The sequence below is a fragment of the Canis lupus genome, chromosome 23 (genome assembly GCF_048164855.1).
Source record: "Canis lupus baileyi chromosome 23, mCanLup2.hap1, whole genome shotgun sequence".
In the NCBI taxonomy this organism is placed as follows: domain Eukaryota; kingdom Metazoa; phylum Chordata; class Mammalia; order Carnivora; family Canidae; genus Canis; species Canis lupus.
Genome location: NC_132860.1, coordinates 22868931 through 22939572, shown reverse-complemented (window position 1 = coordinate 22939572; position 70642 = coordinate 22868931). Strand labels below are relative to the sequence as shown.

Below are 70642 nucleotides of genomic sequence, written 5' to 3'. Positions count from 1 at the left end.
CAGGGAGCTGAGAGGGGAGGGGAGCAGCACCTGCCAAGACCTAAGTTCTACTTTGCTCATGTGCTCTTCACATCATGTAGAAACTCCCCAGCTCAGGGCTTACTAGAGATTGAGAAACTTGGTGTTCTTACTCATTTCACTTCCTTACCAATAAAGCAAAGCTAACTATAGCTCTTTTTCTCCTTTTTAATAATTCCTCCATGAACTTCCTTGTGGTATTTCTTAATCTTTTTGGTGCCTTCTGATTTCATTCAGAAATAACACTTGAGTTATTACAAGGACTAAAAATTGACATTAATGATTCACTTTGGCCAAGGAGACTAAGGGGTGCATCATAACTTTGTGTAGAAATATTTATCGCCCCATGCATCTGAGAAGAGAATGATAAAGCTAATTTAATATACTGAAAGAAGAGGAAGCATCTTGGACTAAATTGCTTATACATTCTATTTTTTAAATTCCAGTGTAATTAATGTAGTGTTATATTAGTTTCAGTTATACATCAGTGATTCAACAATTCTATAGATTACATGGTGCTCTATACAGTAAGTGTACTCTTAATCTCCATTACCTGTTTCATCCCTACCTCCTCATGCTCCTCCCCTCTGGTAATCACCAGTTTGTTTTCTATAGTTAAATGTCTGTTTTTTTTTTCTTTTTGCTTTTCTTTCTTTGTTTTTTATATTTTAAATTTCACGTATGAATCAAATCACATGGTATTTTTCTTTTTCTGATAACTGATTTATTTTAGCATTATATCTTCTAGTTCATCCATGTTACTATAAATAGTAAGATTTCATTTTTATGGCTTATTAATATTCTATCATATATGCATATCACTTCTTCTTTATCCATTCATCAACCAAGTGGACACTTGGGTTGCTACCATAGTTTGGCTATTGTAAATAATGCTGCATTAAATATAGAGGTGTATATATCTTTTTGAATTAGTTTTTTTTTTAATTCATTGGGTAAATACCAAGTAGGGGAATTATTGGATCAGGTGGTATTTCTATTTTTAATTTTTTGAAGAACCTCCATACTGTTTTTCACATTGGGCGTGCCAGTCAGCATTCCCACTAACAGCGCATTAGGGTTCCTATTTCTCCATACCCTTATTAACACTTGTTTCTTGTGCTTTCTGTATTAGCCATTTTGAAGTGGTGTGAGGTGATATATTACTATGCACTTTCCTGATGATGAGTGATATTGATCATGCATATGTTAGCCATCTGTATGTCTACTTTGAAGAAATGTCTGTTCATGTCTTCTATTTTTTATTTGGATTATTTGGGTGTTTGGTCTTGAGCTGCGTATGTTCTTTCTGTATTTTGGATACTAACCCCTCAGATATGTCATTTGCAAATATCTTCTCTCATTTTGTAGGCTCTCTTTTCCCATTGCATATTCTTGTCTCTTTTTTTTGAAGATTAAATGACCATTTAATCATGGGTTTGTGTGTTTGTTTGTTTGTTTGTTTGTTTGTATGTTTGTTTATTTCTGGACTCTCTCTTCTGTTCCATTGATCTATGTGTTTACTTTTGTGCCAGTAACACACTGTTTTGATGACTACAGTTTCATGTATATCTTGAAACCTGGGGTTGTTTTACATCTAGCTTTGTTGTTCTTTTTCAAAATTGCTTTGACTATTTGGGGTCTTCTGTGGTTCCATACAAATGTTAAAATTATTTGTTCTAGTTCTGTGAAAAATACTGGTGGTTTTTTGATAGGGATTGCAGTAAATGTGTAGATTGCTTTGGGTAGTTTGGGAATTTTAACAGTATTTTTTTTTCCAATCCATGAGCATGAAATATCTTTTCATTTGTGCTCTCTTCTTACTTCTACTTTTTTTCAAGGCAAACATACTATTATTATTCTGTATCTAGGACATAAGACAGAGTTTTAAATTTAACATATAGAGACCCTATAAGTGCTTGTTGAATAAAAATGAATCAAAAAAAGAGTAGTGAGTCACCAGATTACTTCTGTGATGCACATGCAAGAATTGTTAAAGACTCACAGTTAGGCATGCAATTGTGTGTTTTTTTAATTGATTATCTTATATGAGAAAAGTAGAAGAAAGTGAAGACAAAGAAGAAACAAATTGTGAGCAGGCCAGATGAAACTACTAGCAATTCCATCAATTCCCTTAGCAAAGAAATAAGTAGTTATCCTTTATCTGAGAACACTTAGGATAGAGTCCTATCTATCCCTGCCTTTTCTCCAACCTCAGTTGTTTGAGTTTTCTTCTTTATTCCAGAATACTCCTTGGCTTCCAAATTCTCTTCAATAAATGTCTCCTTTGCTTCTTTGCACACTGAATTATATCTGGATGCATGACTTCGTGGGGTCCCCATCAGAAAAGATAGTTCATCCAAAGTCCAATGTCTGAAGAAGACAGACAAAATCTTTGCATGAGTGTCATTTCACAACTTAAGAAGTTATGAAAGGCCCATGAATCCATTGGAAAAAAAATGCTTCTAGGCACTCTGGGAGTGTAGACTTCCATTTGAATATATCAGTAGCATTGCTTCCATGCTCTTACTTTCTCTTACTTCTATTACTATCACAATACTCAGCAACAATAAACTATAAAGAAGGTCATCAGATGATCTATCCTTAGTCAACTAACTTGAATTTTTATATTGATTATTGATGTCTCTGTGTATTTGTTTTTGTTTTGTTTTATTTCAACTGGACTGTTTCCAAACCTCTATCTCTCTTCAGTTATTTTTTATCTCTGATTTGACCTCCTAGTTCTCAAAACTTTGGAATGCAAATGACAGGTATTTCCATAGCTTGTCAATTCCAGATGAATGTAACAATTTAACTTTCTTTTGGACTTTACAACTATTAACATTGCTGCCTTGATGTTATGCAGGTCCTTAAAAATAAGGCTCAAAAATTCCCTAGGGCTCAATATTTCTATCCCAGCATGAGACCTCAGGGATTTAGGAAGAGATATTAAGAGTCAACTCACTCTGTAAATTATCACCTGGCATCAATTTTTTTTGAAAATAAAGATATAGTGGGATGCCTGGGTGGCTCAGTGGTTGAACATCTGCCTTCAGCTCATGTCATGATCCCGGGGTCTTGGGATTGAGTCCCGCATCAGGTTCGCTGCAGGGAGACTTCTCCCTCTGCCTATGCCTCTGTCTCTTACTGTGTCTCTCATGAATAAATAAAAAACCTTTAAAAAAATAAAAATATAGAAATCATATTTTATAATTCTACTGTCAGGTAATCCCTGAAATCTTGCCTGGTCTTCCATTGTTAGACTTTCCAAATTCACACTGACAGGTTTTCTAGGATGGAATATGGGCCCCACTGCTGAGTCTCCATCTCTGTTGTCTAGGTGTACTAGGCAGCAGTGCTGGGCAAAGCCACTATCATTCCCATCGTCCACATAGACTTATCCCTGAACTAATCCATGTACTATTTTCTGGTTATGCTGGCAGGAATTGACCTGGGTCTCTGTGTTCCAGTATTATCCACAGTACTGGGAAAGCTATGGATAAATTTTGTATCATTTATATGACTATATTTTCCATCCCTAAGTTGTTCATATCTTTCTTTCATGGAGTCAATCATGCTTTTAGCCATGGCATATGATTGCTCTGTGGCCATTGCTGACCCTCTGAGATATCCCTCAGTGCTTATCAGCTCCCAAGTAGTGAGGATTGTTTTGTGGATTCAGAGTGCATATTTCACCATCTTTCATGGCCTGTACCTCTTTGGTTTCTCTTATTGTCATGACAGTATCCTTTCTCACTCCTGCTATCTACACCAGGATATGATCCAACTCCCCTGCTCTGGCTCATGGATCAACAGTTTCTATACTTTGTTTTTCATCTTGCTTGCCATGGGCCCAGACTTCCTTTTAATAGTGCCTTCTTATGTTCTGATTCTCAGATCTGCAATGGCCATTGTCTCCTACAGGAGGCAACTCTCAGTCCAGCGTGTGTCTCACATTCTTACTTCCCTTTTACTTTATGTCCTTGTGCTGGGCTCTTCTATCATTCACAAGTTTGCAAAGCATTCCCTCTCCCTTATCCACATCATCACAAGCAAAGTGTCCATTTTCTTTGTACCCCTAATGAACCCAGTCATTTTTAGCATCAAGGCCTACTGGATGTACTGAACCATTATCAAGGTGTTCTCTTTGACATAGATAGAAATATTATGTGTTCTCAATTAGCCAATTCCCCTTCAAGTAGATTAGTTGTGACAAAATCTCAGGTCTTGTTCAACTCTAACATTAGTCCCTCACATCTATATTAGAATCTCCTTTTTCATTTCATTTTAAGAGCTAGGGAATGTTCATTTTAATAGCATCCTGAGACAAACAATCAGAAAATAAAAAATCAGTCCTGGAAGAAAAATCACTATCTTTATAAAGCAAGATGCAAAAGCAAGAGTAATTTTGGAGCAACTCTGGCCCTTATCCATTTTATGATGTGAATAATTGAAATTGTTTTCTACTGTTTGATGGCTATTAAAGTGAGAGAATCCTTTCCATGAGTCTAAGTCACTTTCAAACAAGAATAGTATTCTCTGTGTATGACATACACATGCTATGTACTCTGTCCCTCTCTTTCATCCTTCTCCAACTAATATTAGGAGAAGAACAGCAGCCAGGTAGTGCCAAGTTTTGTCAGAGATGGGCATTTATGTCAATACCAAATCTCATGTTATCCAGATCTATGGGACATCTGCTCTACTATGCTCTGTCTGCATGCAAAGTCCTAACATTCAGGTCAATATCAAATGTGAGGTCCCTTTCAGCAGATGACCAAAGTTGTCACCAAGGCACACTTTTGACTCCCTTCTGATGCTGAAGGTTTAGGGAATTCTCATTTGTGTATTTATAATGACACCTTGTATTCATCTTTATTCTGTGTTTGCATGAAGATTGGTTTTATATTAATTTAATTAATCAAATATTTTACTTATTAATGGTATTACTTTCATAGTCTTCCTAACTTTATTCAGAATTAGAATGTGGGTTGGGACAAGTCACTTCAAAGTGAATGTCTTCAAAGTCATTTTATTTCCAAAATCTGCCTTCCACATAAAATAGCCATTAACTGAGGAAATGAAATAAGGGTGTATTGATGATGGCAACACTGTGCTAATAACTAGAAAGCCAGAGAAGGCATCAGAGGCATCAAAGAGAGAAGGAGGTGGGAGCTGGCTTCCAATCACTTCTTGGCTATGGACGCTAAAACATCCTGAGAAGATGGGATTCCATTCAGTGGAAGCCCATAGGAGGATTGCAAGACAGTAGTGAATATCAAGCCAGAAAATCTCCTTTTCACATTTGTCTTAGTCTTATATTTATCAAAACATTCTCAGTTCCTTTCTTCCAATGCAGACCTAGAAAGAAGCAAGGGAAGAGATAGTAAAACTCCCTCCCCTACTTTGAAACTTTCATGCTAGTATATGTTGTAAGAGGATGGAGAGAACCAGAATAAGAAACTTGGGGAGGACAAGTAACTGTCAACAACACACAAAGGAAAATCTTAGGGGAGCACTGATGCCTTTAGGCAGAAGAATTTTGCGTATTAAAGTGAGTTTTTGAACTGGGGAGAGTGAGGAAATTTAAGTAAGCCTAAATAAAATGCTTGATTTAAATAAAGCATAGGAAAAGCCTAACCCCCAAAGCAAGTCTCTAGTTGAATCCTTTCCTAAGGGAAAGTAAAAATAGGCAGCAGGGTCAGTTTGCCACATAGTTAGCTATTTATAACCTCTCCATTCATGGAGTCCAAAATACGGATATATTTTCCCAAGATCTGAACTAGCCCCTCATTCTTTATGTCTTACATGACTTGACTTCTCATGTGATGTAACAATTCCAGTGACAGTCACAGAAGTAATTTAAATACACCAGTACATAGAAAATAAATGTTCTTTATTAGTCAGGAACCAGATGCTCAAAGGACTTCGCAATTTCCCCATGTTCAAGTGTTGGGGTCCGGGGACCAAATGACTTTGCCTTGAAAGCAAGAAAGAGAACTCAGTGGTATTTGTGGGCCAGGGCATTGGCCACACCAGCCACCACCTTCTGGTAGGCAGCCTGAGCCAATGGGGTGAATTCCCTGCCAAAGTGGCGGGCCAGCACACACACCAACACGTTGCCCAGCAGCTGTGGGGAAGACAAGAGGCATGTGGATGATTAGCAGAGGGACCTAGCTAAGACTCAGAGTATTCCAACCCATCCACAGACCCAAACAGTGTCATTAGAATATAAGCAGAAAGATAGCTGATTATTAAGATGTTACAATCCATATGACTCCAACAATATCACCCTCATTTTACATTGAGAAATGGTTCTTTCCTTCTGTTTTAACCCAAATCTTAAATTTTCTTGGTTATTCTTTCCAACTAGGCAAAGAAGCAATAAGATTTTATCTTCCTTGCTTTCAAAAAAGAGATAAGGAAAAAAGGATCAGAAAAAAAAATGTTTTTGAATGGATTAAAAGCACTTTTTAAACACTCAAAAGTTTAATTAAAACAATAAAGAAAAACCATTGCAGAGAACAAAAAAAAGGACAAGAGGAAACAATTAATGAGCCAAGTGGATAAAATAAGTAAAACAGTGCTGAGGAGTCCATACTTATGCAACTAGAACACTTCCTTTACACTCTGAACAACATCCTGATGCCCATACCCTTTACGGACATCATGAGTTGGGTCTTAAAAAGGAAGATCAAAGAGAATGTTGAGGGTCCCACAGACTCACCTTGAAGTTCTCGGGATCCACGTGCAGCTTGTCACAGTGAAGCTCACTGAGCTTAGCAAAGGTGCCCTTGAGGTTGTCCAGGTTTTTCAGGCCATCACTAAAGGAGTTCAGCACCTTCTTGCCATGGGCCTTCACTTTAGCATTGCTCATAACAGCATCAGGAGTGGACAGGTCCCCAAAGGAGTCAAAGAACCTCTGAGTCCAGGGGTAGACAATCAGCAGCCTGAGGGGTGAAAATAGCACAGAGGGCACAGGAGTCAGTGCCTGTCAGAACCCAGGGGACTGAGTTAACTCCATCTGCCCAGCTCTCATGCTTTCTCCAAAAGCCTGCCTTGCCACATGGATACCAACCTGCCCAGGGCCTCACCGCCAACTTCATCCACATTCACCTTGCCCCACATGCTGGAGACAAGACTCTTCTCTTCAGCAGTCAGATGCACCATGGTGTCTGTTTGTGGTTGCTAGTGAACACGGTTGTTTCAGAAGCAAATGTAAGCAGCAGCTGTCCCTGTTCTTCCTTTTATGCCCAGCCCTGATCTTGCATCCTTGCTGTTATGAGATTGGCCCAGGCCTGGGTGTGGTCACGCAGGGTGAAGCCTATCCTTGGCAATTCTGAAACTGGCTTGTGAGTCTGACTTCAGACCCTCCCATCTTCAGGCCCATCTCAGCAATACAAATTGCTACTAAAATCATTCTTTGGCAAGTGTACTGTTACACTTTTGAGAACCATAACCTGGTAACTTCTTAGAGAGTGCCTCCCCAATTTTCTTGTTATACAAATGAAGAATCCCAGGTCCAGTAAATAGAAGGCATCCATCCACTGTGGTTCAACTTAAAAGCGTATGGATGGATCTCCCCCTGTGTCTTCAGAATCTAATTACATGGACAGTGTGGATGGGACCTCTGCCACAGTCCTACGTGTATCTTCCTTCTCTTGGTTTGGATTAAAACCTCCTAGAAAGATACTTAAAGCCCATTCATTCATTCATTCATTCATTCATTTTTCTCATACTTTAGTCATGTAACCAAATAAATGATGATTGGAAAAATAATTATGTATAAATCAGAAGTCTCTTGTGTAATAATTACTCTATTAAGTTTTGAGGACCCATAGATGAATAGTTGTCTCTTAGAGCTGGAACTGGTTCCCTGATGGAGTATGGCATGGTAGGCTACACCGCAGGCAAGGGAAGTAGGGAAAAAGGAAACAGAACAGTATCTTGATCATTCATTATGTCTCTAATCGAGCACCCTATTTTTTACTAATTATTGGAAATAAGTAAAAGCATTAGCCTGAGGGCTGTGCCTTAGGTTGGAAGTCTTCCACAGAGCCCTGTAATGTCAGCATTCTTTATGTAAAATCTTCTTGACCGTGCCTATGTTTTGGAGGGAGAAGTGTTTTCCACTAGTGACAATGTAGGCCCCTACTTCCTTTTCTCATCTCCCTTGACCTCTTTGAATAAGAAACAAGTGCTTCCTATCTGTAGACTCTCAAGTATTTCCCACACCCCTAGACAAATAAAGTAAAAAATAATAATAAAATAAAATATAAAATAAAATAAGTGGAATGAATCAGAAAGTTGAGCTGAAGGTTCTTTATTAGGCAGAAGCCATACCCTTGATGGTGGACATTATTTCCCCCAGTTCAGAAGAAAGAATTTAGGGAGACAGGGTCTTCCAGTGGTCACCAGGAAACAGGCCAGGATCTCAATGGTACTTGTGAGCCAGGGCATTGGCCACACCAGCCACCACCTTCTGATAGGCAGCCTGCACCTGAGGGGTGAATTCTTTGCCAAAGTGGTGAGCCAGCACACACACAAGCACGTTGCCCAGGAGCTGTGGGGAAGACATAGAGAGACACGCATAAATGATTCAGAGAGAAATCAAGCTCGGCTTCTGAGAAACTGAGCCAATGATCTTTTTTTTTTTTTCCCCACACTCCAGCCCAAACTGATATTCAGGTTTTCTCCATCAGCATAAATGAGCAAATATATGTGTATGTACACTGTATATTTTCATTGTATATGTATATATATATAATTTAATAGTTAATTAATTAATTAGTATGATGCTGGGCTGTCTTTTAGCACCTGCGGCTGTCCTACTTCACTATTCTCAGATATTCAATTCCTTTCCTTTTCATTGAGTCTTGTCTCTATAAACATCCAATTATCCTTTAATTTTGAAATGATTTGTAGCCTCTAGATTGACAACTCCTTGAGGTGCCCTTCCAATCCCCATTTGGAGAGACAGAAAGATGTTTCCGAGTGGAGAAGTAGAAGATGAGAATAGACACGCATAATTTGCATATCGAGTAGGGAAAAAAACTAGTCAGGGGAAGAAGACAAGAAGTTAAATAAACAACTTGATGAAAAAAAAAAACAACTTAATGAAAAAGAAAAGGCCGTGAGAAAGGAAATGTATGAAATTACATAAACTTTGAAAGGTATTCAAGATGATATATGCTGAAGTACAAAGGAAGGTGGAGGGAGAACAGGTAGGTAAATGAATCAGGTGAGAGACTAGAAAGTGAAAAGAAAAAGAAATGGAACATATCCTAGACTCACCTTGAAGTTCTCGGGATCCACGTGCAGCTTGTCACAGTGAAGCTCACTGAGCTTAGCAAAGGTGCCCTTGAGGTTGTCCAGGTTTTTCAGGCCATCACTAAAGGAGTTCAGCACCTTCTTGCCATGGGCCTTCACTTTAGCATTGCTCATAACAGCATCAGGAGTGGACAGGTCCCCAAAGGAGTCAAAGAACCTCTGAGTCCAGGGGTAGACAATCAGCAGCCTGAGGAGTGAAAACAGCACAGAGGGCTGTGCCCGTCAGAACCCAAGGGACTGAGTTAACTCCATCTGCCCAGCTCTCATGTTTTCTCCAAAAGCCTGCCTTGCCACATGGATACCAACCTGCCCAGGGCCTCACCGCCAACTTCGTCCACATTCACCTTGCCCCACAGGCCGGAGACAAGACTCTTCTCTTCAGCAGTCAGATGCACCATGGTGTCTGTTTGTGGTTGCTAGTGAACACGGTTGTTTCAGAAGCAAATGTAAGCAGCAGCTGTCCCTGTTCTTCCTTTTATGCCCAGCCCTGATCTTGCATCCTTGCTGTTATGAGATTGGCCCAGGCCTGGGTGTGGTCACGCAGGGTGAAGCCTATCCTTGGCAATTCTGAAACTGGCTTGTGAGTCTGACTTCAGACCCTCCCATCTTCAGGCCCATCTCAGCAATACAAATTGCTACTAAAATCATTCTTTGGCAAGTGTACTGTTACACTTTTGAGAACCATAACCTGGTAACTTCTTAGAGAGTGCCTCCCCAATTTTCTTGTTATACAAATGAAGAATCCCAGGTCCAGTAAATAGAAGGCATCCATCCACTGTGTTCAACTTAAAAGCGTATGGATGGATCTCCCCCTGTGTCTTCAGAATCTAATTACATGGACAGTGTGGATGGGACCTCTGCCACAGTCCTACGTGTATCTTCCTTCTCTTGGTTTGGATTAAATCCTCCTAGAAAGATGCTTAGTTCATTCATTCATTCATTCATTCATTCATTCATTCATTTCTCATACTTTAGTCATGTAACCAAGTAAATGATGATTGGAAATTGAAAATACGTATAAATCAGAAGTCTCCTGTGTAATAATTACTCTATTAGGTTTTGAGCATCCACAGATGAAAACATAGAGTTATCTCTCTGTAGTAAGGAATAAAACTAACTGAAAAATCAGTTAAAAAACAAAATGGTTAGTAGCAGTGAGAAAAATAATGTCTTTAATTAACCAGGGACATAAAAATGATTTCTTCCTGGACTGATGTGGAAAAGTGAATGGGAGAAGAGAGAAGCTTCTTTGTGACTTGAAATGAGTGGCAGGAAAGTGACAGGGCACTATGGCTTTGGCTTAGATAATCATCCCCCTAGACCACTAAGAATGCTGTGTGTATAACCATTTCTTTTATTCAAATTCACCACTTATAATCTCATTTCGTCCACATATTTTTTTGTTTAAATCTTTTTTTAGGGACACCTGGGTGGCTCAGTAGTTGAGCATCTGCCTTTGGCTCAGGGTGTGTTCCCAGGATCCTGGGATCAAGTCTGGCATCAGGCTCCCTGAGGGAGTCTACTTCTTCTTCTGCCTATGTCTCTGTCTCTCTCTGTGTGTCTTTCAGGAATATATAAATAATATTTTAAAATCTTCCTTTATTATCATGTTTTCCCCTATCTCTATAGCTTTTCCAATTTCCCTCCCCTTATCCTTCTCTCCTCCAAGTAATACATTCTGATAACTAACTTCTTAGGCAAAGAAACTGAAGTGGAGATTTCTGCTCCTTACTATCAAAAGATACCATAAAAAAAAAAAAAAAAAGCAGTGAGCATTTCTAAGCTCAGCTTAGGATGTTGGTGTTCTTGGACGGCCCTGCTGGTTCTTTTTCCAACTTCCCATCATCTGTGTACCTCTTGCCTCCTAGCCTGCTCCTAAATTCCCCTTTCCTATAAGCAAAGAAATGGCTGTGCATTTTTTTACTTACCATGTTTCTCCTGCGTTAGAATCTTCTTTTGATTAAGGTACCTTGATGTCTAGAACCATCTTTCTCTCTCTGTTGTCATCACTGGCTACAAATACTTAACATATATTTTTCATCCTTTCACGTCTAACACTCCAAAACCTCAACTACAGGGTGAACCATAAGAAAAGGACTTCTCTATTTCTAGTTGTTTCAAATAAACTCACAAAATCTCCACTTCCATTGTTCCATTCCCTAAACTACTTTCTCCATCACTGCTACATGAGTAAGGATCTCTCTCCCCTTTTACTCATCCCAAATCCCATCAAGTACTTGTGAACAACCTCTCTCTGATCTTTCTCAGACAGAGAGGAAAGTCTTGGTTCTTCTCTGGTAATCTGGAGGTTAGGTCAGAATTACATGCCCATAAAAGATGATGGGAGTAAAAGAGATACAATTCTAGCATTTTCTATTTATATTTATTCTTCTCTAAAACCCATAAGCAAAGAAGTTCTGACTATCTGTCTATTCCTGGGGCAAGATTTCATGTGTTGACTTCCAGGAAAAGGGAGCCTTCAAATATTTTAGATATTTAGAAACCAAACACACACACACACACACACACACACACACACACACGGATGCACACACACGTTTTGTTTGATCTGTAAGTTTTGAGTTTCATTTTACTAAATTTAAAACTCCATTAGCTTTACCACGTTTACCACTATTTTCAAGACTCTATTTCACACCCCTGATTTCAGAGTTTGGGTATAAGTGTGTGAAGGGAAGTCTTTCTTGGGACGTTTGGACATGTCTTTTGCAAAAGCTCTCTGTCATGAGAAGTTCACAGGCCTTACTAAATAACAGTAATGAATATGTTTATACTTTACTGTAAAAAGCCAAATTGTCAAGGCTAAACTATAGCTTTGCCACCTTGACAGAAATCAGCATCTGCTCAGACTTCCTCTAACATTTTCTGTACTCACAAATATTTCCCCTAAATTGTCTTTTATCCTCTTCCCTCAGCCTTCTTTGCCATGAATGATCTATGAACCACTTTTTTTTATACTGGCAACTCTGCAGCCACCTTGTTCCTGGCTTCAGGACAGGACTTGCTGTTCTCTCTCGCCTTTGCTACTTAGCAAGACTGAAGAGGGCGACAGACTTCTTTTCTTACCCTTACCCTGCAGGGCCAAAGCTTCAAGTTGTTAATAAGACATCAAAAGTTCAGACATATCAGACAAAAAGAATAAACTGATAAATGTGATTATGCTCTGAGCCTCGTGGTCACATCCCGATCAACATTCAAAGATTCTAGAAACTTCTAGAGTCACTGCCATCTTTACCATTACTTCTACCCTTCAAATAGGGGGTACCAAAAGATGTCTGCTTTATTTCGATTCCAGCCCCATTGAGCACTAAACATACACATACACACATGAATGTGCACACACACGCACACACATACACACATGTGCATGTGTACATACACATATGCACAAACACCCTGAGCTCCCAAGAGACAGAAAGGTTTTTTTTTCTTTTCTCCAGTTTGTCAAGTTTGCAAACTTCTTGATGTTTTGAATTTAGGATGGACCTAGTCTGAGTATAATTAAGAGAATGAGGATCAAGTGATTCATGACAGTCATCCAAAGATATGTAATATTATTTGTTTCAGAAATGGTACTCAATTGGAACACTTGTACATATAGCAGTGTTCAGTTTCAAATTCTGTTCATTAAGGCATTTCTACAAAATATTCCATATTTTCCTGGGTTAGGCACAGTTAGTTTTCACTCTTCTTTCCAAGACACACAATCTCTGGGTTACATCAATTTAGCATCCTTTCAAAACTGTAATTCAAGTTAATAAAATTAAATAAAGTAAAAATACTCCAAAGGAGCAGAACTCACAGAAATGATGTACATACACTTTTTTAAAGTCATATTTCAGTATGAAAAGCAATACAGCCAATCTAGTCATAAGTTTACTGAACTATGTGCTAATTGTTACAGAACATTTAATGTCTCAGTCTATAATCACTACACAAATATTTCCTCTGTTTGGCTCAGATCCTCATCCAGAATTAGCTTTTGTTGACATGATAAGTAGGTCGTGGTGTTGATTTCCCAAGTTAACTTTGAAACTGTGCCTCTCTAGGGATAGAGTCTTGGCTTCAGTCTATGCCCTTTTTACAAATACATAAAGCATTAGTTCATAAGGCCAAATGTCCAGTAGGCTCTGAACAGAAAGTAAATGTCTGAGCAGTGTTTTCCTTTCCTCTGTGCTTCCTCATTGTATACTAGGGCATCAACACCAAAGGATTCTCTGCAATGGTTCCTTGTTCAGATTGTCCTCTACTTCCAACAGTCCTAAGATAGGGAATAATCATTCATTCATTTATTTATTCATGGACTACTTTATTTAATAAATATTCAATTCCTACCTATGAAGGAACTTAGCAAGGCACAGTAGTCACATGGTAGTGTCCAAAATAGACAGAAATGTTTATTCAGCAAAGAGTGTGAGTGTGACAGACAAGAAGAAATGTGGAAAATAGGGAGAGGGGAAGGGTTTGGAATGATTTTCATAGCCAATATTGGAAAGCACAATGAGGCCAGTGTGCAAAGGCATCACAAGGGATAAGCAGAGATGCAGTTTGACTGAAATGGGAGAGTGGGAGGAGGAATTATTTATGCCATGTTGGGACAAGTAAAAGAGGGAGATTTTTCCTTAGAGCAGGAACAACGGATAGAGCATGGTATGGTAAACTAGCTACACTGCAGGCAAGGGAAGTAGGGAAAAAGGAAACAGAACAGTATCTTGATCATTCATTATGTCTCTAATCGAGCATCCTGTTTTTTAACTAATTGTTGGAAATAAGTAAAAGCATTAGCCTGAGGGCTGTGCCTTAAGTTGGAAGTCTTCCACAGAGCCCCTATAATGCCAGCATTCTCTATATAAAATCTTCTTGACCGTGCCTATGTTTTGGAGGGAGAAGTGTTTTCCACTAGTGACAATGTAGGCCCCTACTTCCTTTTCTCATCTCCCTTGACCTCTTTGAATAAGAAACAAGTGCTTCCTATCTGTAGACTCTCAAGTATTTCCCACACCCCTAGACAAATAAAGTAAAAAATAATAATAAAATAAAATATAAAATAAAATAAGTGAAATGAATCAGAAAGTTGAGCTGAAGGTTCTTTATTAGGCAGAAGCCATACCCTTGATGGTGGACATTATTTCCCCCAGTTCAGAAGAAAGAATTTAGGGAGACAGGGTCTTCCAGTGGTCACCAGGAAACAGGCCAGGATCTCAATGGTACTTGTGAGCCAGGGCATTGGCCACACCAGCCACCACCTTCTGATAGGCAGCCTGCACCTGAGGGGTGAATTCTTTGCCAAAGTGGTGAGCCAGCACACACACAAGCACGTTGCCCAGGAGCTGTGGGGAAGACATAGAGAGACATGCATACACAATTAAGAGAGAAATCAAACTCGGCTTCTGAGAAACTGAGCCAATGATTTTTTTTTTCCCCACACTTCAGCCCAAACTGATTTTCAGGTTTTCTCCATCAGCATAAATGAGCAAATATATGCGTATGTACACTGTATATTTTCATTATATATGTATATATATATAATTTAATAGTTAATTGATTAATTAGTATGATGCTGGGCTGTCTTTTAGCACCTGTGGGTGTCCTACTTCACTATTCTCAGATATTCAATTCCTTTCCTTTCCATTGAGTCTTGTCTCTATAAAAATCCAATTATCCTTTAATTTTGAAATGATTTGTAGCCTCTAGATTGACAACTCCTTGAGGTGCCCTTCCAATCCCCATTTGGAGAGACAGAAAGATGTTTCCGAGTGGAGAAGTAGATGAGAGTAGACACGCATAATTTGCATATCGAGTAGGGAAAAAAAACTAGTCAGGGGAAGAAGACAAGAAGTTAAATAAATAACTTGATGAAAAAGAAAAGGCCGTGAGAAAGGAAATGTATGAAATTACATAAACTTTGAAAGGTATTCAAGATGATATATGCTGAAGTACAAAGGAAGGTGGAGGGAGAACAGGTAGGTAAATGAATCAGGTGAGAGACTAGAAAGTGAAAAGAAAAAAAAAATGGAACATATCCTAGACTCACCTTGAAGTTCTCGGGATCCACGTGCAGCTTGTCACAGTGAAGCTCACTGAGCTTAGCAAAGGTGCCCTTGAGGTTGTCCAGGTTTTTCAGGCCATCACTAAAGGAGTTCAGCACCTTCTTGCCATGGGCCTTCACTTTAGCATTGCTCATAACAGCATCAGGAGTGGACAGGTCCCCAAAGGAGTCAAAGAACCTCTGAGTCCAGGGGTAGACAATCAGCAGCCTGAGGAGTGAAAACAGCACAGAGGGCTGTGCCCGTCAGAACCCAAGGGACTGAGTTAACTCCATCTGCCCAGCTCTCATGTTTTCTCCAAAAGCCTGCCTTGCCACATGGATACCAACCTGCCCAGGGCCTCACCGCCAACTTCGTCCACATTCACCTTGCCCCACAGGCCGGAGACAAGACTCTTCTCTTCAGCAGTCAGATGCACCATGGTGTCTGTTTGTGGTTGCTAGTGAACACGGTTGTTTCAGAAGCAAATGTAAGCAGCAGCTGGCCCTGTTCTTCCTTTTATGCCCAGCCCTGATCTTGCCCTCTCTGCTGCTGCAAGCAGATTGGCCCAGAGCTTAGCCGAATCTTATTGGTTTATACCATACCCTATGATCTAGTTTGCAACCCAATTCCTCAGTTCCCCTCAATTGTCCTGAGAGTGGCGTTCTAGGTGTTATGTTTCTTGACTCAGAATCCCTGTTTCCTCTCCTCACCTCATCCCCTTCAGCAGTGGCTTCCATAAGTATACTCCCACTCTCATTTTTGTGCAAATTCTGTAGTCTGATATAATGGAGTATATCTCTTGTTTAACTCCTCCAGTTATTTCACTTCATAGATAAGAAAACTAAGGCCTAGTAAACAGAAATGCTATCAAGTTGACTCTATGTGGTACTTCTTTTGGTCTCTAGAGATAGTTATAAGTAGTTAGAATGAATAAATACTTTGCTGTACTTTCAATTTGCTTTCTTCTTCTTTGGGTAAATACTTTTAGTAGCAAAACTTTCTTTTCATTCTGTCACTGAAATAAATGTTAATTAAAAGAGTGAAAACTAATGAATATTGTTTCTCTACCAGCTACTGAAATAGATCTAGGAAGCATGGATTTTAATGGAAACAATTTAATGAACGATAAAGAAGAAAATATCAGAAACCTATAACATGATTATTTAAAACTGTGATATTATTAAAGAAAAAATGCAGAGGAATTGCAATGAAGATTGACCTCATTCAACTAGATCAAGTCTGATAGGGTTTCTGGGAACATGCAGTTGTAGAAATTCCCATGGGTGTGTCCTTAGGGAAAAAAGTAGAGTTAAATCTAAAAATGAAGATTCAAAGGGAATTTTCATCTCTTCTGAATTCAAAATAATACTGCATTGACTTACAGATACATACCCTTTAGCACAACTAGAAGGAAGGAATGAAGTTTGGAGGGAGTATCAGAAAGGAAGAGAATAGAATGGGATAGAAGTCAGAAGGCAAAAAATATAAAGAAGATGAAAGAGGTAGGTAATTTCAAAATTTAGCAAGGATATACATCTCAACAAACTCTCAGTCTCTGCTGGTGACATTGTAAAATGGCATAACTGCTTTAGAAAATATTTGATAGTAGCAACTAAAGCAGAATATATGCAAAACCTATGAGCTAGCAATTATTCTTCCAGAAATGCAGAAATGCATGCTTGTGTGAATCCAAAGTCTGTAACATCAATATACATGAGGATCTCAAACTGCTAGCAACTTAAATGTTCCTCACTCAGTGAAATAATTTTTTTTTAATTTATGATAGTCACAGAGAGAGAGAGAGAGAGAGAGGCAGAGACACAGGCAGAGGGAGAAGCAGGCTCCATGCACCGGGAGCCCGATGTGGGATTCGATCCCGGGTCTCCAGGATCGCGCCCTGGGCCAAAGGCAGGCACTAAACCACTGCGCCACCCAGGGATCCCCCGCTCACTCAGTGAAATAGATAAAACATGATATAGAAAAAGAATGAAATGTTACACAATAATGAAAATAATCAATTTCACTTGCAGAAATACAGAGTATTTTTTACAACATAATGTCAATTAAGCCTGAATGACTCAGTCGTTTAAGTGTCTATCTCTTGGTTTTTGCTCAGGTCATTATCTCAGGGTTGTAAAATTGAGCCTTATGACAAACTCCACACTGAGTATGGAGCCTGCTTGGAATTCTCTCTCCTTCTCTCCCAATACTCTATGGCCACTCATGTGGGGGTGCCCATTCTCTCTTGTCCTCTAAATAAAAGTAACCAGGGACAATGATTAAATGTATATGATTTATATGCAAAAAAGCAGGATAATGTAACTATATTTCAGATCACAAGAATGAATGATTGGAAGGTACAGAGGAGCCATGAATGATCTTTAGGCCATTTTACAGATTATCTGTTTTCAACCTTAAAGCCAAAAAACAAACAAACAAACAAACAAACAAAAAAAACTATTAAAAACTTTAAGGATGTGGGTGGCATGATCTCATTTGTATTTTTAAAATATTATTCGGGGGATCCCTGGGTGGCGCAGCAGTTTGGCGCCTGCCTTTGGCCCAGGGCACGATCCTGGAGACCCGGGATCGAATCCCACATCGGGCTCCCGGTGCATGGAGCCTGCTTTTCCCTCTGCCTGTGTCTCTGCCTCTCTCTCTCTCTGTTACTATCATAAATAAAAATAAAAAAAATTAAAATATTATTCGGGTTTCCATATATAAATGGATTTAAGGGGTAGGATAAAGGGGAAACAAATAATTAAGATGATATTATAATTGGAAGGGTGAGCAAAAATGCCATCTCTGTTTTCAGCCTTGAGCAATGTGTGATGCATTAGTCCCTAGATAGGGCAGAAAGAGGGCTAAATTAGCAGAAATAGATTAGAAAACAGTTGGAATTGTCTTGGACATGCTGTATTTGATGCACTCTTAAGCAATCCAATATGGAACATTAAATAAATAGATATGTGGGTCAGGAACCCATAAAGAAAACAGTCATGTTGAGAATACACAGTGGAACAAGGCACAGAGGAACAGATCATAGTGAATCGTATAAACTGCTACCACAACCTTCTCAGTAATGAAGGGCAAAGCACTTTACAGCAATGTCCTTAAACCCTCAGAACATATTTGTGGGGTAGGAATTTTTATTCCATTTTACAAACAAGGGAATTCATTCTGAAAAACATTAACCAAACTTTTCAAGGTGATGGGGCTATAATTTGATCTTTTTCTGCTAATCCCAAAGCCCTGGCTTTTCACATCTATGCCAGGGACTTGGGTACAAGAATTTGAGGTGATGGTCACAAAAGTGACTGTGATCAATTGCCAGCTCCAGACAAGAGACTTCTCAGCATTTTCTTTCCTAAGAATAGTCTTTTCTCTTTCCATTCACCAGGTAGGGAACCTGGCTATCATTGGTGACTTCTCCACTCTCTACTGCACTTCATTCCAAGCCCTGCAGTATCTTGACTATAATGGTCCCTTACCTGAGGGGTTCTTAGTTTCATTGCTTCTGTGAAATTCAGTCCTTTGCCCTAATTATTATCACAGCACATTCCTGTGCCTAGATCCAAGTTAGACTCTGCCTTGCCTGTATGTGGATCAGTTTCCCTAAAATTCCCTATTCATTATGTTACTCTTGTGTGCAAGAGATTTCACTGGTACTTTGCTTATAACAATAGCTCTTTTCCTGCTTTTCTGGGCAGCAATGTCCTTAATTTTATACCCTTGCACTGAACTAATTAAGAGAAATTAAATCACTTAGACCTGGCATGCTAATGCCTAAATTTGTCATTTTCCCACATAAATGAATTTTTATATCCACTGAAAGCTTAATGGAATTGGAAATATGTTCCAGGTCACAGAAATAGCAGATGAGGTACAGACTCAAACCAAGGCAGTTAGTTCCTATGCCTTAGGGATAGTTCCTCCGTTAATACCACTGAAGACACTTGGGAAAGTTTAGAGCATGGTCCTTGCCTGAGTCTCTGGAAAGCCCCATCTTCATTCTATTACAGATGATAAAAATGTGTTTCTTGTATTTTTTATTTTTATTTTTTAATTTTTATTTTTTAAAGATTTTATTTATTTATTCATGAGAGACACACACACACAGAGAGAGAGAGAGAGAGAGAGAGAGAGGCAGAGACACAGGCAGAGGGAGAAGCAGGCTCCATGCAGGGAGCCCGATGCGGGACTCGATCCCCGGTCTCCAGGATTACGCCCTGGGCCAAAGGCAGTGCTAAACCACTGAGCCACCCAGGCTGCCCGTATTTTTTAATTTAAATTCAATCAGACAACATACAGTAACATGTTTCTTATATCAAATAGAAACTAAATACAGCACCAAAAAGCTCTGAGATTATACAAATAGCAGCCAAGACAGGCCCCCTACTTGGGGTTTTAACATGCCCCTACTCACTCTCAACAATCTTCTTGAATTTCACAAGAATATGTCCATTCATTCCCTTATTCTAGAGACACTATTCAACTCAAGAGTCTACTTTGTCTTCCTAGAAGTAACTGCCCCTTGAACCCACTCTTATCCTGCAGAATCTTAGGAGTCTCTTCTCTATCCTCCCAAACTCCTTATCTCCAGTAACCCCCTTTCCTGTAGGAGTGCTTTCTTTTAGCTGAATCAACATAAAAGGTACAGACAGAGAGAGAAGACAAGGATTTTCATTACAGAGCACAATTTTTATTTTATTTTTATCATCTAGGCAAGGCACTGTGCCTGTCTTCAGGAGATGGACTCTGGCAATACCGACATAATTGGACCAGCACCTAGTGGTACTTGTGTGCCAGAGCATTAGCCACAGCAGTTGTCAGCTTCTGCCACGCAGCCTGTGTTTGGGGAGTAAACTCCTTGCTGAAGTGAGTTGCCAAGACAATCAATATCATGTTGCCTAGAAGCTGGGGAGAGAGGAGAGGTAAAAAGAAAATAGTACCTAGTGAACGGAAAGTCTCAAGCTGGCTGCATCTATTTTCTTCCTAATAAGAGATGGAGGAACTTCCAATGCTGGGCTCCCACAAAAGTTTAATATGCTGGACATTGGCATCAATATGACCCCCAGCCCTGTACACTCCATTACGTTCTATCCTCTCATTTGGCCTGCCAACTTCTGACCCCAGAACATTGCCATGGATGGCTTCTCTTTTCTAGAGACTCTGACTTCTTTAAAAGTAGGAATGTAGGACTGCAAGGGGCCTTAATATGTATAATCTATGTCCCTAGATAATACATTCATTCAAATTGTTTGGACATTCACATGACAAAGAATCTTGTGCCACGTATATAAGAGAATTTCATCACTAATAAAGAGGGGGGGTCACAATCGTTCATTGAAAAGATTGCTCTTATTTTGTCTTGCTTAGTCCTGGTTTTAAATTCAAGAATCATGCAGAGATGTATTCATCATTTTTAGAGAAAATTATCAGTTAAGATGTCCTTCCTCTAATTGTATTCTCCTGACCAAAGCCATTTAACTCCATTTTAGCCAGTGTTCTTCACATATGTATCTTTTCAGAAATGTAAGATGGCCAGTGGCCTTCGCTGGTCATAGTAATTACCCTATTGAGTCCTACCTATGACCTTTGGGCCAACCTAACTACCAAAATCAAGCCCTTCCTTGGGATACAACATCCCAAAAAAAATGCCTTTATAGGATCAGATTTAGGTACCTGTTTTTCCTAACATATCCACAGTACAAATACCTAGGATGAAAGAACAAAGCACAGGCATGCCCAGAACTCACCTTGAAGTTCTCCGGATCCACATGCAGCTTGTCACAGTGCAGTTCACTTAGCTCAGCAAAGGTGTCCTTGAGGTCATCCATATGTTTAATAGCATTTCCAAAGGAAGTCAGCACCTTCTTGCCATGGGCCTTGACCTTGGGGTTGCCCATTATTGCAGACTCAGAGGACAAATTGCCAAAATTGTCAAAGAACCTCTGGGTCCATGGATAAACAACCAGGAGCCTATGGGATGATCACAGTCACAGACCAGATGGGAAGTCAGAGTATGTAGGAAACCTGACCAAACACCTTTCAGGAATATTTTCTGCCTTTTTGCCCCCCTCCAGTGCCTACCTTCCCAGGACCTCGCCTCCAACCAACTCCACATTCACCCTGGCCCACAGGCTAATAACAGCAGCCTTCTCCTCAGCAGTAAAATGCACCATGGTGTCTGGGAACTTGCTGGTGATCACTAAAGTGCCAGAAACAAGTCTGTACTGCCACTTCTCTGCGTGGCCTTTTATTCCTCATTTCTAGTTTCAGGGCCCTTGCTTCTCCCAGTGAAATGAGACCATTGGTCAAGAGTGGGTTGTCACCACCAGGGGTGGGGTTTGGACAAGGGAGGGTCAGCAGGATGGACATTTGGGTCTCTGATAGCGTTGGGTGGCTCTATCAGGGGGATTCTACCGTCCTTTCTCCACCATCTACTATGCATTTCATATCTCAAGCTCCCCACCCCATTATTCCTGAGGTGACCTTGTAGTCTGATCATGAGGCATAACTAGAATTAAGAGAGGTAAGAATTAGAAATCTGTTGGGCATTGTGTCAGGTGTTTACAAAGTATTATTCTGTTGTTCACCTTGGGTATAAAAGAAGCCATAGTTTTTCTTGGTCACCAGTTTTTCTAAAACTTAGATGAAGCTCATAATTTTATAGTTCTTGTAAAAAGAAATATATAAAGTAATCTAGCATCAGCTCAGAAACAGGATAGGTAAAAGCTGAGTAACTTAGAGAACTATTACTCAATCATTGTTGAGTTTTATTAAAATAAATATACTTGCTTAAGTACATTTTTTTCACCCTGATTACATGGCAGTGTCTCTGGCCAATACCAGGTATCCACTCATTTGTTTCAGAAACTCACAATTGAGTATTGGGAAAAATTACATATTTAATGGAAAGAATATTAGATGCTGTGGCAATAGCTGCCAATTAAGGCAGTTGTCTCTGGCATTTGTTGTACCCAAACTCCCTTCTTGTTCTTAAATATTCTTAATATCTAATGAGGCACAGACAATCTTCACTGACAGTATTCCAACACTACTGTCCTTATATCCTAAGGTACTTTGGTCTCATGCATCTCCAACAAGTATTTATAGATCAAGACAAGTCACACTTCTGGAGAGAGGAAATGGCTATTTTATTTTTCTCTCAGAGTTTATTGCTCCCACATTTTGAGCTCTAGGAAGCTAGTTTATTTGTTTCTCCCTAGGACCAATCACACACACACACACAAAATTTACAGTTCAAGATTTCCATGTATATTTACAAAGGAACCCTAAAATGTAAAGAGCTCAACTCAATATATTAGTGTTGAATTTCTGCTATTGGAAAAGAAATCCTTTGTCTATTTGGTATAGCCATAACTTTTATCAATTTATCTTGGAAAAATTTTACATTTAAAAGTGGATAAGAATTGCTTAGGTACCAGAAGCTAGGTTACCAGCACAGACTTGATTTTCTGTGAGCTCTCAATCCCAGGCTATGTTGACGTGAAACACTTTGGTACAGAGATATAAAGAAAAAAGTGTGAATCCATCCCAAAAAGATTTCTTCAGAAGAATAAGTCAATGAAATGAAAGAAAAGCAAGGAAAGGTTGATCAAAGCCAGGAATCCCATCTCCGCTCAGCAGTGGGCATAGTCTGAGGGAATGGTTCAGGGTCCATGCTCTCTGATGGTCCTGGTGCTCATTTCCTCGGGTGTGTGCACACTGCAGCTCAGGGACATTTACAACTCTGAATGTTAGTTAACAGCTTCCCATCTTCCCCACAAACAAGATAGTGATTCTAGAATTACCTTTAACTCATTCTTCTCTCACTTTCTCAAAACAATTACTTTCCAAGACTTTTTGATTTCTTTCCTTCATAGCTGTCCCACACTTCCACTTGATTCCATGCTCACTGTTCCCAGTGTTATCTGGAAGCTTATCACATCAATGTTAGATCATCTCACAGTCATCTAACAGTTTTACAGTCATTCATCACATATTTAAAAGGTAAATATCTACTGATGCCCATCATGACATGCATTGTTCTAAAATCTGGGAATCTTGGAAAAACAAAACAGTGCATCATCATGCTCACATTTCAGGGGGCAGAGAAAACTAACACTAATAATTATACAAATCAGTGGTGCCTGGGTGGCTCAGCGGTTGGGCATCTGCCTTTGGCTCAGGGTGTGATCCCGGAGTCCAGGGGTCGATTCCCGCATCGGGCGCTCTGCATGGAGCCTGCTTCTCCCTCTGCCTGTGTCTCTGCTTCTCTCTCTCTCTCTCTCTCTGTCTCTCATGAATAAATAAATACAATCTTTTAAAAAAATAAACAAATCAATGAAGAAGAGGAATACAGGTGGGTGTTATATGACAAGAAAATGCACCTGATGACATGGTAGCAAACGGTCACAAGAAAAAATAAGGATAGAGGTCCTGAAGGAAGTTACATTTGAAGTGAGACCTTAATGACAAGATAGAACCAGGCAGATGTCATTGGAGAAACAAGTTCCCAGAAGCAGGGAAGGACAGGTGCCAAACTCAGAGCCTGGAGAGAAAGGGAAGAAGAAAGAAAGAAAAACCACAAATACCCACCATTTGCTTCAACGCGGATGGGACTGGAAGGTATTATGCTGAGTGAAATAAGTCAATCGGAGAAGGACAAACATTATATGTTCTCATTCATTTGGGGAATAGAAATAATAGTGAAAGGGAATAGAAGGGAAAGGAGAAGAAGTGTGTGGGAAATATCAGAAAGGGAGACAGAACATGAAGACTCCTAACTCTGGGAAATGAACTAGGGGTGGTGGAAGGGGAGGAGGGCGGGGGGTGGGGGTGAGTGGGTGACAGGCACTGAGGGGGCACTTGACGGGATGAGCACTGGGTGTTATCCTGTATGTTGGCAAATTGAACACCAATAAAAAATAAATTTATTATAAAAAAATTAAAAGAAAGAAAAACCAAACTTGACATTTCATTTAGGGAAAGGCATTACAAGGTCTGAGAGAGAGAGAGAGAGAGAGATGTTAAGGGAAGAGTGGGAGGGAGCGGAGTTCAAGAGATTGGCCCCAGGCTTCACTGTTTGGGCACATGAGGGTAGATGAGTATTTCTATTTCTCTAATGGGAAACCATTAGAGATTTGTAAACCGGGCATCAGCATGATCACTTATCTACTCAGCACCTACAGCCAAGTTAACTTTCTAACTGTTCTGTTTATCACATTACAGCCTTGTTTATAACCCGGAATTAACTTCCAGCCGAACAAATGTTCCTGTGATCTATCCTCCCCAACTGCTCCATGCAATTTTTTTCCTTTCTTTTTTTGATCTTGCAGAGCTCCTCTGCTACACTGAGCCTCCTTCTCAGACTATTCTGGTTCATCTTTCCACCTAAATCCCCACCTCTCTGAGCACTTTACAGGGACCTCCCTGCTCTGAAACATGGTAGCAAATCTGCCCTCTGGGCATGATCTACCCTGATGGCATGTAATCAATCAATGTACCATTCCCCAGTGGCTCTGACCTCTTAAACCACAAAGTTCTTCTGTAAAGCTCAAGGCCAATTCTTTTGAGTTGATTTCAAGAAGAGTCATCCCCAGCTCATACCCCCGACCCCTCCCATCCCTAATCTATTCTCACAAGGGCTTGTGACAAACGAGCTGCTTTTAGAAAACACTTCCCTCTTATCAGGAGAATGTAACTACAGCCCTTGCCTGGAACTTGTCCTTTTAAGACTGGGGTTAATTTTCCTCCAAAGAATCCCCACGCTGGTACTCAACCTCCATCCAGACCCTTGGTCTTCACCAGTGTCTTCACTCAGGCCCATATAACACTCTGGTTTGGAGGAACTCTAGTCCCATGACACCAATCCTCTCTCATCAGAACCCACTCGTGTCTTCAGCTTTAACGTAAAGAGCCCCCAAGTGTATGTTCTCCCCAAGTGTATATCCCAGTCACACATTCCTTTCATTACCTATTGTGTTTTATTTTCTTGCCAAAATCTTTACTTCATACAAAAATTGAATGGGGAGATTACACACACACACATACACACACACACACACACAAATACATACACATACATACACATACATTGCCCCACAGGCTTGCAATGATGTCCTTCTCCTCAGGTATATAGTGAACTATGGTGTCTGGTTTGGGAGCTTACTGGTAATGACAGATGTGTCAAAAATAGGTATTTCCTACTGCTACAATGTGTGACCTGTTAATCGTTGTGCCTGAGTTACTATCCCCTTACTTCCTCTCATTCCATGGCTATTGATTAAAACTAGACTCAAAATATTGTTATGGTATTTAGGCACAGAAAAGGTTTACAGTAACTTACATCTGTGGCAGCATCTTAGAGTGCACCCCCCACCCTGACTGAATATGTGCTATTCCGTGTTCAACTCAATTGTGCAAAATTTCTCTATTCACTTTTTCTTTTAGCTACTCTTTCTTCACCCCACAGTAGAAAATTTCAGTACTCCTTGCCAGTCTTCCCTACAATTCTTGTCATGATCCCTAGATACGTCCTTAGATTAAAGTTGAAGCATGGGCAAAAATCTGGAAAGTTCAGAGATTTTATTTCCCACTGTACATGTGTGTTCTGGCCAGGAGCCCAGGGTTCTGGTTTGCTGCTCTTCCATCTCAGTGAAAACAATGGTAGATGGTTCATTGGCAGGTAGTGCTGACTTGAAAGAGCCAATGCTGATAAATGCTGGGTCCACTTTTCAGCTGGTCTTAGTCCAAGAATTTACATCAGGAAGCACTTTTTTGCTTTATCTCATGTGTTATAAAGCAACTCAAAATGGGCAAAGATTCTTTATTCTTTGACTAATAGTCCTCATAGTCATTGCTATAGCATCACTGCACTTTAGATTACTTTATCTCTAATTCACTACAGTTTTTTTACAGGACACGTTTCCAATGGGACAGAGTCAGAGTTCATACTAATTTTTTTTTTCTCTGAAAGAGATGCATGATCTCAGATGGTAATCTGATCAGGAGTCTTGAAGCTTCATAAATCTGGCTTGATTATTTGTCCCTGAAACTGGAGACCTGCTGATTGAATGAAAATGCAGATCAAGAAGTTACCCGTGAACTTAATTCAAGGGAATCTCTATCTTCAAATTATTTTTCTCCTAACATAACAGATTGTCTGAAATTCAAGCTTAGGAAAAGTTTAAAGGCCAGGAAAATGAAATTTATCAATAATTCAATAGGTATTTTAGAGTTGTAAGCAAACATTTGTGAATTCTTAAATTGGAGATGGGAGCATTTCTGTTGGAGTAAGTGTATAGGGCACAGAGCCTAATGTAAACTCTTATGAGAGTGTCTTCAGGAATGAAGCTTTGTGGGTTGAGTGTAGACAGACTACATCTGATGTATTCAGTGCAGAGCCTCTCTTACAAGCTTGGCTCAAAGACTGGTGTCCAAACCTCTGAAAGCCTTAATAAGTGAATGTGATTCTTCATAACTCTCTTTCAGGTTGATGGACTTCTGTGATCCCTCATGTCTGTAAACAACCTCCCCATACCCCCAGAAACACAGACAGTGAATTCAACATTTGTAATGACTGCTTCTCAATCTGCTTTTAGGGCAACTTTTCTCCAAGGCTTGCTGATTTCTCTTTGTCTGCTGTTCTACTCTCCCATCCTTCCTGCGTCGCTGTTTATTTATTTTTCATTGTTGTTTTAAAAGATTTTATTTTTTTTACCCTACGTGGGATTCAAACTCATAACCCTGAGATCAAGAGTCACATGATCCGCAAATTGAGCCAGCCAGGTGCCCCCTGTGTCATTCCTTCTGACATTCCTTAAATTCTTATCCATGAAGCTGGTTCTTCACAAAAGCCCCATTGAGTGTTCTCAAATATCCTTTTAATGAATACATTGAGCTTCTATGCACCATTAATTCTTCTATGTATTAGTGATTTAAGATAAACAATTTAGAGAGGAAAAGTGCTTTCTTGGAACTATATTCTACAAAGGGGAGATACACAGAAAGAGTAAATTAATCAGCAAAATCATTTTTTATATTATTTGCTATGAATCATTTCATACATCATTTGTTATCAGGAAAATTCATACCTTGATTTAAGTGGGACACAATTATATTAACAATGATCTCTTTAAAGGGACACTATTTGAGCAGAGACCATAATGACATGAAGATGTTGCCATTCACTCTATTTTTTCTCTCAGAGTCTATTACTCCTGCATGTAGGGCTCTAGGAAATGGGCTTGTTTGTTTTTCCCTGAAGTCACTCCTTAAAAAAATAATATTAAGAATTCCCCTCCGTGTTACTTACAGGATACTCTAAAATTTAAAGAGCTCAAGGCACCTGGGTGGCTCAGCAGTTGAGTGTCTGCCTTCAAATCAAGTTGTGATCCCAGGGCCCTAGGATGGAGTTGCCTATCAGGCTCCCATTAGGGAGCCTGCTTCTCCCTCTGCCTATATTTCTGCCTCTCTCTGTGTGTCTCTCATGAATAGAGTAAAATCTTTAAAAATAAATAAGTAAAATAAAATTTAAAGAACTCAATCCAATACATTAAAGCTAAATTTCTGCCATTTGAGAATTAATCCATTCAACTTGATATTGTCGAGAGGCTGTTATCTGTCCTTAGGGAAATGGTGAAGACTTAATGTGAAAGAGGAATAAGAATTTGAAGCAAAACTAAGGAGATTATTTTTAAGATGAGAGATCAGTGAAATGAAGGAAGAGAAGACACAAACTTGAGCACAGCCAAAGATTGAGACTTCCTAAATTGTGATGCTTGAAGCTTTGGAAACCTGGCTTGATTATTTGCCTCTGTGGCCATTTTATTTCAGGATACCTCTATCTACAAATTAGTTTAGGCTCTAACTTCTCAGGTTGCCTGAAATTAGAATAGGTGAAATCTTTTTAGTCTTCATGACCTCATGTAAAGCCTATACCTGTTCATAGATGAGAATGACTAAAAGTCCAGGAAGATGATACTTGTTATGATATCAGTAGTAACTTTCAAGTTATAGGCATAATGATTTGTCACTTGTCTCAATTTGAGAACACACATGGACTGGTAAAGAGGTATAAGTTACAGAGCCAGCTTTTAGTCTGTAAAATAGGAAGTCTATAAGATGAGTGTGTATATAGAGTATATATAGTATATATATACTATATATTATAGTATATAGTATATATATACAGTATATATATGAGTATATAGACCTTTGATCATATTTGATGATCCTTTGGGTTCAGTTTGTAGAATCTGGCCTTGGATTGGAGAATGATTCATTGGAAAATGATTCAGAGGCAAATTTCTAAGTCTCTGAAGACTTTAAGGAGTAAGAAAGTCTTAACTATTCCTCCTCAGATTAATGGATTTTTTATGACCCCTCATGTCTATAGACAACATCCCCACTCTTCCAGAAACCCATATAGTTATCCAATGGTCCTCTGTAACTCATGGTTTCCTCTTGCACTTTCATGGCAGTATCTTCCAAAGGCTAATTGATTTCTCCCAATCTATAGCTGTTTATCCTTCCCTTTTCCCCAAGTCATTGCTTCTGACATTGCCTAAATCCTTGCCTAAAGTTATTTCATTACGGAAACCATCTGTGGGTTTTTCAAACACTCAATCTCATGTGTTCTGAGACACTTACTTAAAATTTATTTGTTAAAAAAATCTATTTGTTGAATAATTGTTCTAAGTACTAGAGATTTAAGATAAGTGAGGCAGAGGAGAAAACTCTCTTCTTAACAATGATAACATGGATGTGGAAGATATTAAAAGTGAATAATTAAACAAATATACAAAATAATTTCAGTTACTATCATTTGCTATGAAGAAATTAATATCTGGACTTAATGTGAGAGGGAAATGATTACATCAAAATCAGTCCCTTTTGGGAAGGTAGTATTTGAGCTGGAGTGAGAATGAAAAGAAGGAATTTGCCATGGGGAGATGGTGGGATAAAATGTCTGAAAGCTGAGGAATAGGGAATCCAAAACTCTGAGGGAGATACAACAAACCCTTGGTACACTGGAAGTATGAATAATGGGCTGGTGCAGGTGACTTGTAAAGGTAAGGATGGGGATAGGCAGGAAATGTTGCCACAGGAAGCATAAACTAAAAAAACTTAGGACTTGTCTTCAGTAGTAGAGAATGAGAAGTCATTATGGATTTTCATCCTGGTAATGACATCATCTCTAAACCTCTGTATTCTTAATATTCCAAGAATATCCTGTTCATCATGACATTATTTTGCTTACATGGCTTATATTGCCTATAGACAATAATTAGTCTTTTCTTCATCTATTAAAAGTCTGAGGCGCTCCTGGGTGGCTCAGCTGGTTAAGCATCTGACTTTTGGGTTCAGCTCTGGTCCTGATCTCAGGGTCATGAGATTGAACCCATTGAGCCTCACAAGATATATGATAAGTTAGCTGATTCAATATGTACATTAAAGCAAATTGACCTTAGATCCCTGAAAAGGTTTTAAAGCTGAAGTCTGACATGTACCACAAATCTAGCTTGTTTTTTCAGAGGCACTGCTTAGCACCTCCTTTTTTCCCCTCTACAGTACATTTTTGCCATCCTGCCCTGTAAATCCCTACCCAATTGATTAAGCCTTTCCCAGAAAATTTCTTCCCCCTCCTGGCATCCACCCAGATCCTCTAGAATCCTCCCATAATGTCTATCTTTCCAAAGGAACTCTTGTTTCTTCCCATGTCTCCTAACCCTCAGTCAATGAAACTTTTCTCCTTTAACACAAGAGTAAAAAATGGAGAAGACACAATATTAATTTCCGATTACTGATTAGAATGAACTTTATTAAACAGAAGTTGTGCTCTCAAAGCTAAACCTAAGTCCCCATATGCAGGAGGAGGACACTGGGGACACAGAAGGGTACTGCTGAACTAGAAAGAGGACTCAGTGGTATTTGTGGGCCAGAGCAGTGGCAACACCAGCCACCAGTTTCTGCCAAGCGGCCTGCACATCGGGGGTGAATTCCTTGCCAAAATGAGAAGCCAGGATGATCACCAGTACATTGCCCAGGAGCTGTTAGGTGAAAGACAAAAATGACAAATAGGCATGTTGAGTAGAAGTTCTCAAAAAGAATTGCAGAAAAAATAGCTCAGACCTCTACTTCCTACCAATTCTACATTCTTAAACTGCTCCAGGAGGTATGCCTGCAAAAGCCCAAATAAGCTAGTCCTTAAATTCAATGAGTGTGAGCTTTCCATTTAACTCCCTGCCTCCCCATATTCCCATCCTCTCTACCAGGCCACCATTTTTATTTGCATCTCTCCTCCCCTCTCTTATGTACCAATTGGCTAATTCCTGTAATAATGGGATCTTAGGGCTGCAGGGGTCCCCAGAGAGAGCTTATTTAAGTCTCCAATCAGTGCAAGAACAAAACTCCACTCGGTAAAAATACTGACAGGTAATTTAATATATTCTAAAGAACTTGTATATTACTTTGAGACAGTCTGTCTAAAATTTCCCCCCCAAATCTCTCTCTAAACTTTAGTCATCGAAACCACATAAAATAAGACATTTCCCCTTCCTTGAGAAAGGCCTTTATCTACCAAACACCAAATCCTATTCCTCCTTGAACAAGTCTAACATTCTCTATGATGAACATATCCAGTTCTGACAAAAGTTCTTAAAAAGATTTAAGCAAATTTTGGCTGCTACTAGCCCTTCTATAACTAGTCCTGAACCAAGTGGTCCTGGTTATGCCCACTAGAGATCTGTCCTTCTAACACCAAGTTCGACCCATAATTTCTGAAATTTCTGTTAGCTTTTCCAAAGACTCAAATTCCATTATTACCCCAGAGTGAAAAGTAATAAAAGAGCACATGAGCATTTCCTGAGCTCACCCTGAAGTTCTCGGGATCCACGTGCAGCTTGTCACAGTGCAGCTCACTAAGCTTAGCAAAGGTGCCCTTGAGATTGTCCATGTTCTTAACAGCATCTCCAAAGGAAGTCAGCACTTTCTTGCCATGGGCCTTGACCTTGGGGTTACCCATTATGGCAGAAGCAGAGGAAAGGTTGCCAAAGTTGTCAAAGAATCTCTGGGTCCAGGGGTAAACAACCAGGAGCCTATGTGACAGAACCACAGAAGATGGAAAATCAGAGACTTGCAAAAATCTTGAGGAATTTCCTGGTCAATTGGCCAGGTTCATATTCACCACCCTTTCTCATGCCTTGAAAGCCAGTGCCTACCTGCCCAGGGCCTCGCCTCCAGCATCTTCCACATTCACTTTGCCCCACAGGCTGGTGATAGCAGCCTTCTCCTCGGCACTAAAATGCACCATGATGTCAGGTCTGAGAGCTTACAGGCGATCAGAGATAGAAGCAGGTATGTGCTGCTGCTGGAAACTGTCACCTTTTATTCTTTACTGCTGACCTTCTGGCCCCTTGTTCCTCCTAGTCCTTTAAAGTCATTGGTCAAGGTTAAACTGTGTCCCTCGGGGGTGGAGTCAGATCAGGGAAGGGTCAGCAGTGAAGCATGTCCACTGAACTTGTGATAATGTGTGTTGGTTCCTGAGACAGGCTTCCTTTGTTGGTTCCTCTGTCCTAAACATGATCCTCCAAAATGACATCCATCTCTCCCTTTCTTCTTCTCCAAGAAAGACCTGCAGAAAGGAGCTAAGCCCAAGATAAGGAAAGAGTTGTAGTCAGAACAGTTTCAATATTTGGATTAAAGATGGTGATAGAGACAAGAACAGAGTCATGAAAAAAAAAAAAAAGAACAGTTGCTGACATAGAATCTCAGCCAGTTTTCACTCACTTGAGGAGTGCATTATAACCAAGCCTCAGGTTCTTAATTTCCCAAAGGAGACAAAACACACATGTAGTTACTTCAAGAAGCTAAACAGAGTAACAAGGGATCCACAATAGGACTAAGACTTCAATCCCAAAGTACAACATCTGAGGGTAATTTCATAAAGAAGATAGATAAGATAAATTTACTTCCTGTGCTTCCCTGGAACCCTCTCTCTGTCCATTTCTCTGTGATGGAAACTGGTCACTTTGGGGAAAATTTTCCCAAGTTCTCGTCTTGATTTTCTGCTCCACTTATACTTCTTTAATCAGTGAGACAGCTGAGGAGTCTCCAACTATTTAAAACTAGGACTTGAGATCAAACTCAGAAATAGATGAATGGGTAGGTTAATTAAGCTCGAGGTTGGAATATTTTTAATGTTTGCTGCAGCCATAGGTGCCTGAGGCTTCAAATGCCTTGAGTATTCTTTTGCTTGCTTGTTTGTTTGGGTTTGTTTCTTGATGCCACTCTTGTCTTTGGGTTTTCCTGAAAATTCAGCATGAAATAGAGTCTGCACCTTGCAACTTTTTCAGTTGCAATCTGCTGTAATAGCAGCAGAGTCTGGAGTCCAACAGTCTGGAGTCCTGTGGTGTGGGGGTAGGGAATGCTGGAGGAGAAGCATTTTATAATTGTATAATTAAGTTTTAGTCTTTACTGGAACAGTGTTCCTGGACTATGACTTTTACAGTGTTTGTTAACTTTTCCCCTCCTAAGGAGGTCAGGAAAACCTCCCTGGGCTAAACTATATATATTAAAGGGTTGAAAGATAGCATATCTGTAGTTCAGTACAAGGCTATAGATTCTGATTCTGAAGTCATTCAGGTTGGTTGAGTGTAGTCTTTTACTGCCCCTAAGGCATGTTGATTCAAGCTAAATTATCTCAGATGCTCATTTTGAAGTATTTTACTTATTTCTCCTATGAAATATCATTTTTGTCTCCCTTTCCTGAATGTAAAATCCAAAGTTTAGAGATAATCTGGATAATCTTCTGGACATGATTATCCAGATAGATAAGAAAGATTAAATCATTAGAAAAGGTAAACAAGAATATTTATGAAATATAAAATTAAAAAATAATAAAATAAAAAAATGTTATGTCAAAGGCATTTAAATTTAAAAAAATTTTAAAAGGAAATTCCAAAATTCGATGAGCTAATAATAATTCCAGATTCTCGGTATTCTGTAGCATTTGTACCTTTGTAAGGTCTGTGAAGGATTTTAAGAAATTTAAGATACCTCTCTTCAGCAAGGGGAAATAAAATATTTTCTTGAATCTTTGTAGTTAATTTATGATATGTATAGATCCTGAGTCAACTATTATATCTTTAGGTGCTATCAGTGTGAATTAAATGTTATACTGTTGATAGGTAAACTAAGTCTTTAGCCCCATTACATGTTTTTCATAGTATTATCTGAGAAAAGTTACTTCAAAAATTATTCTTCACCACAAGTGAGTTCTTTTTTAATCTTTAATCTCAAAAATGGGAAATCATAGACAAGGTTTATAAACCACTGAAGGTATACAAAGCTCTTTATTAGAGAGGCTATCAGTATGCTTTCATTATGTATCTGAGTTTATATTCTCATAAGAGAAATAGATGATATTGTAAAAGCTTCTATGAGGTGTTGGATTAGCCTAAAATAAATTGGTTACTATGAGTAAGTAGCAGGAGACCCTTGTGGCTGCCATGCAGGAAGCCAGTAAACGTTTTCTGTTTATCAAAGGAATGAGAGAATAGACCACTTTGGTGTCAGGCAACATGACTGCTTTCTAAGTCCCATGCTGCCCTAGCACCATCTCTCACGAAGGTTGTAGGTGAGTCAACCAGAGTGGGGTTTTATTCTCAGGGTGATTTCTCCCAGCTGGCAGCTACAACATGGAGCTGTGGTTTGACTGGCCTCTGAGATCACTGTGCCTAAGGCATAGCTGAACATATGTGTGAATGTTAATTAAGCAAGAGGGAGAGGAAATGGAGAGCCAGAACCAGCCAGTTATTACACACATTTCTACATGATAGACCTGGAAGGTTAAAAGTTGAATCTGGCAATTTAGACAGTCATAAATTTCCCATTTCCTCTGAAATAAAGCTCTATTTTCCTGCTTTCCTTGATGCTTTTTCACCTTAAGGGAAATTACCTTCATTTATTTTGTGATTTATTTTCAAAAACAGATAATTCCTGTTTTTTTCCCATTTATTGTAAATAATATTGCCCAATGTATTCTTTGAGCTAAGAAAAAAAAATAAAAAAATACTCTGAAGGAATGACACAATTATTAGATTTTCTAGTGTTTTCTAATCTTTCTGCCCCTCAGTTTACTGCACTACCATGGGTTATTGGGCCATATCCCATGGCTCTGACTCAAGACCTAAGCCATGTATGGTGATTTATAAACTTTGCTTAAGCAAGTACCTCTGAAGCATGCATAAACCCGATATTTGGATATCTACTTAGAGTTGATTCAGGTAGAGCTCTTCTAGGTATAGGGCTTAGAATCTTATACAGAGAAGTGATAGAGAAGACCCCATTTTATACTAAGATTCCATGTCTGCTACTAGAAGATTGGGAAGTCTTTGACTTGGTGACTTTTGAATTCTACAAAACATTTAATGATTTTTTTTTTTTTAACCTAGGTATGCTATCTTTAGCACTTTGGGTATTCAGTACTGAAGTTATAGCATGGCATGTTTCCTGAATAAAAAAAATTACATCTCTCTGAAAAAGGATAGATTTGAGGCTTGGTAAGTGTGCAGAGTTTAAGTGGAAGCAGTAATGGTTATAGTTGGTCCCTATCCATTAACAAAATCATCCACCCTGAGGAATTATGAGAAACTAAGACACTTTGTTTTATAGACCTAGTGGCGGCAGCTAGTGATTGCTCCTCCCTGAAACCCCTTGTAACCTTTACTAATTCTAGCCCCCAGAGGATTCTTTCTAAAACCAAGTTCCCACAACCCTTATCTTACTGAGTTTGAAGCATCTGTGAGGGAACAGAATTTCTCTTAGATTCCTAGACCAACAAGCCAATGTAACACTTCCCTGTACTCCAGCCTATTCAGGCCCTATGGTCACCAATCTTTATCTTTCCCTGTTTGACTGATTTTGGTTTTGGTTTTGGTTTTATTTTTCTTTCTCCTCCTCACTCCATCCCTCTTTCCTCTCTCCTCTCTGTTCTCTTTCTACTTCTTCCTCATTCTCTTCTTCTTCTGGTTTGTTAATTCATTTGCCTTCTGGGATCTGGGGAGCTTTTATTTCATTTTGTTTTGTTTCTAATCAACAGAGGTAGGCAGATTCAGTGTTTTTCTCCTCTAGAGACTTGGGCTGGTGATAGTTGGGTGGGGTCAGAAACTGTGGGCACAGATAAGAGCTCAGCACTACACAGACTTGTGGCAAGGGAGGGAACTACCTAAAGACAGTGAGACCAGAGTGCTTCTCTTAACTGCCTTCAAAGATCCCATCCTTAGTTCCTACACAAGTCAATAAATACAAGAGATCATGGGCTTGTGTTTGAAGGTCCTTCAAGGTTAACTACTCAGAAATGCCTGATAAATATTGTGTGTGTGTGTGTGTGTGTGTGGTCACAAATATGTGAGTATTGTAAGAATATAAATGCCACAGTGACTGGAAATGTTCAAGGCCTAGGAAACTAGGGGAATAAATTACATTCTTTAAATTCACCTGAGACTAAAAGATAACTTTAGTGACAAAAAAGAGAAACTCATAGTTACCTGAAAGAGACAGAATGACTTCCAGGCCAGAAATGACTTACTTATAGTCTTATGAAATGTTCTGATATGTATAAAGAAAAGGATGCCAATCATTAGAGTTGACCCATAAGGAAAGAATAGAAAATAAAAGATCTCTTTTGTTAGCTTAGAGTCTAGAGATGTTCTGAACCTTACATAATATTTATGTTCATGCCATGGTTAGCCTTGCCATGCCCATGGATGAATGTGCCATATCTTATCCCATTGGCAAGAGGGTTACTTGGCATAACTGCCTCCAGCTGCCTTCCTTCACATAATTCGTTCCTTCTCCTTTTACCTGATTGATGTAGGGAAAGGATTTATTGTTCAATAGACATGAGTCTATTGTCCAATAGACATGAGTATTCCAGTTGTAAATCTCAATGAAGAGTAATAAGCACCATGGTTTCTATTTTCGTCTGTGTGTCTTTTATTTTGGCCAGAATAAGCCTTCAAGAGCCTATCTCAACCTATGAATGGGCTATATCCTGGAAATCAAGAACCTGATGGAGATCCTACCTGCTGGGGTCTGACTAGCTCTAGCTGGCCTTCCTACTTCCAGCACTGCTCCACTGATTGCTTTGCTTTGTATGCATACACAAGTGTGTATGTGTCTATATTCTCTGTACTTCTAGTTTTATGGGTGTTTGACCATTCATTCAACACTGCAAAAGTGCTAAGAATGCAGAAGTGAGAAAAACAAAGTCCCAGATCAACACTCATTTATGTATAACTTTGGTTAATTAATATTGGCAGAATGTGTTGCTTCCATGCCCACTTCTCCATCACAACAGCTGTTATTTTGCAGTAAAAGTCATCTGTTTATCTGAATGACTACCCACCCCCACTGGAAAAGATGAATTACTTGAGCCCAGTGACATTGCTTCATCTACACTTATTCACATTGGTAAACTAGAGTCTAACATAGAACCTGTTATAGAGCAGCACTTGGGATATGTTTGCTGAATGAATAAATGAATGACTTGTTCAACTCACATTTTGCAACCCAAATTATCTCCCATTCCCACAGATGTGATCTTATACTTTGGCATCAAATTTCTAATCCTCATGTCCTTTACTCTTTACCTATAGGGTAATACTGAAACATCTTGGTGTGGAATGAAAATGTCTTATCATGTTAGCTCCTGATCCATCTGCAGCCTCTTACTTGAATACCATAAGGGGATACAGAGTTTCTGGTCCTACGTTATTTCTCTTCACATCCGTATCTCCTAATGTACTGTCTGGCACAGACCAATGATGAGAACAATAATAATGATGATAGTGGTCATTTCTTCAGTATGTGGTCTGCTTCAGGCATTGTTTTTAAGATTTACTTATTTATTTGAGAGAGAGAGAGAGCGAGAGAATATGCATGAGTAGGAGGGAGGGGTGAAGGGAGAGTGAGAAAGAATACTGAGCACAGAGCCTGATGCAGGGCTCAATCTCACAACCCTAAGATCATGACTTGTGTCACAATCAAGAGTCTATGTGCTCACTTCAGCAGCACATATACTAAAACCAAAAGTCTGAGGCTTAATCAACTAAGCCACTTATGTGCCCCTGTTTCAGGCATTTTTAGATAATTTATATGTGACATTCCATTGCCAACAGAACAAACAGATGATCTAAGTATAATCACTATTCCCACGTCATGTATGATAAAAAATGGTGAATTTTAAATTTTCCCAAGAATACAAACCAAGAATGCCTTACTCCTTAACCCTTTGCCCCAACCATCGAGTTGTATCTCCTTATTCGTATTATGAGGAATGAACAATTCTCTGATTCTTTCATTAACTTTAAGGTTCAGTCCAATAGTACCCTTTTAAGCATGTCTCTCAACCCAAGCTAGTCTCTCTAATTCCATATCCCAATTTTTTCTGTCCTTTTTTCCATGAATTTTATTGAAATGACTCATATTCCAGTCCTTTTCTCAGTTATTACACAAATAACTCACTCACTGTGTTTTACTGTCTCTATAAACATTCTTTAGGTAGATTTTCTTTCTTCATGTCTGCACATATATTAGACATGTGTCATGTCACTCTAACTCTACTTCTGTACTTGAGTCAAGAAGGAAATTTTAACATAGCATAACTAAATCTTCTTTATGTGCTCCTACCAGAGCCAACAAGACTGACAAGGAGTCACTCATTCACCAAAAAAGACCAACAACTATGCCACGTATGTACTAGAGCCAGTAATGGTCCCTGGAAATCCAGAACCAACACAGCTTGGGACTTCAAGAAGCTCAATGTCAGAAATTAATCAAATGTTTATCTGAAAATTCTTGATGGGTCAGTTGAATTACTCTGTCTCCCATTTAAATTTTTTTCCCAATTGTGTCTGACACATTCAGTACACATTTCTGAAACATCTTTTTGCCACTACCAACTCCTATAGAAGCCCACTTCAATGTCATTCCATTGGATACCTCTTTGATCCTGTAACATCCTGATTTTTCTCTCTCCAGGCACTGCATCATGGATTTCACCTCTTTGTAGTCTTTGACAGTTACCAGCACATGGAAATCCTGTTGGTTTTCTTCAAGGAATGTTTCTTCCCTATTGGACTTGGAATTTATTACATTTTCCCAATGAGAGTAGCAGCACCAAGACTGAATTGAAATGTGTCCTTAAATTTGAGGGGTCCCACGGGGCATTTGCAGTTGGACCCAACCCAACAGGTGAGCATGTACCCTCTAAGAGCACTGGCTCTTGGTCACTTGAATATCTAGACTCCCCCAAGATGGTGAGTAATCATTTCCTTTTCCTCTGTCTCATGCCTTCCTCTTTCATACCCACACTTCAGTCCATGTCTACAAGATTTGGCAAAGTAGGTGTTCAGTGTGTGGGATCTTAGAAAGGTGAGGGCTGAAAAAATTCTTAGCCATCCAGTTCTGCCACATTTTTACAAGAGGAAACTAAGACTCTGCTCTGGGTCATTAGAAATGAGTGAAAATATCAGTGAGGGTGATAAAACATGAGAGACACCTAACTCTGGGAAATGAACAAGGGATAGTGGAAGGGAAGGTGAGCGAGGGGTTGGGGTGACTGGGTGATGGGCGCTAAGGGGGGCACTTGGGATGAGCACTGGGTGTTATGCTATATGTTGGCAAATTGAACTCCAATAGAAAGAAAGAAAGAAAGAAAGAAAGAAAGAAAGAAAGAAAGAAAGAAAGAAAGAAAGAAAGAAAGAAAGAGTTGGCCACACAACTAGCAAAGGTGTTTCAAATTACTCTGATAGAATTAGATTAATAGCTATATATTTTAAGAACTAAAAATCCATATGCATGTACTAATAAGGGATTTTTTCTACTTCATGGTATGAAGGACAATGTACAAGATTAATATTTGATGAGCAATGACTGTTCATGCTATGGCATCTATGAAACCACCAGAAATAATTTTTTAAATCAAAAGAGAATGTATTTTAGATGTCACATTCTGCCAAGGGATCCCTTTCTCTTCATCCTGCTGGTTGGGGTGGAGTTATAGTCACTCAGCACCTACTCCTTTTCTTGCCATCTGTCCTGTAAGATTTCTGCTGGGGAAGCAGATAGCAGGCATCACTCAAGGCTGAAAACATCTGTCCACACACCCTAAACCTTGGCGTGACTCAGCATGACTCAGCATGACTGTTGGGCAGTGGGGACCCAGGTCCTGACCTAGAAGACTATGCAGACCAAGGAGATAGGGACCAGGGTATTGACTCAGACTGGGGTGCTGGGAGAAATGCCTTTTTTTGCACTATGGGAAGGCAGTAGTGGAGGCTTAGACAAAAATGGAATATGAATTAATGGAAAAATGAAGCTTATTTAATCAGAAACAAGATGGCTGGAGGGGATAGAGAAGGCTGGCCTTGTAGAAAGTAAAGCCATTCAGTAAATGTTTTCAAAGTACCTGCTAGTACTAGACACTAATTTCAGTCTTTGAATTATAAACAAGGCATGCATCTTGCCTTCTAGGAGTCCTGGTCAAAAACAATAGTTAAACATAATATAGTGTTACACTATTTCCTATACTTGTTAGCATTATGTATGTGAGGATTATGACTCTCTAGGTGTGGTTCCTTTCAGAGAGTAAGTAATGGACTACAAGATTTTGTAGAATTAAGGAAGTGCAAGATGAGCCTTGAGCAATGAACATGAATTTTTCATGATGGTGAATACCTGTCCCTCATCTCCTTTCGAGCAAGCTGCATGGAACTAACTAAAACACATTGAGACAGAGTAACTTCATCTTAGAGAGGAACCCCAGTGGTGCATGGTCAGGGAAGGAGACTTCATCACTCATTAAAAGGCTCTACCTTCTTCCCCTGTTCTATGTCATAGGCTTCATATGTTTACTGGAGTCAGGAAATCACAAAAAGGAATAGGGTGTCAGGTGCCATCTGTATCCTTAGTAAATAGGGCAGTCAATATTTTAGCCAAATGTTGCCATGGAGGATTGAGAAGAACTCAGTGACACCAATACCACCTACTTCTTAGGTAACCTTGGGCAATTTGCATAATAATGTCTCCATGTCTTTGAACTATAAGGTGATAAAATGACTTAGTTCCTAAGGCTGTCATGAGGATTAATTTAGTTTCTGGCATAGAGATAGGGATGTAGTTATATGCTCACTTAGTATTATCTGTTGTTATAATGCTATAATTAGTATATACATAAAACTATTAGGGTCACATCTTACTCTCAAAAGATGATTGGAAGTACAGATATTTTGAAGGTATTCTATTTCTTTTCTTTTACTTTTAGTTTTAAAATAAAATTGAGTATATTTTAAGTACAATTGTGTATATTTATTATAAAATTGTGTATATACATATATATGATTTGATATACATATATGTAGTGAAATGATTACTGCAGTCAAGTTAACTAACCTATCTTTTCCTCAGTTACCTTTTTCCTTTTCTTTAGTGTGTGATGAGATCACCTGAAACACTCTCAGCAGATTGCCAGTATTCAATACTTATCACTAACTGTATACATCATGCTGTACATTAGAGCTCCAGATTTTTTCACCCTATATAACTACAACTTCATACCATTTAACCTACATCTCCTCATTTCCCCTACCTCCAAGCCCAGTAAATACTGTTCTACCCTCTATTTCTACATATTCAATATTTTTTAGATTCTACATATAAGTGAGATCCTGCAATTTTTTCCTTGTGTCTGGCGTTTCTTGATTCCTGTTTCCAACAGATTTGGTTGATTTTGAAACATTATTCAGACCTCCCAAACAATCCTATTATTGCTATTTAGCCAATAGGCCATCATGTTGCAACTTCTGGTCTACCTTCTCCCTCTCTGACCCTCCCATTCACCCATTCCCTTTACTTTCTATCCCTGTCATACTCCTTCTCCCATATTCCTCCTTGGATCAATGAATGTCTCTACAGGCAATGTAAGACCTTAAGTTTGGGCTTAGAAGAAAAAAGACTGACTTTCAAGAGATAAAATGTAGAAAGCTTAGCCCAACACAGATGCTATAGGGACTCCTAAAAGACTGATGCTGAGTTCTTCTCTCCTGCCTGCAGATGAGAAAGAAAACATGAAGCCCAAACTGGCTTTGGAGAAGTTAACATATATAATGAGGTCTTACCCTGGTAACATTTGGGAAGATTATTGTCAGGCTCTGTAAAGGGAGGTGCAGGGAGATTACAGACATTATTTTCATTGTCTGTAGCCCTAACTTATCACCACAGCACTGCCTCTAGCATGGTTTAGTGTCCTCAGTGATTGGCACTAGTTAGAATGTCACACAGACTTGTTTGGAGTAGTGAGGTTCCAGATTAGTGCAAGGCAAAGAGAGAGAGGCAGTAGGCTAGGTCTGGGGAGTAATGGGAGAATATCATACATGAGCACTGTCTTCTTCAACCAAGCTTGCAGCTTAGCCAAGAGTCTGGGGGTCATTTAGGCAGGTATGGGGCTCTAGTGTTCTCGTGGACCTACCTACAGCCTATAATCTGACAGCCACTGTAATCCAAGTTAGGGCTTCTTTTTTTTCTGAACTTGCTTCCAAAGTTTTCCTTACTTCTCTTTCACACTTTCCTAAGGAGATGCAACTTGTTTCCAATGTTTTCCTTATTTATCTCTCTTTCAAACTTTCCTCTTTCAAACTTTTCCTTCAGCCATGTTGAAGGTGTATGGTGTGCAGCTGTGGCCTAAACCCTGATCTCCAATCTTCAGGGTATCTAAGCGGGAGCTAGAGTACCCATTTGTGTTTGAGTCCACAGTGAATGTCTGTGTAGGTATTCTTCTGTGGAAGGGACACGGTCTTCCACAGCAGCAAAATGGGCTTACAACCAGCGTCCCCTCTTACTGGCTTTGTGAGCTGGGATGATTCTTTTATCTCTTTGTTTGTCAATCCCCCACACCTAAAGAGAGGCAGTGTAATGTAGACAGTAGGAGATCCCAGACCACCTAGGTTCAAATCACAAATCGGCTACTTATCAAGACATTTTCTGTACTTTTTAATTAAGAGACATTAATCCAGTTCAGAGTATTGGTGTAAAGATAAACTAAGTTAATCTATATCATGAACTTCAATTATATCTTAGTATTCACTCTAGACTCAAGAAATATTACTTACCATTAGCATGAATTATAGTATGTTTATTTGTAGAACTACCATTTTAAATGAGATTATTTAAATATCCTAGAATAGCACCTGACCTGTAGAAAGATATCAGAGAAGTATTAATTCCCATTCCCTTTTCCTTTGCTATAGTCTAATTTCCTCTATTTCTTTAAATGTCTCTCCTGTGGTTTCTGGTCCCTTAGTCAACCTATTTCCTGTTCAGTTTCTGATCAGGGATCCCTGGGTGGTGCAGCGGTTTAGCGCCTGCCTTTGGCCCAGGGCGCGATCCTGGACCCAGGATCGAATCCCACGTCAGGCTCCCGGTGCATGGAGCCTGCTTCTCCCTCTGCCTGATCAGATTCTTAATAGACCTCTTATGCTTCAGAATCATGAGTTGTACACGCTCCCCGTGAAGTGAGGGTTTCTTAAACTACAAAGTCGCTGTCAGCTGACTTCCATGTAGGTTCATCCCTTAAAGCTAAGCTCTGTACTCTGTCATATCTGGGAGGATGGTCTTACTAGGGGAAGGGTAGGCTTTTGTTGTACATCTTAGATCATTGCTAAAAAATAAATATTGGGCTTTGAAGTGTCTCTATATCTTCAAGAGTGGGTGGCGTTATTTTCTAGAACTTTCTTTTTGCTTTGAGACATCTATTCCCTAGGGAATCCATAGCTCTGGCCTGAATCTCTGCCACTGTTCCAGACTGTATCTCTATTGATCTTCATAATAACCCCATAAGATAGATACAATTATTACCCTTATTTTATAGATATCAAGACTGAGCTCAGAGGAGTCAAGGCATTTATGTCTAGTTGAAAAGATGGGGAATCTTATGTGGTAGTAGAATATAAACTGCTACCATGCTATGCTTCCCTACCCTTTCCTATGTTCGTCCCTGAACTCACAGTCTATCTCCCCCAAGAGTCCCAGGCTCCACCCAGAACCACTAACCTGAGCTGGCCACATATCTGAGCCCACAGACCCGTAGCCCTTCTAGTCCCTGATAGCTGGCAGCTAGCCCTGCCCTCCTGTGACCTCTGATATACACATCTTGCACATCAGCTCACAAAGTCCTTGTGGGGACCTCAAGTTTGCTGAGTCAAAGTTCACCAAAAAAGTCTAAACTCTAAGAGACTCCTGTTCCCAAAGTTATAGTCCCTGGCCTCTCTGTCCTTCCTCCTTCATCCACAGGTCAGTTCCCTGTTTTTCTGGGCCCATTCACCTCATGCTCCTTAGCAGTTCAGCAAAAACCTTAAGAACAGTGAATGTGACTTGGGTCAAAGAGCCAGCATTATCTCTTATGTGTGTGACCTCAAGCAAATGCCTTGACTCTTTTGAGCTTAGCCTTGTCATCTAAAAACAGGGATAATAATTGCATTATGTTAGAGAGTTGATATGAGGATGGAAGAAATATGATACACTGCCTGCAAAGTAGTAGTTTCATTGATTGGACTTTAAAACATAAAAGATCTCAATAAATTAAGGTAGATTTTTATCATCCATGAATCCTGTCCTGCTCCCATGACTCTCCTACCTACTCTCCGTCTCCAAACTCTGCCTCATTCCCCTTTGTGTTCTGTTCATTATTGTGATTCCTTTTATTTAAAGGAAGTGATTCCAGATATTTAAAGTGGGACTTGGGGATAAGCAATTAACAAAAGGGGTATTTCTTGGAAAGCCATACTCTCCAAATGGATTATCTTTAGAGGCTTTAGGGAGGGAAAGGAAAGTCAAGGTCAATGACTGGATCCCAGGAAGGAACACTGAACAACTGGATTCAGGGCCTCCCAGATGCTGAGAGTAGGAACTTGCTGACAAGCCTCTAGGTGCCGGCGGGGAGGAGAGGGGGGTCCCTCATGGGGAACTTCTTGAGCTAACAGCAGCACAGACTATGGAAAATAGTTTCTGGATTGAAGTGAGGAGATTCTGATAGGACAGAGTGAAGAGAAATGCACTAGAGGTTGGGGCAGGGGGCCCTCTGTCACATGAAGGAAGTTTGCTTAGTATGAATGTTGGGTCTGTGTCTTCTTCATATCCTTTGGGGCTTCTGATTTTAGGCCAGGCTTCACAAAGCCCTAAATTCCTATCTCTTGGAGCCCTGACTGGGGAGGGAGCATTGAGGTTTTTTTACTACATTCAAAACTTTCTTTCTCTGCTTCCCCATTTGCCTCAACACATAGACTTGATCTTTTGATTCATCCAATCTAGAAGTGTGAGGCCAGTTTCCTTTAATGTGTATTCATCACTGAATATATGACAAGGGAATGGAGAATAAAATGTAATGGCATAGGCCTCCACAGGGTTATGTGAATGTAGGAATTCATTAAGACCAAACTTTAGCTTAGGGTGGGAACCCCCTCTGAAACACCTCTGTCATATCCACACAGTCATGGATGAAACACTTTCTCTCATGGCTTTTCCACTGAACCTTTGTTTTTGTTAGATAACTTAATATTTATAAAGTTCTTATATAAGTGAAAATCCTTTAATCTTATGTCACACAGTATAACTCAAACTTATGTTCCAAAAGACAGTTTTGCCATATTAGAGTGTTATATATTTGTTAAATATAAATTGCATGTGCAGTAGCAAGTGTTGGGGGCATAACAGTGAACCAGGGAACCACAGTCCTTGAATTCACAAAGCCAACAATTTACCTGAAGACAGTGACTACAGCCATGACTTCTCCCCTTAGTCTACTCTTCCTGACCTCAGAGAAATAAGCTAAATCATATGTTATACCAAGTATTTACTATACTGCCTGGCACATAAGTAAGCCTTCAATTAATGTCTGTTTTTTATTTTTTTTATTTCTTTAAAGATTTTATTTATTGATTCATGAAAGACACACAGAGAGAGGCAGAGACACAGGCAGAGAGAGAGAAGTGGTCTCCATGCAGAGAGTCCGATGTGGGACTCGATTCCGTGACTCCAGGATCACGCCCTGGGCTGAAGACAGGCACTCAACTGCTGAGCCACCCTGGTGTCCCTAATGTCAGTTTTCAAATTATTATGATTGTTAGAAATGAACTGGTGTAAAGTCCAGAATAAAATGGCTTTCAGCTACAGCAGGAATAATTATAGTTAGACACAATAAAAATAGCAAACATTTTAGGGTACTCAGCACATATAAAACACCACTTTGAACTTTTTGCATATATTTACTCAATGTCACTGCAATCTTAGGAAGATGGTAAAACCCCATTTTACAGTTAAGAGAAATGAGTCACACAGCCAGTACAAGGTGCTGAGTTGCCAGCTCTTCAGGTAGTCCAGCTCCAGAGTCCATACTCTTAACCACTGTTCTTCACTGCCTAAGACCTTCCTGCAGCAAAAGGTATGAATCTCTGAAATGGGTTAGTGGGGATGGCTATGTAAGAAGGGTGTCACATTCTTTCCTAGAGGTGTATGGGAACCAAAGGTAGAAGGGTGTCCTCTCTTCTTCTCACTTGAGCCAACACACACACATACATTTCTTACCCAGTTCACTGCTGAATGAGAGGACCTGAAGGCATTTTGTTAGTTGAACAATATTGGGTTCAATGATGTACCCGGTTTAGAAGTTAGGAAGCTTATGAATTTAATCAACAAATATTCTGTGTTGGAAGAAGTACTATTTAGCCTACTGTTTACACAAGAGAACACTGAAACTCAGAGAAGGAGAGAACTTTCTCACTATGATTTAACTTGTCATGGAGATGCCCAAGCTAGGACTCAAAGCTCTTGATGCTGTACAATGACTTGCACTGAGCCCCTTTGTTCATTTGGAGAGAAGGAGCAAATGGAATCTAAAATATCTTAGGTGGTTTCCATGCCAGAGCCAGGGCTAGGCGGGCTTCTGGTTATTTCTTTAAAAATAAATATATATTTTAAATACATAAATAAGCCAACCCTACTCAGAGACTTGGAGGGAGAGGCTGCACCTCCTGGGCCCTGGGCCTACAGATAGGACTATCAGAGCCTTGTCAGGGCCCCCTTCCATGGCTGAGTCAGCCTAGTACAGGGGAGGACAAGCCATGTCATTCTGATCTGGATGCTGAGTGAGAGAGAGTACAAAGGGCTCACAGTCCATAAACTCAGGCTATGACTGTTCTGTCCCTAAGAAAAGAAGCAATGTTCAGAGGTCTATGTATCTCCTGCAGCCCCTTTTACGTGCCTGAGCCCAAAGAACTCTCTTGTTCTAAAAGTGTTAGCAAAGCCATCACACTATATGCCATCCCATCCAACCTTCATCTTGCCCCACAGAGCCTCCTCCCAGGTCTACATGCCTATATTTGCATAATAGTCAGTAATCATTGAGAAATTTACTGCTTCAGTATTTTCCTCTCTCTCTTGCTTCAATGGCTCAGTGGGAAAAATGTGTGTGGGTTTTTGTGGGTTTTTTTATTACCCCATAAATTGGCAATAGATGTAATTTCACAACTTTATTGTGTTTGTGTAAATTCACAATAGCTTTTATTAGTGCAACCTTTGACAGAGTTCTATTTTATTTTATTTATTTATTTGAAAGAGGGAGAGAGAGAGAGAACAAGTAGGGGGGAGTGGTAGAGAGAGAAGCAGACTCCCCACTGAGCAGGGAGCCTGATACTGGACTCCATTACAGGACCCTGGGATCATGACAAGAGCCAAAGGCAGACACTTAATTGACAAGGCCACCTAGCCACTCTTTGACTCATAGTAGATTTTAGTTTTTATTGTCTGGAAAATTACATTATGGCAAATAAAATAGGAAGCCACTATGAGTTCAAAAAATAAAAGCTATTTTCTCTAAGCCTCAGTTTTTTATCAATAACAAAAGCATTATAAAACTAACCAAATATTCTGAGAATATACACATTACCACCTAGTCTTATGCCTGACACATGGGAGAAAATCAAGGAAAGACATCACATAGTTTTTTAATGAACAATTCCTGACCCTGCTTGAAGGAGAGTAGAGAGTAGACACTATGGAGTGAATGTTTCAAAAGAATGCATAGTGTGGGTTGGGATGTAGATGTGAATTCAATGTTTTATAATAAAAAAGAGTTTAAATCACAAACAGCAGTTTGTCCTCCTTAATGCCCATCACTCAGTTACCCCATCTCCCCACCTACCTCCCCTCCAGCAACCCTCAGTTTGTTTCCTATAGTTAAGAGTCTCTTATGGTTTACCCCCCTCTCTGTTGTCATCTTATTTTATGTTTCCTTCCCTTCTTCCATGTTCATCTGTTTTGTTTCTTAAATTGCATATATGAGTGAAATCATATGGTATTTGCCTTTGATTTATTTCACTTAGCTTAATACCCTCTACTTCCATCCATGTCATTACAAATGGCAAGAGGTCATTATATTTTATGGCTGAGTAATATTCCATTGTGTATACATATATGCCACATCTTCTTTATCCATTTATCTGTTGATGGATATCTGGGCTCTTTCCATAGTTTGGCTATTGTGGAGCTTGCTGCTATAAACATTGGATACATGTGCTCCTTCTAATCACTATACTTATATCCTTTGGATAAAGACCAAATAGTGCAATTAGTGGGTCATAGGGTAGCTCCATTTTTAACTTTTTGAGGAACTTCCATACTGTCTTCCAGAGTGGCTACACCAGTTTGCATTCACACCAACAGTGTAGGAGGGTTCCCTTTATTCTACATCCTTGCCAACATCTGTTGTTTCCCAAGTTGTTAATTTTAGCTATTCTGAGCAGTGTGGGGTGGTATTTCATTGTGGTTTCGGTGTGTATTTCCCTGATGCCAAATGATTTTGAGCATTTTTCATATGATTATTGGTTATTTATATGTCTTCTTTGAAGAAATGTCTGTTTATGTCTTCTGTCCATTTCTTAACTGGATTTTTGGGGGGGAGAAGTGTTGAGTTTGATAACTTCTTTATAGATTTTGGATACTAGCCCTTTATCTGATAAGACATTTGCAAAGATCTTCTCCCATTCTGTAGGTTACCTTTTAGTTTTGTTGACTATTTCCTTTGCTGTGCAGAAGCTTTTTATCTTGATGAAGTCCCAGCAGCTCATTTTGCTTTTGTTCCCCTTGCCTTTGGAGAAGTTGTTACAGCCGAGGTCAAACACAAAGCTGCCTGTGCTCTCCTCTAAGATTTTGTCAGATTCCTGTCTCATATTTAGGTCTTTCATCTATTTTGAGTTTATCTTAGTGTATGCTGTAAGAAAGTGGCCAGTTTCATTCTTCTGCATGGGGCTGTCCAATTTTCCCAACACCATTTGTTGAAGAGACTATCTTTTTTCCATTGCATATTCTTTCCTGCTTTGTCAAAAATTAGTTGACCATAGAGTTAAGGGTCTATGTCTGGGTTCTCTATTCTGTTCCATTGATCTATGTGCCTGTTATCATGCCCACACTATCCGGTCTTGATGATGTCACTTGTTTTATGATGTCACTTTTTATTACATACTTTTAAGCACAGTCTAGGTGTCAGTCTGACCTGATCTTATTTAATCATTAACACACTAAGCAGCAAGTATTCATCCCCCTTTTCCAAGGGATTAAAGCATAAATCAGATTATGTAAGGAAATATTTGAACATTATATAGCTAGAATATAATGTTATTTATATTATAGAATACTCTAACCATACAGATACATATAAACTAAAAATTGAAAGGTCCCATGTAAACCTACCTTCTTTAAAAAAAAATACATTTATTTATATGAGAGAGACAGCACAGGAGAAAGGCAGAGAAAGAGAGAAAAACTTTAGCACTCTGCATTGAGTGGAGAGCCCCATGCAGGGCTAGATCTCATTACACGGAGATCACACCTGAGCCAAAAACAAGAGTCAGGGACTTAACCAACAGCACCACCCAGAGGCCCCAATCCTATCTTCTAATAGCATTCTTCTCTAAAGGCAACCAGCTGTAGCTGTCTGGTGTGAGTCCTCCAAAAATATTTCTGATTATCCCAGAGGAAGGCAGTGAGTGGGAGGGAGGGAGTGAAGGAAGGAGGGGATGGGGAAAGAGATTTAGTATTTGTTTCTTTATCTCTTGAAAAAATTATTTCCATTATATTAAGTTGGAGGTAGTATTATCTTTTCTGCAATCCTAGGATAAATAAAGACAGACTAGTATCTAAAATCATTTCAAAAGTCTGACATTTTGAAAATCCAAGCTGATATCTTGCTATCCTCTGCTTTTTAGATATAGGGTAGGCAGTGCAGACATTTTCTCAGGAAATATAACTGGAAAAAAAGGAAAGTGACAGGGGTACCCAGATGTCCCATCTCTGCAAGGTGGGGGTTCCCACTTTCATTCAAGAGACCTACTTCTCTCATGTGAGGCTCCACCCATCTTGGCCTCTTAAATTCATGGGTGTCGCCTTCCCTCTAGTGGTCAAAGCAACAACTGCAGCCTACTTTTCTAAAGGGTTCTTCCAGATAACGTGTAAGAAAAAAAGTTACTAAAAGAGAAAATAGTATTTTGATTGAAATAATCCATTTTTATCATTGTGATTACCACTGACATTCTCAATCTTCACAGTAATAACTCATATTCTCCTGATTGTGGGCCACAGGCTGTGGGACATCAAATCCGAGAAGGTACTGTGGTACTCACTAGTCTAGGTTGAAATGGCTATAGCAGAGTGAACTAAAAAGTTTATAGATATTTTCCACAAAGAGTGAAATTGGACACTTTTCCAGATCAGTGGACAGGAAAAAAAATGGACAATGGGTCCCATATTGCAATGAGCAACACTAGCATAAACCCCAACCAATCATTAGTCCGGACAAAAGTACAGACTGAGTAGATCATGTCAAGATGGAGGCAAGAGGGATGAGAGAGATGGTGGAAGCAAGAAATGAAAAGCATTTGATCAGAATGATAGAAAAGGACAGACAGCACCTAACAGCAAATGATGGTGACACCAACAATGCAGATGATTGTGTAAATAAAGACAGAGGCATGACACACTTTGTAGGACGCAGCCACCTGACAGACAAAAGACTGGGTCATCAGTGTAGAGGATTTCATAAAGACAATCCAAAAAGGAAGCATAAATGAACAGAAGCTTAAAAGCCAAATTCTGAAATATTGCAACACAGGCTCCCCATGACTGTGGGAAGGATGTGGAAGGGTGAAAACCAGACCTATCTGAGCCAACATGGAGAGGAACATGGGCTCATCGGCCAAGAGTTGATATCATCAAGATATCTTGATGTTGGCCAGGAGGACATGGTGGAGATAATAGAAGGGATAGGATCCAGGCAGGGAAGACCAGGTATACTGTGAGGATAAAATAGAAGACTGTTGGTGTTAGTCACCATGGGCATGCTGGTTAAAGCCCTGCAGAGACTAACACCTTTTGTCTTAACTCTACTGCGAGATCTGGGTCACAGTTAACATGTCAGATGTAGAAGTGTGCAACAATGGATTTAGGAAACATTCAGTGATTCTTTACAATTCATGAACGATGATCAATCTAGGAGAACTTGAGGAAATGAGCAACTTTGGAGAGTGAACTAAGAAAACATTTGTCATTTTTGGAGGTCTGGAACTGATGGCCACTTTATCTCAGCCCACGAGGTGAAGATTTGAAATAGCATTTGACAGAAAACAAAACTGAATTAGAAACGAGTAAATAAGCCACAAATAAATACAAATTTGCATCAGAAACATGATTTGCTTCAATAATTTTAGGCAGTTTCTCACAAAATTCAGGTTTATTTATTGCTCAGATGTGAATTATCAGTCAGTTTTGCTGAGTGCTCATTTCCAAGCAGAGGCACAGGAATGCAGACTCTTTCCAGCATTTGAATTCACATCTCACAGTCCTTTACTTCTTGCCACATAGAAGGACAGAAAGCATGATGAGAAAACACCCCTGGTTTGGCCAGGAACACATGATTATTTTCACATTCCTTCAGCCAGAATCAGCTACGTGGCCAATGTAATTGCAAGGCTGATGGAAAAGATGGAGGAACACATAGATCCCAGTGATCTGTACTGTTTCTGCCACTTTTATCATGAGTAATCAGCATTACCTCACACATCCAAAAGCAACAGGAGTACTGACTGTGAAAGCAAAGGTGTGTGAAAGCACGTAGGTATTATGCATAAGTGATGAGGATAAGACCTGGAGAGCCAGAAGCCCATAATATCCATAATATCTTTTTTAAGATATTTATTTATTTATTTAGTTAGTTAGTTAGTTAGTTAGTTATGAGAGTTCAAGAGAGAATGAGAGAGAGAGAGAGTGAGAGAGAGAGAGGCAGAGACACAGGCAGAGGGAGAAGCAGGCTCCATGCAGGGAGCTTGATGTGGGACTCGATCCCGGGACTCCAGGATCATGCCCTTGGCAGAAGGCAGGCACTAAACCGCCGAGACGCCCAGGGATCTGCCAAACTCCATAATATTGACCAAATAACTTAGGCTTTGAAACATGTTTTGTCAGGTATTATTACAGTATAAGAGCACCTATTCTGGAACCTAACAGCCTGACTTGAGTTTTCCCCTCTGCCACTTACTGGCTCTTCAATCTTGGGACAACACTATGTGTCTCTGTGTTTCAGTCTCCACCTCTGTAGAAACGAAGCTGCTACAGATGCCTGACTCTCAGAGTTATTGTGAGTAGTAAATGATTTACTCTTCAATGCCTTGTGCATAGTGTCAGCCTTAATAATCATATGGTTACTTCTATTATTAATATTATTTTTTAAAGATTTTATTTATTCATGAGAGACACAGAGAGAGAGGCAGAGACCTAGGCAGAAGGAGAAGCAGGCTCCATGCAGGGAGCCCAGTGTGGGACTCAATCCCAGGACCCGGGATCACACCCTGAGTCGAAAGCAGACGCTCAACCACTGAGCCACCCAGGCATCCCTATTATTAATACTACATTTGAATTATTGTCATGTGTATGTTGAGGGTGTGGGAATTGGAGTGAGCAAGGACATGAAGATCACATATGGATGGAGGTGGGAGTCAAAGAATGAGATCACCCTGTCAATGGCTAAACATGGATCTTTCTCTGAAAAGGGAGAGATACAAGTCCTTTCTGGAGAACAATGTGGCAGAAGTGACATCTATTCAAGAGGAGCCACTTGTCCTATATCCATTCAGCGACCATTAGTATGCCAAGGAGAGCTCTGATTCAGTGTTTGCAGGAACCATGTGCCATGGACAGAGGTGCTGTTCTATTGGTTGCCTCATCTGTGGGTATGAGATAAACCTCTCCCCTTCCCACAAATACTAAAATATGGCTAGTCTATAAGTGTTTATAAAACTAGGTCCTAGGGTTCATGAATAAGTACTCCATGTAATAATCACTTGGAAAATATATATATGTATATGTATATGTGTATATATGTATATATACACACACGTACACACATACGTTACAAAGAAAAATGAAGTTTCTTCTATAGATAAAAAAAGATTGAATGGACATTTAAAAGAGTAGAGAGTACATAAGTAGACTTTAGAAAGGGATGTGTTTTTATCAGGTATATCAAAAACAGAGGCTATCCCTAAGAGAAGCAGCAATAACAGTTACAAATGGGGAATTTTTAGTAATGTACAGAGATTTTTGATGGATTATGATGTAAGCATTTGATTCAAAAATATTTGCAGGTAAGTGAAAAGATGGTTCATAGAAAATTTAGAGGCCTTGTACAATCTTCTACATTATGACTAGACACTTAAAACGCTAGTAAATGATTTTTCTGGTTTTTCTGGGGTATTCATTGTGGTGGGTAATATATAACATAGCCTGTTTCATTACTGTGCAACTCTGATAGTTACAAATGTCTTTCCTACACTGATGTAAAAGTTTACTTTCTTATAACCTAAGGCCATAGACTTTAATTATTTTATACAAAGGAACTCAGAATATGAAGATTTACTTTTTCCTCAAAATACTACCTTTATAGCCATGTGTTATCTATCCATCTCACTTTTCATAAACATCAGTTTTTCTGATCCCTTTTTTTTGTATGTGTGTATGTGTGTGTCTTTTTTAACAAGTTTATTTTTGATTGGTGTTCCCTTTTTAATTTCAATTTGATTGTAAGGTTTTTGTTATCCTTGTTCTGTTTTCTTCCTTCTGTTCTTCTGCATGTATAGGTTCCTACCTTAATTCTTATTCAACAATGGGCTAACAGTTGCCTTTCAGCACTCAAAGACAGATTTAGGTTAAGACATCTAATATAAATATTACTTATTAAGCATAAATATTATTTATTAAAATGTATTTGTTGCATTCATCTATTTCATCATGATGACATCATGAAGAAATATGGAAAGGGAATGTCTGGTACATTTTCTCCTTTAATGTCACTTCTAATATATTAGTAAACTCTCTCTTGTCAGCTCCTGGCAGTATGAGCTGATCATCTTTTCTATGATCCCAAAGTCTCCTGGTAAGTGTACTGCATTTCCCTAAGGCTCATTTCTACCTATATCAGTTCTGTGTTTGTATATTTTTCTCCCTAACTAGACCATACAGCTCTTTAAATTAAGGATTGTATTTTTTTCACCTTTATTTCTCAAGTACTTACTATAAAACCTGGTACAGATTAGGCAGTTAATGAATTTTGGTGAATGGATAAATATTAAATGATTCCTTAGATATTTATTAGATATTTACCCTGCTACACATTTATCATGGGACTTAAGAAAGCAAATAGAGATATCCAGGCATATTATAGGATAGATATCCATCAACTCAAAGTAGTGGATATACTGAAACACTTACATGCAAACAGGCACACTTTCTTACACATGTTATTCATAAATAAAGCCCATTGACATAGAATAAAATAATGTGGATTTTATATATACTCTCATAAACATAGCCTTGCCGACTTCCTTCTCCCTTCTGTTAGGATCACCCACCCTCACTCATCTCTCAGATGCAATAGTTTGAGTTACCTAACCCTCCACCAAGTCTTTAGCAGATATGCAGGGTCCCATTTAAGGAATGATTGATGGGCTGAATACTTTCTTTTAATCTGATGAGAACATGAAGGAGAGAAAAATTTCCTCTCATTTTGACCACAAACTCTGTTTGCATGGATATATTTGACTAACCTGTGCTTATCCCTATTACAATGCATTTTTCTCCCTGGCCCCATCTGTCAATAATACTTTTGCATCCAGCTGTTCAGTAGTGATAGCATCTGATAATGATGCTAAGAGGCTCAAGTGAGCTATCAGAGGAGGCAGGGCCAGTGAAGACAACAAGGCAATCAGCAAGAAGTCAGATAAAGAGAGCGGTTGGGGATGATATCTTCTGAGGGAACACTCAGTGGATGGACAAATAATAAAGAAAGGAGAACAATAGCTCTAATATAAAGATGCCAAGGCACAAGTCAACGCATAGTTTTATGTCTCATATAACTCTGAAAAAAGACACTGAGTATAAAACCAAGCTTCTCTTCCAATAACAGGAAATGAAAAAATCCCAGAAATCTCAAGATTGTTGAAATGAAAGCTCAAGCCCTATTGTGTAGAGAAAATAGGCGAATGAAGCCTCTCTGAATTTGCTTGGTCTTCATACTATATATAATGGGGTTCATGAATGGAGGAAAGAGAAAGTAGACGTAGCTCATGGTGATGTGGACCACATGTGGTGCATGCTTCCCAAACCTGTGGATGAAAGTCAGGCCAATCACAGTAATATAAAAGACCAGGACACTGCTAATATGTGAGACACAGGTGTTAAGGGCCTTAGCTCTCTCTTCTCTAGAGGCAATACCCATAACTGTCTTCAGGATTAAAATATAAGAGAAGAGTATAATGAGAGCATCTAGGAAGAAAGTCAAAGCAACCAGAATGACTGGGTACACACGATTAAATGTAATATCAGCACAGGCAAGTTTCATGACATCTTGGTGGAGGCAAAAGGCATGGGAAAGAACATGGGAACGGCAATATGGGAACCAGTAGAGTGGCATGATTGGGGGCACAATGGACATAAAGCCCCTCATTAGTACACCCAGTCCTACCTTCATCACCCGAGAATTGGTAAGAATGGAGTTATACCTCAGAGGAGTGCGGATGGCGATGAATCGGTCATAGGCCATGGCAAGCAACACACCCGATTCCACAATGGCCAGGGTATGAATGAAGTAGGACTGAGTGAAACAGGCACCCTGGGAAATTTCCCTCTGGTCCAGCAATAAGACACCCAGGACTGTGGGCATTGTAGTTAGTGTCATCCCAAGGTCTGTACCTGCCAGCATAGCCAGGAAATAGTACATGGGCTCATGAAGGCTGGAGTCGTTCCAAATGAGGAAGAAAAGTGTGCCATTGCCCAAAAGGATGAAGAAGTAGATCATAAAGAAGGGAATAGAGATCCAGTGGTGAATTGCCTCTGAGCCCAGGAAGCCAGTTAGCAAGAAGGGAGCAGCACTGTTATTGGACCACATGGTAGGTTTTTCAAGTGAAGAACTCTCTCAAGAGTTACGACCACTAAAAAATCAGTATTGTTTCTTTCTGTCCATCTTTCTGGAGCACGTCATCAGGCTATTTTTCACTTCAAACCTTACAAGCTTTTGTGGATTTTCTCAGTCTTAATTAATTCACAAGGTCTTTGTCTAGAATAAGAAATAACAGTAATGCTGACATATTAATAATCTCAACAATTTACTATTTAGTATCCAACTTTTATTCTTTATATCTCAGTTCTTACTCACAGTTCCTTAAAATCATTCCTTTGGGCTCTATTTTGTTCCCTTTGCTTTTTCATTCATCCTCATACTATCTTTTTTTTTAAGATTTTATTTATTTATTCATAAATAAATAAAGACAGAGGAGAGAGAGAGAGAGAGAGAGAGAGAGAGAGATTGATTTTATTTATTTATTTATAAATAAAGACAGAGAGAGAGAGAGAAGTAGTGGGAGAAGCAGGCTCCATGCAGGGAGCCTGACGTGGGCCTCGATCCCGGGTCTCCAGGATCAGGCCCCTGGCTGAAGGTGGCGCTAAACCACAGAGCCACCCAGGCTGCCCCTCATACTATTTTTCATATAAACCCTTTGGGTATTTCTTTCCAATTTGGGCCAGTTCAGATTTTCTCTCTTGACAACAACTATCTATTTGTTTCACTGATTAATCACTGAGGAAAATAATCAGTATAAACAAGTCTATTGTCATGAACTGTTTGAGAAATATTGTCATCAATATTACCATCTCAAAGGGACTGTGAAAGAGATGACTCACATAGAAGTCTACAGAAGTCAGAACAAGTGGGCACAGGTGGTAAACTCAATTTAGGAGGGTGGGATTATTCAGTAGACTTGGTGTTCAGAAATTTTCAGTGCTGCAAAGGATCTGAGGCCTATAACACCAGGGACAAACTTTAAAATAGGAAGAGAATTGGAAACTTCTACAGGAAACATTTTAAGGAAGACAGTCCCTAGAACAAAGGCCTCTTCAGAAACCAGAAGCCTAATACTTCTACTGAGCCACAGATTAAAAGGAAAAGAAAAGATGAGAGTATTGGAAAGGCAAAAGCAATATCAGAAATAATCAGTGCATCCTTAAACAATCAGTTTTAGGAAGTAGGTAAGAACTCCCATAGGGAAAGAGACAATGACTAGAGTGCTGGTGAAGACAATCATGCAGACCTTCTGATATTTATGAATCTAGAAAGCTATATCTAGAAAAATTAAGAATGGGTTTCTATAGAGAACTTTGAAATATTTTTATAATTCATCTATAATTATCAAATCAAGTTAGCTTTGTTTGCATAAGACCAAGAAATTTTGTGACAAGTTGATTACAATGATTAAAGAGAACTGCATAAAAAAAATACAAATTTCTCCCCACTTCAGTTGAATCAATATGTGACCAGGATCTTTTTACTTAATTTGTTTAAAGATTTATTTTGAGAGAAAGAGAGAGAGAGTTCCAGTGGGGAGAGGGGCAAAGGGAAAGAGTCTCTAGCAGACTCCCCACTGAGTGTGGACCCTAGTGCGGGGCTTGATCTGAAGAGCCTGAGATCATAACCTGAGCCAAAATCAAGTTAGATGATTAACCAACTGAACCACCCAGGTGTCCTGCTCAGGGTCTTTTTAAACATTATCTTATCTTAGGCAGCCAGGGTGGCTCAGTGGGTTAAGTATATGCCTTCAGCTCAGGTAATGAACCCAGGTTCCTGGGATTGAGCTCAGCATCATACTTCCCTGTTCAGCGGAAGAGTCTGCTTCTTCTTCTCCTCCCTGCTTGTGCTTTCTCTTGCTATCTCATCTCTCTTTCAAATAAATAAGTAAAATATTTTTTAAAAAATAAACATTGATTGTTGTCTCTTATAAACATCACCATTTCTACCTCTAAAGAGGAATTAAGGAATAATGAGGTGATGGTGATCTTTGCAGTACCTCCATTTCACAAAAACCTATAAAAACACCAATAGTTTTTTGTTTTTGTTTTAGAATTTGATATATGGCAACATCTCTAATAATGAGCAGTGAATGGTGGAGGGAGATAAATAGAGGAAAGGTGAATTACTGTGGAAGCAATAATCCTTTCTGGAGTACCCTATCGATGACAGAAAGGTCAGCATGGGTACTAAAGTGGCGGGTACCTTATTGATGTGAACACTGATACTATTGCTGTATAACTTGATCCACTGAACTACAACCAATGTGGGACTCACCTTGATAACACTTATCTACCTCTACACAGGAGAGATGTGTATATCATTATAGATTATAATTCCTACCTGCTGTACTCCTATAACCTTCCAACATTGCTTTTCTAATAATGGAGATATAGAGAAGGGATTAATGCTACAATTTATTGTGTAGGATAGAGACAAATGACCTCCTTAGACCTGTAGTCACCTAGAAAGAGGACCAGAGGGAAAAAGTAGGAGAAAATTCAAAATTGCTTAAACTATATAGTGATGTAAAAGTCCAAATTTAGATTTTGAATGGGTTTAGTCTCCAAAACTCTGTGGTAATCACTTTGGAATCCCTCTTTACTAATATATTTTGATTAACCTAATTTAGAAGAGTATCTTTTTTTTTTTAATTTTTATTTATTTATGATAGTCACAGAGAGAGAGAGAGAGAGAGGCAGAGACAGGCAGAGGGAGAAGCAGGCTCCATGCACCGGGAGCCCGATGTGGGATTCGAGCCCGGGTCTCCAGGATCGCGCCCTGGGCCAAAGGCAGGCGCCAAACCGCTGCGCCACCCAGGGATCCCCTAATTTAGAAGAGTATCTTATTCATTATCTATACTCCCTAGTAGCAGCTACATTGGCATTTAATTATAGAAGATTTGCCAGTACAGGAACTATCCACACAACCCAAACATGCCAAAGGGAAGAGCTGCTCAGTTTAGGGATTCTCTTAATGTGGAATATGACATTAGTGATAGTGGTAACTTCAGTGGAATTTCTTATCACCATCAGGCAAGCCTACAGGCTCCATCAGGGATATAGAGGTGACTGGAATTCACTATCCCCTTATCCCACCTGAGGGTCTTCTTTGGGCTGATGCTCTGAAAGCAGCTAACCCTGTGTCTTCAATAGTTTTGGAGAATCATGCAGATACATCTTAAGTTTCTTCAGCTGACGAGAGGCTTGGGAACTATCCCCGAAACCAGCTATAAAGACATAAGAAATTTGAGAAGGGAAAGAAGAGAGCACATTAGGATCATATTGACAAAATAGGAAAATCTTCTCTTTATTTCTGGATAATTTGCAAGCACCCCATACAATCAGTGTCTCCTGCTTCAATTTCTTCACACTTAACCTCTTACCTGAGAGTTTGTGCTCCTTTATATACATAAACTAGTATATATATTACTGTATATTAATAATGGGAAGCTATGGGCTGGAGACAACAATCTGAAAGAGCTTTTAAGTGATTGCTTAAATCTTACCTTAGATATGAATTAATGTAGGAAAATAGATATGTAGAGGAAAGTTGTGAACCTAGAAAAATCTCCATTTTAGGATAGAAAAAAAATATCTCAAATGAAATGGGCAAAGAAATAAGCAGAAATATAAAAGGATTGCAAAGGTGATCTATAATTATAAAAGCCAGTGGAAAAGAAATTTTATAGAAGTAGTGTTGTAGTTTAATAGTGAAAAATGTCACAGAATTGCCAAGTAAGATAAAAATTGAAAATATGCATTGTTTCTGGCAAATAGGTCTTTGGTGCTCTTAACAGTTTCTTTTTTTTTTAATAATAAATTTATTTTTTATTGGTGTTCAATTTGCCAACCTACCGAACAACACCCAGTGCTCATCCCGTCAAGTGCCCCCCTCAGTGCCCGCCAACCAGTCACCCCCACCCCCCGCCCTCCTCCCCTTCCACCACCCCTAGTTCGTTTCCCAGAGTTAGGAGTCTATGTTCTGTCTCAATAGAATGGTGGGAGTACATGCCTAATGATGATGAAATGGAAGATAAATATATAGTCAGAAAGTGAAAACAATATATTATTTACATTCTTCAGATGACACCATCAAGCCTTCAAGAGATTACATAATTTGTCCAAGGTCACACAATGAGTATGTAGCCTATAGGGATTCAAACGGAGGTTATCTGACCCCAAGCTCAAGTTCTCAGCTGACATCCATTGAATATAAATGGTTCTCCTGGCCAAGCTTGCCTTCCCATGAGGTATCCCCTTTCCTGAAGTCTTCATTTCATTAACAACAGCAAAAAATGCTTAGAAAGAGAAAGACTTAAATGCTTTCTCATTCTTTACAGAAAAACTGTATAAGCCACGTAGAAGAAATATTCTTAAAGCATCCCTGCTGCGTTTGAATGCCCGAGTTTCCTCACCTGAGCCACAGCTTTGCCTTTGTGGGACCTGAGCACCAAATGAGAGCATTATTGCTGCATCCTCAAGTGTGTATTCAGCGTTGTGAGGGGAGGTATATATTTGTTAAAGAAACAACTCCCATGGGAGTCATTATACCTCATTTCTATGTAGGCTATTTGGGAATAAATAATCCTCTTTTCTTTTTTAATTTGAGAAAGTTCTAGGCCATTGATGTTGGTCCCAATGCCCTCCCTTTCCTCTCTGGATGGAAGATTTTTAAGAGAAGCAGCATCTCTAATGCCATGTGAAGCATGACCTAAGTCACTTTCAAGTGTTTTATGGGTCCCTGAATGAGAGGATCAGTCCCTTGTTCTTGAATGTTGGCATTTGGGGAACAATATTCGTCCCCTCTCTTTTAAAACTGTTCATGAATTATATTCTCACACAACATAAGACTTTTATAAATAAGGTAGGTATTATCAGATCTGTCTCATAACACATTTCAGATTCAGTCTTCAAGATCTAAAAAAGTAAAAAATGTGTATTCTATACAATATATAGGGCACCCTCAGCAAGTTATACCTTGTAACACGCTATAAAGTACCTCTTGTTTATGTTAAGACAGTAAAGAAAGAGTAAATAACTGCTCATATGTTCAGGTCAGATTTGACCACATTATGATTTTAGGTCATGTCAGATTTTGCCAATAAATACATTTCATAATTCTTCAGAATCTTTAGTTTTAGGATTATAGTTAAGGGGTTTTAGCTTTTTTTTTTTTTTTTTAGATTTTATTTATTTATTTTAGAGAGAGAGAGTAGGGGGAAGCGCAGAAGGAGACAGAAGCAGGCTCCCCACTGAGCAAGGAGCCCAATGCAGGGCTCCATTCAAGCATCCCAGGACCCCAGGATCATGACCTGAACTGAAGGCAGACATCCAGTCGACTGAGACACTCAGATGCCCCAGGTGATGTAGCTTTTTAATAACTTTGATATCAATTCAATTCTTGTTGCATTCATAATAAACTAAAATTCACAAATTTTTTTAAAGGGTTTGCATTTTCAGTGCATACCAGAGAAATGAACACATTTGGTGCTCAGTAAATATTTGTTGAGTGAAAGCATGCAGAATCATGTAATTCGGCAATGGACTTTGTGGTCAAATTATAGAGTTCTTACTTTTATTTTAAATAAAATGAAGAGTTTTAGATTCGGTTCCTTAGTCCAGTAAGTCAAATCATGATATCTCATTTTCTTTATTTTTTATCATTTATGTATCTTCAACTTTTATGTCAACCCCATTACAGAGAGAAATGCATAACATGGCAGGATCAAGAAGACTGTGTCTTTTTCCTTCAGAAAGTTTGTTTGGTCAGTGAGACTTAAGGTAAGAATTTTCAACCACCCATTATAGAACTTATATTTTTCCAACCTGCCTGAAAGTCTGCTTTGAAAAATGATACGTGTAAATACACTCTCTATTTCTGTAATCTACACAGACTACTAAGTGGCTGGACTAATACTCATGAAAGGAAGTTTTAGTTTCAATAAAGCACTCTACCTAGATGATGCTATGTCACAGATTAAACTTATTCTCTTCCTCTTTCTTCTCTAACTAGGTCACCATATAGGTATAGACAGAAAGTCATAAGTGAAGTCACTGAGTTGAGCCTCACATATGGACAAGGTAACTGGCCTAATGATTCAGGGACAAGGTTGAAAAGATGTGTATAAGCGTGTTGAGGATTTAGTGTGTGGAGGATTTGTAAAGGAGGCTTTCCACTGAAGATAATGATGAAAAATGGGGTTACACAGTAGGTCTGACCTGACTAGGTTATGGAAGGTAGAGTGACTAACTACTGCTCCTGCTGCTGACATGATGTCTGGGAAGCCTGTCTCTATCATCTTGTCTATTTTCCTTGTATACAACAGTTGATAATTTGAACCCCAGCTGAATAAGAACTTGTGTCAACTAAACACAATGCTAAGGAATTGTATTCTCAGAGGCATTCTGAAAAAGTTCTTCAGCACTTATGGTAGCACCCGAAACTAAGCACTCAATCTCCTACACAGAGTTTGGGGACACCTTCACCAATAAATCCACCTCCCTACAATCTGCTTCCTCTATCTTGAAAACACCCATGCTGGTCCAACAGTGAGCAGCCTTCCTTTACCTCTTCAGCAACAAATACCATCAGATCCCAACCCACTGTGTCCCCAACAAGCATGACGATGATGCTGGTCCACTAGAGCTTGAGTCTTCCATTCCTCTTAGACATTAGTTATAGGTAAATTAATAAATTTTAACTTGAAAGTCCATGCCAGGTGACTGAGATCTTTCTTATGTGAGGGAACTAAGAGTTTTAACTTGAAGGGCCTTGACCAGTTTAGCTGGGATTCCTTCCATCAAATGTAACACTAGGGCAGCCCGGGTGGCGCAGCGGTTTAGCGCCGCATTCAGCTCAGGGCGTGATCCTAGAGTCCTGGGATCAAGTCCCACTTCAGGCTCCCTGCATGGAGCCTGCTTCTCCCTCTGCCTGTGTCTCTGCCTCTGTATGTGTGTGTGTGTGTGTGTGTCTCATGAATAAATAAATAAAAAATCTTAAAAAAAATGTAACACTCTAAAAGAGGCAGCCTATCCTTAAATTTAATTATATTATTAGAGTACGGTACAATATCACAGTAACTGCTGGCCATCACAGGGAGCCATAGATTTCCCACAGCTTCTGTGGCTTCAACTATGACTTGCAAAGCCAGCCTTTGCTCAGCCATAAGAACCTCTAAACTAAGGTCAGCAAATCAAGATAGGAGCAATCTGGAGTGGAATTTTCTAGTAAGACACTTGTAATGTTAAACCAGATTTTAGGATTTTGGTTTATATTTGACATCAATGGCTTGAGCATTGCACTCTGGGGCACCCTGCATCCCTCATGAGATTTGTGGAGGAATAATTCAAGTTTCACAACTAAATAAAGCTGAATAAGTTTTAGTGCACAGCCATACAGAAAACTTCTTCCCCAAATTATCTCTTGTACTTGCAAGGACTGAATTCTTTTCCTCTCCATATCTTCCTATTTTCTCAAGATAGAGCTTTATACAGAGGAGGCCAGAGTCCATAGTTGTTAAAAAGAAATCACCAGCTCTAATCTTTCTCCCTAAAGATGTACCTATAAAATGAAGAGGTCCTATATTTCTAGTTCTGGAATGGTTGTATTTTTTTTTTGTCTTTTGCCCTGCCACACCATCACCAGTCAAATGAAAATTTTATTTAAATAATCTGAAATACAAATGTCTTCCTTCCAGGAAACTTGTCTAGTTTTCTCAGTCAAGGGATGAGTTTGGACAGTATAATATTCAAAGTGGGAGGAGAAGAGATATATTTAGGTAAGTTTTGGGCATAATTAAAGGAAAGCATGAATAATTTACTAATGATTTTATAAAATTATGAGGGATTTCTGGTTTTATTAGGAAAACATGAAATGAAAATTAGGGGTTTAAGAGGTCTCTAGACTCAAACTAGAGTATTTAAAAGGACATCTGGAAATTCTATTTTAAAAATAATTCAGTAGATTTTTCTCAAAAAAATATATACAAATGGTCAATGAGCCTGTGAAAAGATGTGCAATATGATTAGTCATTAGGAAAAAGCAAATCAAAAGCACAATGAGATACAACATCACACTAGGACAGAGGCTATAATTAAAATAACAGAAAACAAGTACTGGTGAGGGTGTGGAGAAAGTAGAGCTCTTGTGCATTCCTGGTGGGAATATAAAATGGTGCCAGTTCTGAGGAAAATAGTTTGACAATTTCTCAAAAAGTTCATCTAAAGTTACAATATGACCTTAGCCATTCCATTCCTAGGTATGTATTCAAAATAAGTAAAAACAAATACTCAAACTGGTACTTATAGGCCAATATTTATTGCAGTATTATCCACAGTAGCCAAAAGATAGAAATTATTCGCTCACTCCTGCCCCAGGGTGTTCCTGGCTGCAGAGCTGATCTTAAGGAAACTGGGCTCCTGGGGTATACCCTGCCTTCTCTGTGCCCCACTCTCTCTGCTGCCTCCTCCAGGCACCCCAACCACTCCACCCACTTTACCTCAATCTTGCTTGCTACCTGATTGGACTCCAGGGGTCAGGTGAGAACGTGCGCCACTCACTCTTCCCATCCTCCTCTCCCTCTGTCACCTCCCCCTAGCCTGCCCTGAGCCTCACCATCAAGGAGACGGTGGAATCTGAAGGTGTCCCTGTTCTAGGGGGTGGTGGAGGGGCCTCTGGGTCTCCCAAGTGGTGAGCTACTCAGTGTGCAGGTCTGGGGACTGTGCTGCCCCTGGATTGCCCTTGTGGAGCATTTGGGGAGGATGCCACTGGGGTGGGATATGCAAGACTGTAGGCCTGCCAGCAGAAAAATAAAATAAAATAAAAAAGATAGAAATAAGCCTGTGTCCCTCACCAGGTGAATAAACATAATGTACAAAATATTACTATATACACAGAACAGAATAGTACTGAGTCCTAAAAGAAATGAATTTCTTTTTTTTAGATTTATTTTTATTTATTTATGATAGACATAGAGAGAGAGAGACAGAGAGACAGAGACAGAGACACAGGCAGAGGAAGAAACAGACTCCATGCAGGGAGCCCGACGCGGGACTCAATCCAGGGACCCCAGGATTGCGCCCTGGGCCAAAGGCAGGCACCAAACCGCTGAGCCACCCAGGGATCCCCAAGAAATGAATTTCTGATACATGCCACCACATGAATAAAGCTTGAAAACCTTGTGCTGAGTACAATAGGCCAGACACAGAAGGACAAATTATATTATTTCACTTACATGAAATATGTAGGATAGGCAAATTTATAGAGACATAAGTAGATTTAAGGTTACCAGGGGCTGGAAGAATGATAGAATGAGGAGTAGTCAATTAATAGATGATGAATTTCTTTTAGAATAACAAAAAATAAAAATGGAAATAGTGGTGTTGGTTGCTCAACATTATGATTGTAATTAATTTCACAGAATCGTATACTTAAAAATGGTAAGATGGCATTTTCATTATGAAAAGATATGTATAAGCGAGTAAATCACGCTTGTAATGTAAACACACAATATGTAAACCACAATAAAAAATAATTTGTAAACCACATGTAAACCACATGTAAACCACATGTAACCACAATAAAAAATAATTCAGTACATTTTTTATAGTTCATTAAATTTACTGTGACAGTTATAAAAGGAAAGTTTTGAGATCAGACATTATAATATAAAATATTAAGAGATCTGTCACTATTGTGCATAGGTGTGCACACACACACACAAATACACAGGTGCTTAGCAGTAGAAAGTCTCTTAGATCTTAGAGATGACTTGTGTCCACCAAGAAAAGAGGCAGAGCATTTATTCAGGGTCTCAGAATTGCAATGTGAGGAGCACAGATATGGGTAGCAAATCAAATAGTGTCCGTCCAGGGGAACAAAAGTCAAGGATTTTTAGAGATAAAAGGGAAAGCTTATGTGTGTTGTTTACAAAGAAATTTGATTGTTGTTGGCTGCAGAAAATGAATCTTGGCTAAACATATTTGGTTGCTAAGGCTATCACTAAGCAAGATCTCTTACTATTGCAAGTTATAGGAGTTCAGGCTGAGTCCTTGGAATATTTTGGTTTGGCCCAATTCAAAAGCTCTTGGTTCCAAACCAAGTTCCACCTGGTGAAGACCTACCTTTGTTTGTTTCTTCGTTTCTTTGTTTCTTTTCAAATTGTTTTTATAAATTGAAAAGGATGATCCAATCAACCAGTTCACTTGAAAGAAATAATGAAGTATAGACTTTTAAAAACCACATGTATGTCTTCTCAGAGACTGGTGATTGGGTATTTGTGAAGATACAGCCTTAACTCTGTATACAGTTAAGGCTGTAACTATAACTATATATAGTTACTTAAATAAACCAGAGTAATCCAGCTTTCAATTCTGTCCCATCTCCATGTTTAAAGTTGTATCAGATCTTCTGTTTCTAACCCATTATATCACATCATAATTTATGTATCATCTCCTATCTGGCAGTATTTTCTACACTGCTTATCTATGTATGTATATATGTATGTATGTATTTATAAAGATTTTATTTATTTATTCATGAGAGACACAGAGAGAGAAAGAGAGGCAGAGACACAGGCAGAGGGAGAAGCAGGCTCCATGCAGGGAGCCGGATGTGGGACTCGATCCCGGGTCTCCAGGATCAGGCCTTGGGCTGAAGGTGGCACTAAACCGCTGAGCTACCTGGGCTGCCCTAGGTGTATTCTTCTTATACATGCTTTGCTTTTACTATGACTCTTAATGATGGGGAAGAAAGAAACATGTACTAAACGAGATTTTAGTGAATGACTATTTAATTTCTATTTTAGCTTTAAAAAGCCCAGTCCTATATCCTGGGATACTTCTTTTGGTCATTTTATAGAATCACAACTTCATCATTTGGATTTACTCTCAAAATCTCAGAATTTAAAAAATGTATTACTATTCTTCTTATTCATAAACATAATTCAAAATCAAAAATTATTTTTCCATTAGTATTGCCATTCTTTTAACAGCATAAACAAAGCAGAACTTAGGGTTATCTTTGCTTCCTCCCAAGCCTTCCTTCCCTCTGCTTTTCTAAAAAATTTGTAAATCTTATTAAATCCAGATCATAAACATGTGTCATATATTTCCATTACCTTTCATCTCCACTTCCTTAATTTGAGCTACTATTATCTATTTTTCCAACTACTCCAGCATCCTCCTGTTGTTTCTTCTGTTCATTTCCTGCTACTTCAAATCCATTTCCTATATAATGCTGCCATGATTACTTGAAAACCTCAATGAAATCCTGCTACTTCCTTCAGTAGCTTTCCACGTCTCTTTGGGTAGATATGCAAACCCTTACTATGGCTAACCGATGCTTTGATATCTGGCTTCCTCTTCTCTCTTCAGCTTCTCCTCAAAGAAATCCTCTTCTTCAAGTAGCCATGCCATCTATCCAGATGGTTCCATTATACATCCCACTAGAAGGCTCCACATATACTATCTTCTTTCTAGAATATTCTTACTCCTATTTTCACCATTTTCTAACCTTTTTTTCAGATCTCACCTGATGGGCTACTTTCCCCTGGAAACTTGCTTTTATCTATCTATTTTCTAGATTCTATTTATTTTTATTTAGAAAAAAAGAAACAGAGAGAGTGGGGCAAGTGGGTATAGAGGGAGAGGGAGAAAGACAATCTAAAGCAGGCTCCAAGCTGAGTGTGGAGCCGAACATAGAGCTTGATCTCATGACCCTAAGATCATGACCTGAACTAAAATCAAGAGTTGGATGCTTAACCAACTGAGCCATCCATGCACCCTAAGGGAAACTTAGTCTTATCTCAAGCCTGAATGTAGTCTCTTTTGAGACCCACAGTCTCAAAGCAATTTCTTATTTCTGTTTTACTATTGATCACAAAATTTATTTTAAATTTGGGTTTATTTGATTTTTTTGACTCTCCAATTGTTTAAAAATTCTAAGAGGGAAAGTTTTTTGTCTGTTTTGTTGCTATTATATTATTTTTGCATGAAAAATTGCCTGTCTTATACTAGAGCCTTAAAAAATCAGCCAAATAAGTGATTCAATGTTATTGTTACTTCAAGAAACAGACACAAGAGAACTGATTTAAATTCCTTGCCTTCCTCCAAACACAAATATTTCATATCATAAGATCTATGAAAATAAATTATGCAAAAGTTTAAGAAAAGATATAAATAACCTGGAAACAGGAAGACCTATGGAATTATCGCCCCAATATCTCAAAAGATAAAGCAAATTATAGAATTATTTATACACAGACTTTTAAGTTACTTATATGGAAAGATAAAACTGGAAAAATTTTCATAATGTAAATAAAACATTAGGGGATAATACACAATGAACCCCTAAAAATCAGTGAGAAAAAGTGAAAATTAGCCAAAAAGACTTGTCTGTGATCAAGTTATATATAGAACTATCTATATGTAGACATATAGATATATAGAGATATAAATATATAGAATATATATATATTCATTTCATTCAACTTAGCTTGTACCTTTATGTAACAATTAAAATCTCATCTCACTCTGATAAAAGGAAGAGTAGCTATAACACTCAGGTCCCTTCCAATTATGAAAAGGCCCAGAAATCCTGGAGTTCCTAAGATATTGAAAAAAAGGCTCAAGGCCTTCTGTGCACAGAAAGTAGGTAAATGATGCTTCTCTGAATTTGCTTGGTCTTGATACTATATATAACAGGGTTCATGAATGGAGGAAAGAGAAAGTAGACATAGCTCATGGTGATGTGGACCACATGTGGTGCATGCTTCCCAAACCTGTGGATGAAAGTCAGGCCAATCACAGTAATATAAAAGACCAGGACACAGCTAATATGTGAGACACAGGTGTTAAGGGCCTTAGTTCGCTCTTCTCTAGAGGCAATACCCATAACTGTCTTCAGGATTAAAATATAAGAGAAGAGGATAATGAGAGCATCTAGGAAGAAAGTCAAAGCAACCAGAATGACTGGGTACACACGATTAAATGTAATATCAGCACAGGCAAGTTTCATGACATCTTGGTGGAGGCAAAAGGCGTGGGAAAGAACATGGGAACGGCAATATGGGAACCAGTAGAGTGGCACAATTGGAGGCACAAGGGATAAAAAGCCCCTCAGTAGTACACCCAGTCCTACCTTCATCACCCGAGAATTGGTAAGAATGGAGTTATACCTCAGAGGAGTGCGGATGGCGATGAATCGGTCATAGGCCATGGCAAGCAAGACACCCGATTCCACAATGGAAAGGGAATGAATGAAGTAAGCCTGCAGGAAGCAGGCTCCATGGCTCATCTCCCGGTGATTCATCCATAAGACGCCCATTACAGTAGGCATCGTAGTCAATGTCACCATTAGATCGGTACCTGCCAGCATGGCAAGGAAATAGTACATGGGTTCATGGAGGCTGTGGTCGTCCTTGATGAGGTAGAGGAGAGTGCCATTGCCAAGAAGCACAGAGATATAGACTGCAAAGAAGGGGATGGAGATCCAGTGATGAGCAGCCTCCAGACCTGGGAACCCAGTCAGCAAAAAGGGGGCAGTGCTAATATTGAGCCACATAGTATGTTCACAGATGGAGAGCAAGTTTATGGAAGCTATTAACCCAGAAATCCAGATTTTTTGGTTTGCACCACCTCCTCATGTGAGTATATTACAGCAGATTCAATCACAATTTTTGTACTCAGAATAATAAATTGATATATATGTGGTTTAACAACTATTTTCTTTTGGAAGAGAGTGGAGATTTCTAGGCTATACTAATCATGGGAAGAATCATGGTATTTTCCCACATTATATATAATATTAGGTTACTGATTAAAATTTTCTGAATTAAATTTTTTTTCAATACATTAGGCCACACTGTTATGTATATGCTAGAAAAATGTTTAAAGCAATAAAGGTAAGGAGAAGGAAATGGAGATGGAAACAGAGACAAAGCCAAAGAAGATGACGTGACGATGACAAAGGAGAAGAAGAAATACAAAGGGATAATTACTTTGCTTAGTTACACTGTCTTTTTGTTTGGTTGTAGAAACACTGATACACTTGATACATTTAGACCTGATTTAATTTTATATTTGCAATCATTATAGATTTTTTATTGTTATTAGCAAACTTTGTTCTGTTTTGAAATTGTTTATCAGCATTTTCTGGAATTCTTACAAAAGTTCAGAAACCCTTGATGGAGAAAAATGGACAAGAGCAGACAATGTCATATTTAGTCTGAACACATTTACAGTTTTCCGGAAGCCCATCCATGGGTCCCCCACTGAATATTTCAAACCTGCTGTAAAACATTTGTGCAAAGGAAGTCTGTGCTATTATGCTGCTCACCCCAGGTGAGATATGTCCCCTATGCAGGCCTCTGGAAAATCTATCTTCTCTTGAGAGCATCTAACATCCGAAGGATAAGAAGTCATTCCATATTTCTGTTCCTGGCACTCATCTACTACACAGTCTTATTGCTGGAATGGTTATCTTCTTTCTGTCTTATTTGAGGACTTACTCCAGACTCTTTCTTCTCAAAAAACTTTTGAAGCGTCCAAGCTGAAGAGTTTATGTTTGTAGAAATCACCTCCCCAGAGTTTCACCTTTGAAGCCACTTGGGAGTTTCTTTGATTTTCCTTCCCTTCTTTTTTCTGAAAGTGGCTGAGCCATTCAATTGGTGTCCCCAGCCAGCCCTTTCATGCACTTCCCCAAGGGTGTTTTAGGAAAACTAGAAACTCAAATAACACCTTTATAG

General features: G+C 39.1%; 7 protein-coding genes across 7 annotated transcripts; all 7 read right to left on the bottom strand.

The window, feature by feature from the left end:
- Nucleotides 1–5890: 5890 nt before the first annotated feature.
- On the bottom strand, nt 5891–7252 carry LOC140615496 (hemoglobin subunit beta-like). Its single transcript, XM_072795363.1, has 3 exons — nt 7094–7252; nt 6743–6965; nt 5891–6145 (listed from the first exon to the last, which is right to left on the bottom strand). The coding sequence occupies exons 1-3, from the start codon at nt 7183–7185 to the stop codon at nt 6017–6019; spliced, it is 444 nt and encodes a 147-aa protein (XP_072651464.1). The 5' UTR covers nt 7186–7252; the 3' UTR covers nt 5891–6016.
- Nucleotides 7253–8322: 1070 nt separating this feature from the next.
- LOC140614912 (hemoglobin subunit beta) lies at nt 8323–9828 on the bottom strand. Its single transcript, XM_072794335.1, has 3 exons — nt 9652–9828; nt 9310–9532; nt 8323–8578 (listed from the first exon to the last, which is right to left on the bottom strand). The coding sequence occupies exons 1-3, from the start codon at nt 9741–9743 to the stop codon at nt 8450–8452; spliced, it is 444 nt and encodes a 147-aa protein (XP_072650436.1). The 5' UTR covers nt 9744–9828; the 3' UTR covers nt 8323–8449.
- A 4609-nt stretch (nt 9829–14437) lies between these two features.
- On the bottom strand, nt 14438–15954 carry LOC140614911 (hemoglobin subunit beta). Its single transcript, XM_072794334.1, has 3 exons — nt 15740–15954; nt 15398–15620; nt 14438–14693 (listed from the first exon to the last, which is right to left on the bottom strand). Exons 1-3 carry the CDS (start codon nt 15829–15831, stop codon nt 14565–14567), a joined length of 444 nt encoding a protein of 147 aa, XP_072650435.1. The 5' UTR covers nt 15832–15954; the 3' UTR covers nt 14438–14564.
- Nucleotides 15955–20180: 4226 nt separating this feature from the next.
- On the bottom strand, nt 20181–21577 carry LOC140615495 (hemoglobin subunit epsilon-2). The gene is made up of 3 exons (XM_072795362.1): nt 21486–21577; nt 21152–21374; nt 20181–20309 (listed from the first exon to the last, which is right to left on the bottom strand). Exons 1-3 carry the CDS (start codon nt 21575–21577, stop codon nt 20181–20183), a joined length of 444 nt encoding a protein of 147 aa, XP_072651463.1.
- Nucleotides 21578–30204: 8627 nt separating this feature from the next.
- HBE1 (hemoglobin subunit epsilon 1) lies at nt 30205–37331 on the bottom strand. Its single transcript, XM_072795361.1, has 4 exons — nt 37158–37331; nt 31622–32047; nt 31276–31498; nt 30205–30451 (listed from the first exon to the last, which is right to left on the bottom strand). The coding sequence occupies exons 2-4, from the start codon at nt 31711–31713 to the stop codon at nt 30323–30325; spliced, it is 444 nt and encodes a 147-aa protein (XP_072651462.1). The 5' UTR covers nt 31714–32047; nt 37158–37331; the 3' UTR covers nt 30205–30322.
- Nucleotides 37332–55008: 17677 nt separating this feature from the next.
- Nucleotides 55009–55944, bottom strand: OR51B4 (olfactory receptor family 51 subfamily B member 4). Its single transcript, XM_072795360.1, has one exon. It carries the CDS (start codon nt 55942–55944, stop codon nt 55009–55011), a length of 936 nt encoding a protein of 311 aa, XP_072651461.1.
- Nucleotides 55945–68523: 12579 nt separating this feature from the next.
- Nucleotides 68524–69459, bottom strand: OR51B2 (olfactory receptor family 51 subfamily B member 2). The gene has a single exon (XM_072795189.1). It carries the CDS (start codon nt 69457–69459, stop codon nt 68524–68526), a length of 936 nt encoding a protein of 311 aa, XP_072651290.1.
- Nucleotides 69460–70642: the final 1183 nt, after the last annotated feature.

Bases quoted from the DNA above. Each gene is read 5' to 3' on its own strand.
- LOC140615496 (XM_072795363.1), bottom strand. From the start codon at position 7,185: ATGGTGCATCTGACTGCTGAAGAGAAGAGTCTTGTCTCCAGCATGTGG. The intron at 6,966-7,093 runs GTTGGTATCCAT...TTCACCCCTCAG, and splicing joins GGCGGTGAGGCCCTGGGCAG to GCTGCTGATTGTCTACCCCT. The intron at 6,146-6,742 runs GTGAGTCTGTGG...TCTTCCCCACAG, and splicing joins TGGATCCCGAGAACTTCAAG to CTGCTGGGCAACGTGTTGGT.
- LOC140614912 (XM_072794335.1), bottom strand. From the start codon at position 9,743: ATGGTGCATCTGACTGCTGAAGAGAAGAGTCTTGTCTCCGGCCTGTGG. The intron at 9,533-9,651 runs GTTGGTATCCAT...TTCACTCCTCAG, and splicing joins GGCGGTGAGGCCCTGGGCAG to GCTGCTGATTGTCTACCCCT. The intron at 8,579-9,309 runs GTGAGTCTAGGA...TCTTCCCCACAG, and splicing joins TGGATCCCGAGAACTTCAAG to CTCCTGGGCAACGTGCTTGT.
- LOC140615495 (XM_072795362.1), bottom strand. From the start codon at position 21,577: ATGGTGCATTTTACTGCTGAGGAGAAGGCTGCTGTTATTAGCCTGTGG. The intron at 21,375-21,485 runs GTAGGCACTGGA...ATCATCCCATAG, and splicing joins GGAGGCGAGGTCCTGGGAAG to GCTCCTGGTTGTTTATCCAT. The intron at 20,310-21,151 runs GTGAGTTCTGGG...CTCTCTCCCCAG, and splicing joins TGGATCCGGAGAACTTCAAG to CTTCTAGGCAACATGATATT.
- HBE1 (XM_072795361.1), bottom strand. From the start codon at position 31,713: ATGGTGCATTTTAGTGCCGAGGAGAAGGCTGCTATCACCAGCCTGTGG. The intron at 31,499-31,621 runs GTAGGCACTGGC...TCTGTCACATAG, and splicing joins GGAGGCGAGGCCCTGGGCAG to GCTCCTGGTTGTTTACCCCT. The intron at 30,452-31,275 runs GTGAGCTCAGGA...TTCACCTAACAG, and splicing joins TGGATCCCGAGAACTTCAGG to CTCCTGGGCAATGTACTGGT.
- OR51B4 (XM_072795360.1), bottom strand. From the start codon at position 55,944: ATGTGGTCCAATAACAGTGCTGCTCCCTTCTTGCTAACTGGCTTCCTG.
- OR51B2 (XM_072795189.1), bottom strand. From the start codon at position 69,459: ATGTGGCTCAATATTAGCACTGCCCCCTTTTTGCTGACTGGGTTCCCA.
- LOC140614911 (XM_072794334.1), bottom strand. From the start codon at position 15,831: ATGGTGCATCTGACTGCTGAAGAGAAGAGTCTTGTCTCCGGCCTGTGG. The intron at 15,621-15,739 runs GTTGGTATCCAT...TTCACTCCTCAG, and splicing joins GGCGGTGAGGCCCTGGGCAG to GCTGCTGATTGTCTACCCCT. The intron at 14,694-15,397 runs GTGAGTCTAGGA...TCTTCCCCACAG, and splicing joins TGGATCCCGAGAACTTCAAG to CTCCTGGGCAACGTGCTTGT.